The following is a 72089-nucleotide window of genomic DNA, read 5'->3' as shown; positions in this document are numbered from 1 at the left end:
CTCATGGGATGACGAGTGTGACCGAGCTCTGGCCGAGCTCAAAGATTATTTGTCTTCTCCGCCGCTGTTGGTTACACCAGAGCCCGGTGAGGAACTCTACCTTTACCTTGCCGTCTCCCAGCACGCAGTAAGTGCGGTGTTAGTCCGGGCTGAAGGAATCAAGCACCTCCCAATTTTTTACGTAAGTAAGACCTTGCTGCTGGCTGAGACGAGGTACTTGCCGCTGGAAAAGCTTGCGTTGGCACTGATGATGGCTTCGAGGAAATTGGCACATTATTTTCACGCCCATACCATCGTCGTACTGACCGAGTTCCCCCTCAAGGCCTTGTTTGAGCGCGCAGACTTTTCAGGCCGAATTTTAAAATGGGCGGTCGAGTTGGGACAGTTCGATGTGAAGTTCCAGCCGCGCACCGCGATCAAAGCCCAAACCTTGGCCGATTTTGTTGCCGAGTTCTCACCTGGCACTCATCCGGTATGCCCGGTCGACATTGCCGAGGCAGATGATGAGACGTACACAATGCCAACCGAGGCACAACCAGCTGCAGAAGGTCGCGCCGCGGAGTTAGCGCGCACCATCGAAGTTCCCTCAGTTTGCACGGTAATACCTCCCGGTGCTGCGATGACGGAGTTGTGTATCACCAACCTATCCACTCTGTCCGGTACCGCATCACCACGGGGGGAAGGAATGGTTCTACACAGCTCAGAACTTGGTGATTCGCCTACGGACTTGGGCATTCTGAACCAACTTGCTGAGTCCGGTGCCGAATCATCAAGGGGGGGAGGAATGGTTCCAGACAGCTCAGAACCTGCGGCCGGCTTCACACCGCAACCTGGTGATTCGCCTACGGACTTGGGCATTACGGACCAACTTGCTGAGTCCGGTGTCGAATCACCAAGGGGCACTGACTTTGAACCGGTCAACACCAAACTTGACACCGCACAACCGAGCATTTGTGATCCCATTGCCCTTCGCAACTCTCAGGACCCATCTGACTGCTGGAAGCTTTTTGTGGGGGACATGTGGAAGCTTTTTGTTGATGGAGCGTCCAACCGTCATGGTGCCGGCCTAGGTATCGTTCTTATATCCCCGGACGGCCTAACCATTGAGCATTCTATCACACTCGGCTTCCCGGCGTCTAACAACGAGGCTGAGTACGAGGCGCTTCTTGCTGGGCTCAAGAGCGCAATTCAAATGAAGGCTGCCGAGCTTCTGGTATATAGTGATTCCCAGCTTGTGGTTAACCAAGTTTCAGGGATTTATGAAGCGAAGGACGACAGGATGGCGAAGTACCAAGCTCTGGTCAGGGACCATATCAAGCAGTTTGAGGCAATCAGAGTCCAGCGGATTGGCCGGGAAGAAAACAGCCGGGCTGATGAACTCGCCGGCCTCGCTTCCATGGTAGATAGCACGTCTCCAAACCCCCTGTTGATTGACTTTCTTCCGCGGCCAAGCATTGAAAACGCCGGGCAGACGGATGTACTCTGCGCCGAGCTAGGTCCTTCATGGATGGACCCCTTGATCTTGTTCCTCAGAGACCGGACTCTTCCCGCGGACAAGAAAAAAGCACACAAAATCCGGGTGAAGTCAGAGCGGTTTTGGCTCTCTCCATCAGGCGCGTTGTATAAGAAGTCCTTCACCGGTCCGTATCTCAAGTGCGTGCACCCGAACAGTGTGGAGGCCTTCTTGTTTGAAATTCATGAGGGCATTTGTGGCAACCACATCGGGGGCAGGTCCTTGGCCTACCGACCTATTTCGCAGGGATACTGGTGGCCGTGCATGCAGGCCGACACGCAAAAATATGTCCGCAAGTGCGAGAAATGCCAGAAATTCGCCCATCAGATCCACCAGCCTGCCAGGGAACTTCTTCCTCTCACCAGTCCTTGGCCTTTCGCCATGTGGGGGCTAGATATAGTGGGACCATTGCCAACAGCACCGGGCAACCGGAAATTCTTCATCGCGGCCACAGATTACTTCACAAAGTGGGTTGAAGCCGAGCCCTTGGCAACCATCAAAGAGAAAGACGTGAAGCGATTTGTCTGGCAGAACGTTGTCACGCGGTTTGGCGTCCCCAAGATTTTGATCTCTGACAACGGCACCCAGTTTGACGGTCGCCTATTCAGAGGATTTTGTGAAGATCTGAAGATAGAATTCTACAACTCCACCCCGGCCTACCCGCAGTCCAATGGTCAAGCCGAAGCGTCGAACAAGACTATACTGGATGGGTTGAAGAAACGGCTGGAAAAGGCCAAGGGAAAGTGGACTGAGGAATTGCCCAGTGTACTTTGGGCATACCGAACAACCCCGCGACGTTCAACCGGGGAAACTCCATTTGCTTTGGCTTACGGCATGGAGGCGGTCATACCCTTGGAAGTTGAAATGCCCACCCTCAGAACCGAGAGTTTTGAGCCCGAGCTAAATGCCGAGGCTATTGCCTTGGAGCTGGACTTAGCGGAAGAGCGCCGGGAGAAAGCCCTCATCCATGTGGCCGCCTACCAACAAGAGCTCTCCAAGAAGTATAACAAGACAGTGCACCCCAGACCGTTCAAAGTTGGAGATTGGGTTTTGAGGAAGATTATGGGCAACACCCTGGTGCCAGGAGAAGGCAAACTAGGGGCAAATTGGGAAGGACCCTACAAGATCACTGGTCTGGCTGGCAAGGGGGCTTACCACTTGGAGGATCTAGAGGGAAGAGCTATACCCCGGCCATGGAATGCGGCCAACTTGAAATTGTATTATTTTTAAGCTTTACTTTCCTCTTTTTGTAAGGAAATTTTTTGGCTTGCAAAGCAGAATGTAATTCTTTTTGTCAAAATTATAGAAGTAATTTTGCTTTAGCACATGGATTCTTGTTTTAATGTTTAGAACCGAGATGGTGTACTCCGGTTGGAAGAGTTGGTGTTTTGTCCAACTTAGGATTCCCAACCGAGATGGTGTACTCCGGTTGGAAGAGTTGGTGTTTTGTCCAACTTTGGATTCCCAACCGAGATGGTGTACTCCGGTTGGAAGAGTTGGTGTTTTGTCCAACTTAGGATTCCCAACCGAGATGGTGTACTCCGGTTGGAAGAGTTGGTGTTTTGTCCAACTTAGGATTCCCAACCGAGATGGTGTACTCCGGTTGGAAGAGTTGGTGTTTTGTCCAACTTAGGATTCCCAACCGAGATGGTGTACTCCGGTTGGAAGAGTTGGTGTTTTGTCTAACTTAGGATTCCCAACCGAGATGTTGTACTTCGGTTGGAAGAGTTGGCGTTTTGTCCAACTTTGGATTCCCAACCGAGATGATGTACCCCGGTTGGAAGTGTTGATTTGTTCGACTTAGTTACAACCAAAGTGGCTACTGCGGTTCATGAATTTGTCTTGTTCTGCTGAAGTGCTTAGACCGTGTTATGTATTCCGGTTCGATGAGTTATACTGAGATGTTTTGCTGAAGACAGAACTGATTACAACCGTGCATACACTTGCAAAAATTTGAATTTTCATTGATAAGAAATTCATTACAAACGGAGGGGACAGAGCCCGGTTACATCAAGAGAGTTGGAAGCAAAAATACAAAAACAAGGAAAAAGAAACCTAAACTAAGGGGGAAATATTGGTGAACGCATCCTCGGCAGCATCAGCATCAAGGTCAATAGCTTGGCTTGCTTCTTGGGCGCCGGGCTCATCGTTGCCGGGCTGCTCAGGCACCTCGGCCTCTTCTTCCTCAGAATCTGTCTCCCCGTCCCCATCTTCAAGTCCCTCCTCGGCCTCAGCCTGTAAAGCGCTGAAAACATCGTTTGCATATGGCACAAGGTAGACCGGTAGAGAAGCTGGAGGAGGGTTGGCAAATACGTCGGTGTCAGAACTTTGGCCGACCTGTTCGCAAGCGGATTTCCAGCCAGCCTTGAAGTATATGTCTTGTGTTGCAAAGACTTGCTTCTGGTAATTCTTCTCGGCCTCGTTGAAACCCGCGTTGTTGGCAGCCCGGCAGGCCTTCCTCTTCTCCTTCTTTAGAGTGTCAACCTCGGCCTGGAGCTCGCTATGTTTTTTCTCGGCTGCATTCAGTTGACCGAGCAGCCTGTTATTATCATTGTTGGCCATCTCGAGAGAAGCTTTAGCCCGGCCGAGCTCGGCTTGAAGGCTTTCAACCTGGCTGGCAGTGTCATTGGCTTTCTGCCTAAGCCGGTGGATGCGCTCCAAGACCAAATGTTGTTTCTGAATGGCCTGCATAAAGAAGCAAAGTACATCAGAAAGGGGACCGAGCAAGAAGGACCGAGCAAACACTTGTGAAATATTAAAAAGAACGCCGACTTACCCTGGCCATGGACTTGACTGAGGATTTCACCAGCCGGGTGTCAGGGACGTGGTCGCTGCCGACCACGTCGCCCGGTAGGAGAAATGCTTTGGAGATATCGAAGGCGAGCAAATGTTCTTTGTCAGCCTTGATTGAAGCCGTCGCCGGGATGTCCTGTCCCCGGTGCTTCAGCTGAGGACGCCAAGCGGGCACGGGAGCAGGAGTTTCAGCTGGATGTTCGGTTGTCAGCTCGGCGACGAGCTCGGCGGAGGGATCTGCCCTTGGTCTCTTTCCAGCCCGGCGCGCTTCTCTGGCAGATTGCCCGGCAGCTGGAGCCGGGGACGCAAGGGCGACCACAGCGCTGCTGGATTGGCCGGCGGCTGGCGACCGGGTTATAACGCTCGGTATCTCGACTGAGGTCGCGGTTAGAAGGTTTTTGATCCGAGATCTTTTGGCCATCTCTTGCTCGTCGGTTAACCGGATTAATGGGACGTCTGGTAGGGTTGGATCTGGAGGTGGCGAAGGAGCTCTGAGGAAGTCAGTTACTCTACTCCGGCGCGGAGCAGAATATCTGTAAGTCGGTGTGTAGCCGAGCAATTCGTTGCAGTCTCGGTGGCGGTACCTAAGCACGGCCCGAATTGCCTCGACGTTGGGGAATTGGTAGTTGGCTTGCAAGGCTTGGATAGCTGCAAAAGAAACAGGGAAACCGGTTAGTTAAACTAAAGAATAAAGTTCACCGAGCAAGTTTGAGTGGCTTACATGAAGAACCGAAGTCCTTGCTTATGAACCAGCCCGGCACCTCGGCTGTTTCGTAATTGCCGGACACCCAGAAGAAATCATCGTCGTGCATATCTTTATCCGGGGTGCCGGTTACGATTTTTTCCTTGCCCGGTCTTATTTTCAAGTAGTAAGCTAGGCCGTCACCGGTGTGGCCCATTGTGTATTGCCTCAATATCTCGGCTAGGCCTAAGTTGGTGCCTAGCCGTTGGTTCAATTCGTGCACGCCGTTGATTATTCTATAAGTGTTGGTGGACACCTGTGTGGGTGCCAGCCCGGTGCGGCGGAGGAACTCGGTTATAAGAGGGTTGAGCGGGAAACGAAGACCCCCTTCCACGATGGATAGCACGGTGAAGGGGCACTCCTCCCTACCCCAAGGTGTGGTCTCCTCTTCTGCGAGCTGCAGGTGGACATCGGCCGGGATGCCGTAGTCCTCCCTGAACGTAGCCAGCGCAGCCGGAGTATCCACTAGGAAGCGGAACTTCCCCATTTTTGGCCGGCTTAGTCTATCCCGGCTGAGGGGTTTGGCTCTGGGTATTGGATGTTGCCCGGTCCTGAGAGCCTCAGGAATGACAGTGGTCCCCTTGGACTCTGCAGGAAAAGGATGGCAAGTGTTAAGTGTTAGCGCGGTCGCGCGAAAGGTGCTGAATTTTAGCTCGGTCATTAAGGGCGCCAAACCACCTCGGTTGTCTATCTAAGGAGCCCGGTCGCCCAAGCGGACCAGATGTTAGCCCGGTTGAACGGCCAAGTCCTTTTGTTAACTCGGTTTTCGCTGGGGTTGAAACAAACATGTTGTTTGCCCGGTTTGGTTGGTTTTTTGGATCAAAAGAAGGCCCAGAGCCCGGTTCACCCCAGTTCATCAGTGTTCTTTAGAAATATGAAGAACACCAAGAACAGAGAAAGGTTTTAATACAGATTCTACGACCTATGCCCTAATATCTATGTTTTTGTACCCTAATGTGTGTAATATGAAGGAACATAACAACAAAATGAGGATGGATTGACTTACCAGTGAAGAGTAGGACCTAATCCTTCGAACACGAAGAATGGCAGAATGGCAGTCGAGCTTGGACTTCAGAACCGTCAGAGATGGAGGCAGCAGTAGGAAAAAATGGAACGATGGGGGGGGGGGAGTTTGTATAGGCGAAAGAGACCGCCCAAATTCAAATTCTGGCAAAAACGGCGGGTTGGCTGCCCGATGACCAATGGCAGACCGCCACGTGTCCCCATTTATGGCTTTGACAGGACTGAAGCGACGGGTTGAAAAGACGAAGAGCCAACCGAGCTACTTTCAACAAGAATAGGTCAGCCGAGGAATATAACCGGTCAAATCTGCGGACAATTACGTCAACTAGCTCGGTCGAGGCTTGGCATCTTGACGACCGGAGAAACGTTATCTCGGTCGAGGTGAGTAATCCCAGTCACGCTTCCGCGGACGGAATTAAGGGGCAATTGAGAGGGTGATTTATGATCCGATGTTGGGCCGGGGTATCGACCGGGCAAGCTGAGGGCCCAGCAGTGCATTGGGCCGAGATGATCAACTGTTCACCCGGAGATGGGCTACCAGAACTTGGGCCGGGCAAGGTTTGGACAGTGTGCCGCCCCGGACCGTGCAGAAGTTGCTCGGTCGGGAAGTGACCGGTCAGACCAGGATGCTTGGTCCGAGGATGGTCGAAACCAGACAGACCGAGAGACCAGCGCTCGGAAAGGCGCGGTCAGCCGAGGTAGTTGATTGACCGGCGAGAAGGCCGATCAAAGTAAGCATCCGGGCTAGGCTCGGCCGGGATGCCGCTTAGCCCGGTCCACCGTTTGTTTATCCGGTTAGGCGCTTAAGGTATGAAGCATGGTACGACCGAGGTAGGGCAGCTCGGCTGCCGAGCACCAGCTGTGCTGGCAGGCAGTTGAGAGCAGGTGATGAATGGCATGGTTTATGCTGACAGATGGGATAGCAGAGCCACATGTCAGGAGATGACAGGGAGTGGATATGGGGCTCAGAAAGTATATAAGCATGTCTGCGCCCCCCATACGCAACACACGAACATCTCTGTAAGAAAATCCTTACACTCAAACACTCTCTCCCTTCTCTCTATTCCCTCCAAGGTGTGTGCTAATTTGACCGTCGGAGGGTGTTTCCGGCCACACACCGCCGGGTAGCTCACCGTTATTTGCTCGCAGGTGATCGGATATCGACGGAGCTCGGAAGAAAGGAATACGGGCACGCCGGAATATTTGCTCCCCGTACAATAGCTATGTAAGAATTTTGTTCACGTGAATGTAAATTATCTTTAAAAATACTTGCAAGAGTTTTGATGTGAGATCATCAAAGGATGGGTCTTAAGCCCAAGAAATATATCACTCTTGGTGGAAACTCAGCTCAACGCTTGAAAAAACATCAAGTCCTTGAGTTTAATGAGCCCATATACACCATATGTCGTGATTGCAAGCACTTAAATTTTTATTTTTATAACCATCCCAAGGTATAAAGTACTTGGGAATTGTAATGCAAAAGAGGAGGTTGAGCTACTTAGCTCTTAACAAGTTTACAACGGTGAGTTTGGTTACTTTAGTTATAGAGGTACTCTCAGTAAACATACCTATATGAGTGTAGGAGGTGTTGCCGCTTAGCGCTTATGAAACAGGATATAGACACAAGGCCAATCCACATGTCGGCTTTTTTAAATTACCTATGAAGAATGAAATTTGTATGTGAGACGTGTCCGGTTAATCGTATAAGATTGTTAGTTCAAAGACAAATCTACTATGCCATCTTGATTAACTTTAATGTATTTTCACTAGGTAAATGATTCAAATTGAAAGATATCTTTATTTATGCATAAATTTTCCTAATCTATCCAAGTTGTTATTTTCATATATTTTGAAATGGTGGGGGAATATCAGAATATTATGTGACTTTTGGGTTTAAACCAAAGGGTGTTACCATTGATTTTAAACAAAAAGGTGTCTTTTGGATTTAAATCATGGGGTGTAATTATTAGATTTAAACCAAAAGACATGTCTTTTGGATTTAGAGGATATCACTTTTGAATTTAAAGGACATAGCCTTTGATCTAAAGAACACAAACTCATGCCTATATAAAGGTAAAATGGGTTGGAAATTAGATAGAAATCATCCATATAAAATCTATGGAATTTCTCTCTAACATTCATATTGTTATTTTCCTCTATATTTGGTCGATTAGAAAAATTCAAAAGTATTCGGAATCTAATTTTGTTCGTGCATAACGCAGTCAGATATCAATCCCTAGATTGGGTTTCATTTATCCTGGAGGCGGATTCGCGGGTAATCCAGTGCACACCATATTCGACAGAATTTGTGAGGGCAAATATCGTCTTAAGAAAAATGACATTGTAACGCGTCTTGAAATTTGCACCAACAGTGGTTACATAAAACTCATTTAATTTGATTTTGATTTTGATTTGATTGTATTCCAAACTTCTTCAATAATTTGTCTGATAGGATTGCTACTTACAGCTCCATCAGCCGCAAAATTCTACAAATTAAGAGAGAGGTCATAGCCTCTAATGTCCACCAAGAATTAACTTGCATTAACCTATATATCTTGAAAGTTAAGAATTTAATTTGCGGATTAAAACCAGAGGAAGGCCTGGACCACAAAACTTTGAGTTTTTTTTTTCCTCTCTCCTCTCTCTGGGATCTTATTGCATGAACTGACAAAGTACATCTAAATTCATGAAGATGAAATGAAATTGGAAAGTTATTTCTTTACCATGATAGTTGAAAACTTCAGAGAAAGTGTCCTTGGACCATTGTTTAAGTTGAATGTTAATAAGATGTATAAAATAAAATACCGGTGACAATAATTACGTTCTTTTTTTTATTTTTATTTTTTTATGTGTGCGTGCAATGCAAGAATACAAGTGAGCAAAACCTTAAAATTTGTTGCATTACTAAAATAAAAATAAAAGAAAGAAAGAATAAATAAATAAAGAAAAAAGGGTCCCATGTTTTCAGGATTAAAGATCAAATTCAATGGACCCAAATTAGGGGAGGAGGGGCAAAGAACACTTTTTTGAGTTGTGACATGAAAAAGACAGAAATGCTCCTACCACTTGGTGAATCAATAGATTTATCTTCATTTCTTTCCCAACAACAATTTGATGCATAAAAGCATCAAGAAGCTGATATGGATACTCTTAACTATTGATTGGTGAATTGAACCAGGCCACTTTTGACCATAAAAGACAAATTTACCCCCAAATCATTTTTTATCTATGTGTTATTCCATTGTGATGAAGGGCATATTTGGATTTCTAGAGTCGAATAGTATATAGTATCTATAAATCATTTTCAAAGTACTAATTCCCTTGTGGTCCAAAGTCTATTGTGGCCCATCCAAGTTATCCGTGCAGTTCTAGAGTTGAAATAACAGCTAAGTCCTTTTAAAAATATTTGAAAAGTGTTTAGAATTTAGTAGGGGTGAGCCGCATATATTTCGATCTGTTCAAATTGATCGAATCGAACAGATCTATTGCATTTTCGACGGATGCGTGATGATGAGCGGACAGTTGTGGATTGATTTTTTCCAATCCGCCTAGTTTTGGACGGATGACAGATTTGAGATTCCTTTGGCCACAACAGAACCGCTAAACAGCAAGCACCCCTAGTAATTTATAAGACTTTGTGTTTTCAATTTGTTTAGATATTCTATTTATATTTTCAATTGAAAAAGATATTCTGTTGTGTTTTTCAATTTGGAAATTCTTTTATCAAATGACAAGTGTTGATATTTAGTCTTTTTGTGTGAAAAATATAAGGCTTAATTTTGTTATTTTTTTAAAAAATGAAATGAAATAGTTTTTGAATAAAAAAAAGTAATGGAATAGTTTTGATAATGCATGATTTTCTTATATGTATTTATTATTAGTATTTAACAATTTACTTGATAATCTTATGGTTATGCTGAATTGGATTGTTATTCAAAAAAAAAATATTGACAAGTTGTTATATTATGTTCAAAATTTGTAAAAGTTTAAACTGTCAAACCAATTTACAACCATCTCCAATTCGCCAATCCGTTCAATTCGCATCCGTCAATTCGGCAGACAGATCCAATTGATTTTTTTTATTCCACCAATTCAATAGACGAATGATGAATTAAAAATTTTATACCGCAACTGAACTGCAAACACCCTTAAAATTTAGTTGTATTGTGCTTATTCAAATTGTATATAATATCTATAAATCATTTTCAAAGTACTAATTCCCTTGTGGTCCAAAGTCTACTGTGGCCCATCCAAGCTATCCGTGCAGCTCTAGAGTTGAAATAACAGCTAAGTCCTTTTAAAAATATTTAAAACGCGTTTAGAATTTACTTGGATTGTGCTTATTCAAATTTGATGTCGATAAAAATAATAAAAATTTCGTTCAAAAACAAAAAATATAATAAAGATAAACTTAATGAACATATTTTAACTTATGGATATGTATTTTTTTAAATATATAATATCGGTGTTGATCTTTCATCTCTCTTCAATTTATAAAAATCTTATCTCGATCTCACAGACAAATTTGTGAAATGTGATCACGTGAACTCATCAATGTTTTAATGGAGGTGTTTGGATCTTGACGTTGTGGAGAGAAAAAAAAGAGAGGGAGGGGGGTGGAAATCAACTTCGATGTTTTTTGTTTTTGTTTTTTTCTATAATGGGAAGAAAATAATCAAAGATTGAGAAGTTCAATGGTGAGAACAAAAAGAAAAGAAAATTTAGAGGACCTGCCTACAACTTGAAATGAAAAAGAATTTTAGGTTTACAGAAGAAAAACATGGTTGATTGCTTGCATATGAAGAAGAAAGATGTTAAAGGTTATAGGATTTGGCTTCATAACCTTGTGAAGCATAAAAGGAACAAAAGAAAATAGGAACAATGAAGATGAGATTGTGTCTTTTTTTTTCTTTACAAAAAAAATAATAATAATAAAACGAAAGAAAGAAAAACCAAACCTTAATCTCAACTTAAACATATCTTTGTCCATCTTTCTTTCTCTTCTTTTCCTTCTTCTTCTTCTTCTTCTTCCTTTTTTTTTTTTCTTTTTTTTTTCTTTTTTTTTTTTTTCCTTTTTTTTGTGTTCTCCTTGTGGTTTTGAAGATTTGACTTTTCACTTCCTGCATAATATTTACATGACAAAGTAGTAGGTATATGGCTAAGAAGTAGGTTAGGATGCTCTTCCAAGTAAGGTAGTTGCAGAAAATCAACCCTATTCACATATTTGTGAGCAAAATCACTATATTTGATTGATCTAAAATAATCGGTCTCTATTTAAAAGTGTACTGTTCTTACTTAAAATTATAAATTTTATTATTTTAAATCAATCAAAAAGTATATTTTATTTACACAATGTGAATAATGCGTAAAACAACTTGAACTTTTATGTAAAGAACACCCAACATCAAGGCAAAAGTAGTCCAATTCCCCTTAATGTTTTTTCAATAGTTTTATAATTTTTATTTTTATTTTTTATGTTTAGATTTTGTATCTGTGAAGGGAGATGAAAAGCAAAATAAAGTGAAAATAGTTAAATTAATTTCATTTTTTTGTTAATTGAATAAGTCTTAAAAAAAAAAAATTGTTTACCCATATACAATGAATTTTTATAAATAAATTCATTTCTCATTATTTTTTCAAATATAGATGAAAAGGAGAAGGAAAAATAACAAATCATTGTTAGTTTTGAAAAATAATTACATATTCATGATAAACTTTATAATGTTATACACTTCAATAATTACAAATTTATGATAAAGTCATGAACTTTTTTTTATGAATCTGTAATTATTTTAGAATAAAATTACTGATTGTAAATTTTTCTTAAAAAAAAAGAAAAGGATGACTCTTAATTTTGATTAATTGCTAGTGTCTCAAAAATGAAGTTTTTTAATGAAAATGAAAATGAAAAGAGCATTGAATGCATTCTGCAACTTCTTTGCACGCACACCCCACCGGCCTGTTTACTGCCTAACTGCTACTGTTCACTTCCTACATTCTCTCTCTCTCTCTCTCTCTCTCTCTCTGTGATAGTGTGTGTGTGTGTATATATATATGACTCATTAACTTCTCTTCTTTGCCAATCACCTCCCTTTTGGGTCTTCACATCTGCCTTTCAAATCTCCAACTTCTGATACTCCATTTTTCAACAATGAAAGCAAGGTCATCAGTAGAATCTGTAGAACAGGGAATTTCCCAACAGGTACTTCTTCCCTGTCCTCTTAATTTCACAATATATTATATTACTGCATTGTTTTGTAGTCATTGATTTGTTTTGATTTATGGGTTTGTGTTGAATGGACATTTTTTGCAAGGGTTTTGAAAGTGCTCTAGGATAAGTGATGTTTTGCAAATATGGACAATTGTAACCAACTGGGTTGGCTTAATTGGTCAGAGCATATAACCCTTGTAGGCCTCAAAAAGCGGATTAATGGTTAAATATTTTATTTCTTACTACCTAGCCCTTTGACCTAATAATTATTTGTTATATATGTAATGAATTAGTCAGGGCAAAGCTTCTAGTAAATATATATATATATATATATGTATGGGCATTTGTATAACATGCATACAGAAACCCAAGGGAACAAGGACACACTATTATTTACCTCTGTTAGTTTAATAAATGGTTTTTTTTTTAATTAAAAAAATTATTTATAGATTTATCTAGAAAGAATAACTAGAAGAGTGGTTTCCAATGGAAGAAAGTCGACCAATATATATGTGTGTGCGAATTCAGTCCCATCCAGGTTGGGATGAATTTGGAAGGAATATCTAAAATTTATGAGATAAATTGTTTGCAAGAAAAAATTATGGTGGGCAATTGCTAAAATTAAATGATGCAAAACCACTTTCCACAATCAAAAGCTATGCATTCTCTTTGTGTTTATTTTTTGAATAGTGATCAAAATTTGTGTGCGTAATCAGAATTTGAAGAAGGTGTCATGTTCCACTGTGCTTACTTTAGCATATCAGAGCCTTGGAGTGGTTTATGGTGATCTCAGTACCTCCCCTCTGTATGTTTACAAGACCACCTTCTCCGGGAAGCTGAGCCTTCATGAGGATGATGAAGAGATTTATGGGGTGCTTTCCTTTATTTTCTGGACATTCACTCTCATTGGTCTCTTCAAATACATCTTCATTGTGATATCAGCCAATGACAACGGTGAAGGTACAGTTTGTCCTTTCCTGGTTTTGTTTACTGGTTTCTTGAAGACAAATGAGCTTGGGTTGTTGTCCACTTGCTTTTGTTGGTAAATATGCAATATATTGTTGAGAAGGAACTAAAAGGACTGAGTAATATATTAGGGCTTGTTTGGCAGTATTTAATTGTTTTATTTCTCATTTCAAGATGTTCTTTTTATTCTTTTGGGCTGATTTTTATTTATTTTTCCTTCGAGTAATACTTTACAAACAGAAATGAGAAGGATATGGTTGATTTGGTTCCTATCAGTCCAAAATGATAATCAAAAGTGCTTATTTTCATCGTTTTGAGAGAAGATTCGAAAAAAATTTACCATTTTTAACATTTCATTTGAGATCACTTTCATTTCATTTTAGAAAATCTGCACATAACCACACATTTCTCTAATTTTTCTTTTTATTTTTGTCTTTTTCCTGTGTCAAATTTGCCTTCATAGTGCAGGTGGTACCTTTGCATTGTACTCCCTACTCTGTCGACATGCAAGACTTAGCATTCTACCAAATCAACAAAGATCAGATGAGACGCTGTCTGCATATGCTATAGAAAGATCAGAAGAAACATGGCAGAGTTCATTTCTGAAGTCATTCTTTGAGAAGAACCCAAAATTTTCTGAGGGGCTATTGATTTTTGTTTTGCTGGGAACGTGTATGGCGATCGGTGATGGTGTACTCACTCCTGCAATATCAGGTAGCTTGATCTGATGCAACCTCTTCAATACTGTTTACTTTGAGTCTTTTATGTCTCACCTGGATCCTTTGAATTCCAACCATTCTTTGGGGTGTGATTGGTCTTAGAAGCTACTTCGTTCACTTTTCCCTCCACAAATCCAAGATCCAAACACAGCCCTAGTCAACACTACAGGGTATGGGGTGTACACGTAACTTTAGTAGCTTATCCTTATGCAATCGCATTCCATGTTGAATAAGATGTAAGTTCAACTCCATTAAACTATTCGTGTCATAGGCATAGTACTTTCTTGCTTCTCGCATTATCTGATATCAATAATGGATGTGAACTCCCTAATTCAATAATTCAATTCAGTCAATCACCCCAAAAAATATATTTATATATATTTCCTCTAGAAAGGATAGGCTTGATATCAACAATGATTGCGCTTAAATAATATAATTATTTATTTGCTCAAAATCTTGTGTTTATATAGCCTATGCATAATACATGTAATTGAGCTCTACTTCTATCCTTCTGTATTTGACTTGGATAGTTGAAGATCTCTCAAAATTCTCTGAAGCAGACTGTTTGTTGGTGCTTGTTGGTGATTTTTCTCATGGTGATATATCTGCATCTAGAATCTAGATACAGCCAAGACCACAATTTAAGTTGAATTTACTCTTTGATGTGGTCAAACTGAATTTCTATTGATGGTTAGCATATTCATGCAGCACAAAAAATTTATGGTGGTAGAGTAAAGAATCTTGATCGAAGATTGTAGTAGTAGCTAAATTTGGCATTGGCAACAATTGCATTAACAGCTAAGAAGCATAGACACAGACACGCGACACGACGCGGATATGCCGACAAGCTAATTTTCAAAAAATGCAGGATACGACACGTGGGGGACACGCATGAAATATATAATTTTATATAATTATTATATGTTATATATATGAACATATCATTCAAAGATAACAAAAAATATCATATTATGTGTTATATATATAAATATATCATTCAAAGATAATAAAAAATGCAATATGATACTAATTTCTATAAATTTATATGGTTTTTGTTTTATTATTGTATCTTAAGTTGTTTTCTTCAAATTTATAATTTCACATGTGTCTAATCGATAGACACGTATGTTTAAGCGATACACACGCGTGTCCTCCAAATGTCCAAAAAGTGTCCGAATCTTTAAAAAATATTAAAAAATAGGACACGTTTTGAAGTGTATTGGACACGTGTCAGAAAGTGTCCAAAAAGTGTCGGTGTACGACACGGATACGTCACCTTCTTAGAAGTATTCGTGCTTTTTAGATTAACAGTGTAATCTGTGGTTCTGATCTTTTGATAACCCAAAATTCATTTTTAGGGTGCAAAAGTGAAAATGATACAGTTTCTGTCTCTGTATGTGTCTGAAAGATGTGCTTTATATATGAATTCTAGGATGGATATCTTCTTTTATTTTACCTAAATATCTATTTTAGAAAAGTTGAATTTGCAAGATAACAGATCTGTTCTGCAATTAAGAGATTTGGGTGTTTCCTTTTTTCAGTTCTTTCAGCAGTTTCTGGCATTAAGCTTAAATTCACAGGACTTCATGAGAGTAAGTTTAGTTTGCTATGCTACAATTTAAAGTATTTAACCATTGAATGCTGTCAATATCTGATAGACTTTTTGTTTATTTCTTTTCTTCCAGACTATATTGTTATAATCTCATGTGTCATTTTAGTGGGGCTTTTCTCTCTTCAGCATCACGGAACACATAGAGTTGCTTTCATGTTTGCTCCAATTGTCACAGTGTGGATTCTCTGTATCGGTGGCATAGGGACATATAACATTATCAAGTGGAATCCACGTATATTTCAAGCACTTTCTCCAATTTACATGTTGAAGTTCCTCAGATGCACCAACATTGAGGGTTGGGTGTCCTTAGGGGGAGTGGTTCTCTCAATTGCAGGTTTTTTTTTTTTTTTGGTCATGCTTCTGATACAAACACAGCTATGGAAACTTATTTTTCTCGAATTACTGTCTCAGGTGTGGAGGCAATGTTTGCTGATTTGGGCCATTTTTCCACACTGTCAATTAAGGTATAATTTGTTTGCGCTATAAATATCTCACATTAAAGCCTTAAAAGTATAACAGAGAAGCTGAATCAAAAGTTTATTTTAAATATGACCTTGATGTTGTAACACTTTGTGTTCATATTCCAGATAGCTTTCACATTTTTTGTATATCCTTGTTTGGTTCTTGCATATTTGGGTGAGGCTGCATTCCTTTCTAAGCATCATGAAGATATCCAGAGAAGTTTCTACAAAGCCATACCAGGCAAGAGTTCATTGAGATGCCTGCATAGCTGTATCTTATTCTTACGCTCTATTTGTTTCAGTAGAAAACATTTTCCAAAAACATTGTCTATGGATAACGTTTTCCTATTTTTGGTTGCGACCTTGAAACTAATGTGTTAGTAGCTGTATTAGTGATGGTGATAGTGGTGGTGGTGGTGTGGCAATGGTGGTAGTGTGGTGATGTTGGTAAAACTTAGTCCAGAAAATGTTTTTCACTTTTAAAAAATGGAGAATGTTTTCCGTCCAAATAAACTTGTTTTCTGTTAATCCTAGAAAATTAATTTAGTTGACTTTCGTTTTCCATCGTACCAAATGCTAGAAATGTGGAAAGAAACAAATGGAGCATTAGCTTATTATTTTATTAATGCAAATTTCTCATCTGCAGAACCAATATTCTGGCCAGTGTTTGTCGTGGCCACTTTTGCCGCCGTGATAGGGAGTCAAGCAGTAATATCGGCAACCTTCTCCATAATAAGCCAGTGCTGTGCATTGAATTGCTTTCCCCGAGTGAAAATTGTTCATACTTCAAGTAAAATATATGGGCAGATCTACATTCCAGAGGTCAATTGGATGTTAATGTGCCTCTGTTTAGCTGTGACAATCGGATTGAGGGACACGAACATGATTGGACACGCATATGGTATCAATCTATGCATTTAATTATAATAAAAAAAATCGGGTTAAATTCATCTTCTAAGCCCTTCTTGTGTGCCCATTTTCTAACTTAAGTGAATCGTCTTGCTGAGTTTGTAGGCCTGGCAGTCACTACTGTTATGTTTGTGACAAGTTGCTCAACAGCAATGGTGATGATAGTCGTGTGGAAGCAAAATATTATCACAACTGCTGCTTTTCTAGTGTTTTTTGGATCGGTGGAGCTTCTTTACCTCTCTGCAGCCTTGTATAAAGTCCCCAAAGGTGGTTGGATCCCAATTGTGCTGTCTTTGATCTTCATGGCCGTAACGTTTTTATGGAACTATGGAACGTTGAAGAAGAACCAGTTCGATGTGGAGAACAAGGTTTCAATGAAAAGGATATTGTCTCTAGGGCCTAGCCTTGGCATGGTTCGGGTCCCCGGAATCGGACTTTTTTACACGAATCTTGCAACAGGTGTCCCTGCTGTTTTCGGACACTTCGTCACAAACTTACCTGCTTTCCATCAAGTGGTAATATTTATCTGCATCAAATCTGTTCAAGTTCCGTATGTTAGCAGAAGGGAACGGTTTCTCATAAGCAGGGTCGGGCCAACAGACTACAGCATGTTTAGGTGCATTGTCAGATACGGTTACAAGGATCTGCAACAAGAGAACTATGATTTTGAAAACAGATTGGTATACGAAGTCATACAATTTGTAGAGAGAGAAGGACAATGTGAGCTTCAATCGGATGTTGAAGTCTGTGATTCTTCTGAGCTCACTTTAACGTATCAAAATCACGAAGAGAAAATTGTTCACTCAATAAAAGATTTCCATGTGATGGTGGTGTCTGGGAATGGGGAATTGGAAGGTTCTTCTCTTAAAGACGAGTCTTTGCAGATACTGAAGGCTAGGGAGTCAGGCATTGCTTTTATCCTCGGGCATTCTTATGCACAGGCAAAGAAGTCGTCTTCAATTTTCAAGAAATTTGCTATTGATGTTGTCTATGCTTTTCTGAGCAAAAACTGTAGTGAAGCTGATGTTGTGTTGAGCGTGCCTCACGCTTCGTTGCTGGAAGTCGGTATGATTTACTATGTCTAACCAATACAGAAATGTGCATTATGTACCTGTCGTTACAAAATCGTTCTGGGAAGGCCATCCATTAACTGTTGAAATACAAGTGATTAGGAACGATCAAGGTGGCTGCACGAGCGTGTACCTGCTCTACAGAATCATCACAACAAATTCGCATGCTACACTCATATCTCTAAGATGTAAAAGACTGAACAAGAAAAGAAGGAAAAAAAATCACCCTGTTTATACTAAACTGTTAAACTGTATAGTGGAAGTATATATATATATATATATTTCTTTTTTCTGAAGCAGTCTTATTATATGGAACTCAAAATGTTTATTGTTTGCTGGGTTGCTGGGTTCATCAGAATAGCACTTAATAGCACTGCTTAGCAAGAGGGGGTTGAGGGTTGAATAGTTCATCTTTGTTGCACACTTGTTAAAAACCTAGAATAAAGGTGTAATCAACTGACTGATCGGTTAGAAACATCTTTTTTTGCATCACTTGTTCTTACCATTTTCTGTATTTCCTTTTGCCTTGCCGTGGATGTAATGTTGCATTATTTCTTATACCTTCATTACATGTTCCCATTCCGACTCATTTTTTTTTAAATTTTTTTTCCTTGGAAGTCATTACGGAATTAAGATGCTTGGATTTTGACTAGATTTCAATCATGTTAATCTCTCTCCATAAAAAAACTGCTCATTTGAATACACAAGTTTGTTTGTGACCCTTTTCGACTGGGAGATCGATCTGGTACAATTAGGTACAACCAGGGTAGTTTCAGTTTAGGCTTTTGTCGTGAAAGTTCGCCTTTTGTTCAATGTTATAGTAACTGCCGGCTTGTTTCATGATCTATGCTTTTAAGTTTTTGTAATTTTCTTTCTTCAGTTTAGTCCTAGTCTTTCAGGCTATTTGTTGTAATTATGTTGTAATTATGTCTAAACATAGAATTCTGTCTTTCTTTTTATTTCTTTATTTTTATTTGAACTCGAGGAAATGCCCCAAGGCTTACAAAGAACCAGAGTCAGAAATTAACAAGGCAGTTAAAGGACCTGGGGGAGAAAACATCCAATTTTGATCCAGGCAGCCACGCAAAGCAGCCTTTGCAAGCCAATGCACCACCCTATTACAAGATCTAGGACTCCGTCTGAGTTGATGCTCACGCAAAGATATCTTGAATAATAACAGCAACTTCCCAGGGGGGGACATTCTCCGAAACACAGAAGGATGGCCGTGTGATTATCATTTTCAATCTCAACTTTCTGGAGCTTATGGACATCAGCAAGAAAGCATGCCAACTGAATGGCTAGAGCTTCCCCTTCAAGAGTAGAAGACACTGCAATGGACCGAGTAATGCCATCCAAAACACAACCATGAATGGTTTTTATTTTGCTTTAATGAAGTTGTTATGTCAACCAAAAAATGAAAACAAGCCAGTGGTAGAGGATGAAGATGAAGGAATGAAACTGTCATTTCAACATGAGGTTCACTAAATAAACGTGCCAGCGTAAATCTCATTAGTGGCATTAGCGGCTGCCTAACCTAACCATCCTCTAAAAAACCTAAGCAAATCATACAATTTGAGCTGATTATTTACTGCTTTCACCAAATAAGTAAAACCCTGAGCAGTGTGAAATCTGTGTTTTTTAGGCAGAGTAACAAACCCTACCGTGTTCAGACCAAAATTGAATCAAGCAATCCTCCATCCCTCCCTCATATATATCATAAATGTGTTTCATGAACTAACCAACTACTAGAGAGAGCTGTAAAGAGGTTATCTTTCTTTTTTAGACAGCAACCATTAACCAACCCATCTTGTTCCAGACTCCCCCAAACTTTCTAATCTGTTCGTGTTGGCATCTTGCGCGCACACACAAATAATAATAATAATAAAAATAAATAATAAAAAGTAAAAATGGAATTCAAACCCTGAAAAATTAATAAAAGAGAGGAAATTTTTTTTTAACATTTCAAAGATATTTCTCATGTGTTTAGGTATTTGCGTCTAGATATCTTTATGTTATTATGTATTTTTTTTTCTCAACTAATAATTTGTTGGAAATAGAAATTTTATTATTTGAAACAAAAAGATAATAGAATTATACATAGAAAAATCATAAAACTAAGAAATCTAAATTTAAAGTTGAATCTAGACTATAAAACCTTGTTTTGTTTCAAGTTTAAATTTAGACTGTCGAATTATCACAGTAAAAATTATTGCAGAGAGATTGACAGTAGATGATCTTGATCCTCTATTTGTTGTTTATAAAATTAATTATGTTATTGGATACAAGTGGACTCACATATATGTAGATCTTACCTAATATAAAACTCATTGACATAAATATAGGCATTTCATTTTGTAATGGAAAAAGATAAGCACATCAAAAATTCCGATCATCGAAATCATCAATCCCTCACATTTATTTGAATTTGTAACCATCTTGTTAGCAAAAATCTGGTTTGGGTCAAATCGATAGAGGTGATTGGACAGAATAACCAAAGTTTCACAAACAACAACAGATCAAGCAATTGTGGTTTGAATGTCCTATGCCTTGACAGTTTTAAGGACTTCTTTGAAAATTGTAATGTGAAGAAACAAATGTAAATAAATTGAAATTCGATTGAAGAACAAGTAAACTTTCTATTTAATTATAAGAATTAAATTTCAAGTTCAATGTGCACCACAATCGACAGAAGAAAACTTAGCCATAGAGGCTAAATTACAGACAGAAATACCCCCAAGTACAAAAGCTATTGCTAATTAAGTTATTGTACTCCTAATTTCACATGGGTTGTGAATGTTGTTGAAGACCTTCTTTGCTTTGAATTTTCAGCCTTTATGCTGCTAGCCTTGCTACTTCTTTGCTGCCATATGTCCCACCATGGAGCAAGTTACCTCCATTTCTTGTATAACTATCCATGATCTCCATAATTGCTTCTCTACTGCAGCATTCTCTTTCCTTTGCAAACAAACCACGTACCCTGCATCACTTGGATGCCTAACTTCATGGCTTGACACCTGGGCTACGTTTGGCTACATCTCATTGCACTATTAGATGAATCGATAGGAGAAACTGTGTCTGCCACATCTGCTCCTTTGATTGTTTTGCTCCTAACACTTGCTTTGCATTTTGGGACCCACATCCCACTATAAACTCGTGGTCTTCACCCCTAGCATCCATTGGATTAACTCTCTGTATTTTGTTATGCTTATTCGATAGAGAGAAATAAATTTTAGTGCCAACACATCTATCGATACGAATAAATATAAAAAGTAGGTAATTTTAGTGATCAATTATTTAAGAGGGTTGTTATGTAATTTAATTTTGTATTAGTATGTGTTAGACTTATTTATTTTAATGATTTATTTAATTCCGTTTTTGATTTATTTGGAAGAGAAAAATAGATTGAAAACTTATTTTATTCCATTATTTTTCATCTAATTTCTTATCCTAAATATATTTTTGGAGTATAAAAATTTGCTTAATCAGGAGATAATTTCAGTCCAAAACAGAGTCCAAATCAGCCCAACACACCAATTGTTCAAGCAGCAGTTCAAACTGTCCAGCACAATAGTGACCGGACGTCTGGGTGGACATTCGGTCGGTTATTTGGTTGGATGACCGCCCAACAGCTTTTTGCCTAGTTTTGCTTCAATTTAAATTTTCTTCTCACCGGCTGTTCGCCCAGCTGTATCCTCGACAACCGCGGAAGCCATCCTTGACGACTGGGACCAGTGGCATAGCTAGGAATTTCTCTCAATGGGGTCATTCAAAGGGAGAGAGAGAGAGAGAGAGAGAGAGAGAGAGAGAGAGAGAGAGAGAGAGAGAGAGAGAGAGAGAGAGAGAACAAATGAAGGAATGCATCAATGGCAATGCAACAATGGTTGTAAGAGAATGAAGCATTGATGGAGCAAATAAATGAACGAATACTAAGCTAAAATTGACACCACTAAACAATGAATAGCTTCAAATATATGTGATATATGTGATATTTATCTAGATTCATTGGGGTCATTTTGTTAAAATTAACACCACTAAACAATGAATAGCTTCAAACATTGGGGTCATTTTGTTAAAATCCAAAACTATTAAACAGAATTTGAAAGTTCAGTGGTGTCAATTGACACCACTGAATTACACATAGCCTCGCCCCTGACTAGGACCTTACTGGACATCCAGGCGAACGTCCTTCTAGAACAAAATTTCATTTTAGACATCTGGGTGGATGACAACTCTGTAATACAATGGCTATTTTTTTTTTTTTAAATAGAGCTATCAGCTATTAGACCCATGCTTTGCCTCCTTTAAGATCTGATCAGTAATGGGGGAATGCAAATTTGAGTAGAGTAGATTTAATCAAAATCTTACTCAATCCTTTTCAATACACGCAACAGTCAACGACTTCATATCTTCTCTTTGATAAATAGCAGAGCTTTTGCTGAACAAGACAAGTAAGAAAACATTCCCTGATCAATCATTACACTCACCTTTTATCTATTCTCTGAGAAGTGTTTTTCATTTTTTGTTTACATTTTTCTCTTAGAAATTATATACTGAGCCTTATAGCTTTAAGCTTATCTTACCTGTGTGAGGTTTACAGAAAAATCAAAACTTCAATTTGTATATCTATCTTTGAGAGATAACTCTTGTAACTTTCTTTGAAAGCAAACACAACTTTATTTCAACCTTGTAAAAGTGTAGTACACTTAGTGTTCTTGACTCCTTGAGTGCAAGGGTTTGAACTTAGAAAGTCTGTATAAAAATCTATAGAGGATTACTCCATTTGTGAAGAGGTTGTTAGCACCTTTGTAAAGCTAGAGGATAATAGAAAATCTCAAGTGAAGCTTGAGGAGTGGATTTAGACTTGGTTGAAGTTGAACGACTATAAATCTGTTTGCCTCTCTCTCCCTTATTTCTTTATTTTGTTTAATTGTCATAGCTATATCTCTCATTTTTACTGTGCCAAATTCATTAACTGATATAACCGTTAGAATACTTGTTTTAATCATCAAATCTCTTCATTCATTGCATATAGCTATGTGTTAGTTTTCTTCCATTGAGTGTTAGGTATAATTGCTTACTTATCTAAATCACAATCTGTTAAGGGAAAAATCAAACAGTGTATTTTTGCTTAAACTACTTAACTAACGTTCTCTCATTGTGATTGTCCAAATCATCTTTGTTTCATTAGTTATATTTATCTGTTGTATTAGTTATAATTTTTATTGTGATGTTATTATTTTTATTTGTAAAAATTTAATTCACCTTTTTTCTTAGGTTGTCTTTTGAATAATAATATGACTGTTACTTGATTATTTGAACTAAGCATGAGCACTGTATCAAATTAATAAGTTTGCAAGATATTTAGTGTAGAACTCGCATCTGTAATACGTCGGTACGTGACAACTAGCTACCTATATACATACAAACATTCTCTTTATTTTCCACTCACATTCTTCTCTCTCTCATTCCTCAAGAATCTCATAATGATTCACCATATATATATATATATATTGACACCATGAGTGTCAACAAAGACTCTCACCACCACCACCACCTTCCCTCCCCCATCACCGCCCCGAATGCCACCCTTGGCCGCCACCTCGCTAGGCGGTTTGTTGAAATCAGCGCCACCGATGTCTTCTCCGTGCCCGGCGACTTCAACGTCACCCTTCTCGATCAACTCATTGCCGAGCCAAACCTTAACAACATTGGCTGCTGCAACGAGCTCAATGCAGGCTACGCCGCGGACGGGTATGCTCGGTCTCGCGGTGCCGGGGCGCGTGTTGTGACGTTCACGGTCGGTGGGCTGAGTGTGATCAACGCCATCGCCGGTGCTTACAGTGAGGATATTCCCGTAATCTTGTGGGTGGTCCCAATTCCAATGATTATGGGACTTGGAATATTTTGCACCACACGATTGGATTACCGGATTTCAGTCAAGAGCTACGATGCTTTCAAAATGTCACGTGCCATCAAGTGAGCGCTAAAAATATTTAAAAAAAAAATGCAAAGACAAAATATTATTGACTTAAATAGTCAATTTATTATTATTATTATTTTTAATTGAAAACAAAATGTGAATATTTTTAACCAATATCATAATGAATTATAATTAACACTATAATGTATAATCAAATCATAATAAAAAAAACTACCAATGCTATAACTGAAACATATGATATACATAGAGACAGACGATATATATCATAAAAATTTCCTATGTATATAAATAATTCTCGAAAAATGTATGTAACAAGCCAAAATGTATACATGCACAAATGTTTTGAGAAAATTATTTTTTGGGGGTATGGCTCATGTCGCACACCTATCACCAAATGTTATATTTAGTGGCGGAATTAGAATTTTGACTTAGGAAGAACAACATTGAGTTAAGGTTATAATGATCTGTCACAATATAAATAATTTTGACTTTTAGTTGAGGATAAAACAACTAAAAATGAGCATAGTTTCAGATTTAAAATTTTAAAGTTATGCTCAAGTTAGTTAATTTTTCTTTTTTTGATTTTTGATTGTATATTTATTATTAATATGATTTGCTATTTCAATCTTGTGAGTATGATGATCATTATAATTTAAAATGCGATTACATATTATTATTAAAAATGAGAATGACAAAATTACAACCCCTCTCCAAAAAAAAAAAAAGAAGAGAGATTGGAAGAGAATGACATGAGAGAAAAGAGAGAAATAATATAAAATTTAAAAGAAAATATTTTAGCAAAATTAAATATTTAGAGTGACAAATTATAGGAATTTGTATTTTATTTTTAATTAATGAATCATGTTGTAATGAAACTAGTGAATTATAATCATAATAAAAATCAATACATCATATAACTAATATAAATAAATATTTTTAAAATAAGAGAGAAAAATCATAAATAAAGAACATGAAAAATACAATCAATAATTAGATTGGGATATTTGAACCTCTAACCTCATAATGAGAATACAAGAATTCTGATTAATAGATTAACCCTGTTGGTTTTGCAAAGATTTTGTCAAAAATAAAAAACAAAAACAAAAATAGAAGATGATATATAAAAAATTAGGACATAATTTGAATTTTAAAAATTAATTATTTTTCAAATAGGGATAAAAGTGCAATTTCCAAAAATTGAGGGGGGCACGTGACCCTCATGGTCCCAACGTGCCTCCGCCCCTAGTTATTTTCTTGATAACTCATAATTCCCAATAGAAAGTTGTGGGTCTTACTTTCTCTATCAATCACAATTTCTATATAGACCACTTAACCATGTCCATTTCTCGTAGGTTTGCTTTTGTTTGTATTGTTTATAATTATAATCCGGACATGCTGATTGAATTTTATTTTTTAAAATTCTTGATTTTTTATTGATATAAAATGACCCCAATTTTTTTTTTTTGTACTTGGTTTCTGAGTAAACATTGCAATCTCGAACTGCACTGTTTGATTGAATCATCAGAAATTCTACGAATATTTGGTGGGTTACATATATATTGGTTAAAAGTGGCAATCATCAACTAAAGAATTATCTGGAACAATGGTTTATGGCATTGAGAGGGGAGATTTTATGAGCTGGAAATGGGCCATGGTAAGGGCCGGGCAAGTTGAAGGCCGAGCGCGTTTGGGCCAGGATAGCTTTGAGCTTGCATGGAGAAGGGGCTGCTCGGCTAAAGCCCAAGGCCGAGCTACTTGAACTTGCACAGGTGGGAACCGTGCTACTTGCGTTGCTCGGCAGGAAGGCTCGCGCCTTTAGTTTGGCAGGAAGGCCTTTGTTTTACCTGCGTGACCTATTTCGAGCTCGGCTCTGCCGGAATTCAACTGAGCTCGGCTAGTGAGCATTTGGGCATGCGACGCAGCACGGCCGTGTGAGGCCGAGGTGATTCCGCCGGTCTGCCGGGCTTCGCCAAGATATCCTAAGAGTTTGGTTAGGTGGTGATTGCTAGATTTGTGTTGACAGATGGGATAGTAGCACCACGTGTCGAGAGACTAATGAGAGTAGATTTGGGGCGCAGAAGGTATATAAGCATGTCTGCGCTCCCCATGTTGAGACAGATGATCATTTGGTGAGATACACTTAGACATTCAATTCTCTCCTCTCTCTCTATCCCTGAGTGTGTGCTAACTTGACCGTCAGAAGGGTTTTCCGGCCACACACCGCCGGGTAGCTCACCGCCGTTGTGTTCGCGGTCGATCGGACAGACAGGGAGCTTGGAAGAAAAGAGTACGGGCTCGTCGGAATATTTGCTTCCCGTACAATTGGCACCGTCTGTGGGAACTTGATAGACAAAACCTTGTTTTCCAAGCTCATCTGATCGCCATCCATGGCGAACAACGAAGAGATTCCGTTGTCCGCCATCGATGGAGTTACCCCGGAGTCAGCCAGACAGAGAGAAGGACACCCCGCCATTCCTCTGATGGCGGACCTGGAGACTTCTCCAGAAGAACATTCAAGAGACGCGCGGGATAAGCGCAGAAGGAGCTTTGATCATTCTCGGAGTCCAGACGATCATCGGCAGCGGAGAGAATCGCACGCCAGACGTCTAGAACACAAGCTAAGGGACCAAGACGCCGTCATCCGGAGAATGGCGGCAGAGATAGAGGTTTTAAAGCGGCATGTCAAAAGGAAGGGTGTAGCTGGAGTGGGAGACCACAGTGAGCGCACCCAACCCCGCCGTTCCAGCAGTCAGGGCCAGCGGCACACTCTGTCCCTTTTAATCACTAGAAGTTACAAGGTTGGAGAGTCCGACGCGCCGGAAAAGAGGTCTAGCGCGCCAGACAGTACCTATCAGCCCTCACGTCCGGCGACGACGTCGAGGTATTCTTATTCCACTTGCTTAGAGGACTTGCGGGCAGTCTTGAAGGAGTGGGCACGCCGGCAAGAGACTCAACGGGTGCCGGCGCTCCAGCGACTATCTTACGGGGGTCATGCCAGTGAAGAAGTCGTAATGCCGCCACCCGCCTAGCTGTGCTCCTCCTTCTAGACATAGATCTGGCGAGACTGAGTGCCACTCCTTTCTCCTTGGAAATAGAAATAACACCGCTTCTCGCGGGTTTTCACCAGCCAAAGTTCACGCTCTACGACAGAAAGACCGATCCATACATATATGTAAGCCACTTTCGACAGGTCATGGTCGGATATAGGCAGAATGACGCTCTTTTGTGCCTTATCTTCCCGTCAAGTTTGGGCGAGCTGGGCTTGAAATGGTTTGAAAGGCTGCCGGAAGGGAGCATCGAAAGGTGACAGCACTTGGCGGAAGCCTTTGTGACGCGTTTGAAAACCAACACCAGAACGCCAAAGGAAGTTGACCACCTTCTTAATGTCAAGATGGAGCTGAGCGACACACTCAAGGCATATAACTCCAGATACTGGGAAACCTTCAATGAGATCTTGGATTGCCCAGTCAACCTGGCAATCACACAATATAAGTGTGGTCTCCCGGTCGAACATAGACTGCGGGACTCGCTTACCATGCACCAGCTGACCTCCATGGGCCAACTAATGCAGCGTATCAACGAGCACATCCGAGTAGAAGATGATGCGACAGCATCTACCGCGAAGGCAACTCCGGTAGCAACAGACAAGAGGTCAGCTAGCAAGGTACACGCGGTCAGACAGGAGGCCAACCGTTCAAATGATCGCGCCGAGGAATTTGACCGAGGTTCAAATCGTCGAAACCGCGATAAGGGTCGGCGGAATGACCGAGATAAATACCCCCACGACGATGAAGCTGATGCAAATAGAAGGTTGAAAGCTCGGACGGGCATCACCATGGTCTTTAAGATTTCAATCTATCGCATACTTAGTGAAATCCGTGACAAGAATTACGTCCGGTTTCTTGCTAAGTTAGGCGATGCCTAAAAAGGCTTCAATCTGCTGTACTGCTGCACATTCCACCGGAAGCGCGAACACCGAACAGAGGACTATTTGCCTCTGAAGCAACACTTGGAGGAGCTAGTCACAGCTGGACACTTGGACCTTTACATTGATGGGGGTGTGAAGGCCGCACATCAAGCCCCGGTTGACCCGCGTGGACCGAATGACCTGGAGGCGCCCCCACAAGGAGTTGTTAATGTCATCCACGGCATAGTGGAGCCGGCGCGTGTATGTGAGCTCCGAGGTATGGTCAAGAAGGCAGAACACATGAGAGAAGTTTTTTCGGTCCAGCCCGCGATCAAGAGGGGGAAGACCGAAGAGAAAGACGTGATCAGTTTCTCTACAAGGGACCTAGAGGGCATTCAGACACCGTACAATGATGCCTTAGTGGTCACCCTCCGCGTCAAGGAATTCGGAGTCAAGCGTATCTTGATCGACTAGGGAAGCTCGGTCGAGATCATGTATTACGACGCGTTCAAACAACTCAAACTCCGAGATACAGACTTGGCTTCGGCAACTTCGCCACTGGTTGGTTTCAACTCGCAACCGGAGTGGCCTTTGGAAAAAATTATTCTGTCGGTCAAAGCGGGATCCGTAGTCAAGCAAGTGGAGTTCTGGGTATTGCAAGTGCCGTCTACATATAACCTGATCTTTAGAAGGGGATGGCTTCAGGCTATGCAAGCCGTAGTGTCGACCTACCATCAGGTGATGAGATTCCCCTCGGCTATGGCGGCAATTGAGGAAGTTTGGGGTGATCAGGTCATGTCGAAGCAATGCTTCGTGGCAGTAAACGGGAGCCGAGCTGCCAAAGGCTTCGTCCAAATGATTGAAGGACCAGAAGACCGGGGAGTCGTTGACGACGTAGGCACCAAGGCTGAGGACAAAGCCGTTGAAGAGTTGGTAGAAGTGCGGATTGACACGGAGAGCCCGAACAAGTTCTTTTTGCTCGGATCAAGCCTTACCGCCCAAGAAAGGACCGAGATGGTGGAATTTTTTATGGCAAATATCGAAGTCTTCGCATGGTCGCCTTACGACATGCCCGGCATCGATCTGAGTTTTATTTGCCATCACCTCAATGTTTTCCCCTGGGCAAAGCCGGTCATTCAGAGAACGAGGAGATCGGCGCTACACCATGCCGAGGTAGTTGCAGAAGAGGTGAAGAACTTGCTTGAGGCACGAGCTATTCAGGAAGTGCACTACCCTCGGTGGATTTCAAACACGGTCGTTGTACCTAAGAAGAATGGGAAATGGCGAGTTTGCGTCGACTACAAGACTGTCAATCGAGCTTGCCCTAAAGACAGCTTTCCTCTGCCCAGAATAGACCAACTTGTCGATCTAACGGCCGGACATAACAGGCTCAGTTTTTTGGACACCTACCACAGCTATCATCAGATTGCCATGCATGGCCCCGACCGTGAGATCACCTCTTTCACTACTCCAAGGGGACTCTTCTGCTACCGAGTCATGCCTTTTGGTTTGAAGAACGTTGGGGCAACTTTCCAAAAGATGATGACCAAGATGTTCGCTCCTCTGCTAGGCCGGACAATGGAGGCTTATATTGATGATATGGTGGTCAAAAGCCGACATCAAGCAGACCACTTGTTCGACTTGGCCGAGACGTTCGCCATTCTCAAACGACATAAGCTATGCCTGAATGCGTCCAAGTGTGCCTTTGGCGTGGGATCCGAAAAATTCTTAGGCTTCCTAGTCACAAGTCGAGGCATCAAGGCAGACCCCACACAAATCAGAGCCGTACAAGAATTAAAGAAGCCAAGCTCGGCTAAGGACGTGCAGTATCTAGCCGGAATGGCCGCCTCGCTTAATCGATTCATAAGCCGGTCATCAGATCGCTGCTGCCCTTTCTTTCAAGCTTTGAAATCAAAGTTCTCATGGGATAAAGAATGTGACCGAGCTTTGGCCGAGCTCAAGGAGTATCTGTCTTCAGCACCACTGTTGATAACACCGAAGCCTGGCGAGGAACTTTACCTTTATCTGACCGTTTCTCAGCATGCAGTTAGTGCGGTGCTTGTCCGGTCGGAAGGAATCAAGCACCTCCCTATCTTCTACGTAAGCAAAACCTTGCTACCGCCAGAGTTGAGATACTTGCCGCTAGAAAAACTTGTGTTGGCATTGATAATGGCCTCCAGGAAGTTGGCGCACTATTTCCATGCTCATATAATCATTGTTTTGACCGAGTTTCTCCTCAAAGCTTTATTCGAGCGGGCGGACTTCTCCGATCGAATTCTCAAGTGAGCGGTCGAATTGGGACAGTTTGACGTCAAGTTCCAACCACGCACTGCCATAAAGGCCCAGACATTGGCCGATTTTGTTGTTGAATTCTCACTCGGGATTCATCCCGTTTGCCCAGTGGATCTTGCGGCGGTAGCCGAGGAGGTGAGTGCCGATTTAACCGAAGTAACACAGTAAGGCGATGTTGGCGACGCGGAACTTGCGTGCCCCGCCGAAGAACCTTCAGCTAGTATGACGCTACAGCCCGACGGTGCGACGACGGAGTTGGGTATTACCGACCAACCTGCTCTGTCCGGTACCACATCTCCAGAAGGGGAGGAAGTGGAACCGATCAGCGTTGAACCTGACGCCGCACAGCTGAGCGACCATGCGCCCATCCACCTGTAAGCCTCCCAGGACCCCTCAGAATGTTGGAAGCTCTTTGTGGGCAAAATGTGGAAACTTTTCATAGATGGGGCTTCTAACCGCCACGGTGTCGGGCTAGGCATAGTTCTGATTTTGCCAGACGGACTAACCATCGAACACTCTATCACCCTTGGATTCCCTGCATCAAACAATGAGGCTGAGTACGAGGTGCTTTTGGTTGGCCTCAAGAGCGCGCTTCAGATGCACGCATCCGAGCTAATGGTTTATAGTGATTCCCAACTTGTGGTTAACCAAGTTTCTGGGGTTTACGAAGCTAAAGACGACAGAATGACGAAGTACCAAGCTCTGGTAAGAGACCACATCAAGCGATTCCAGGCAATAAGGGTCCAACAAATTGGCTGTGAAGAGAACGGCCGAGCAGATAAATTAGCCGGCATCGCTTCCATGGTCGATAGCACATCTCCCAGCCTTCTCCCGGTTGAATTCCTTCCGAGGCCCAGCATTGAGGAAGCCGAGCAGACAGAAGTACTCTGCACCGAGCTAGCTCCTTCCTAGATAGACCCAATTATCCTCTTCCTCAAAGATCAGACCCTTCTCACCGACAAAAAAGAAGCACATATAGTCCAGGTGAAGTCAGAGCGGTTTTGGCTCTCTCCATCTGGCGCTTTATACAAGAAGTCTTTCACCGGTCCCTATCTCAAGTGTGTACACCCAAGCAGCGTGGAAGCTTTCCTGTACGAAATTCACGAAGGCATATGCGGCAGTCACATAGGGGACAGATCTTTAGCCTACCAGGCTATCTCGCAAGGATATTGGTGGCCGTGCATGCAAGCAGACGCGCAGAAGTATGTTCGCAAATGTGAGAAGTTGCCAGAAGTTTGCCCACCAAATCCACCAGCCGGCTAGGGAACTTCTTCCCCTCACCAGCCCTTGGCTCTTTGCGATGTGGGGGCTAGATATAGTAGGGCCACTCCTAACGGCACCAGGCAACCGAAAGTTCTTTATCACGGCTACAGACTACTTCACCAAATGGGTTGAAGCTGAGCCTTTGGCAACAATCAAAGAGAAAGACGTCAAACGGTTTGTCTGGCAGAATGTGGTAACGCGGTTTGGCGTCCCCAAAATTCTGATCTCTAATAACGGCACCCAATTTGACGGCCGCCTATTTAGAGGATTTTGTGAAAACTTGAAGATTGAATTCTATAACTCTACCCCGACTTACCCGCAGTCTAACGGTAAAGCCGAAGTATCAAACAAGACCATTCTTGATGGGTTGAAGAAACGGCTTGAGAAAGCCAAGGAAAAATTGGCCGAGGAACTCCCAAGCGTTCTTTGGGCATACCGAACGACCCTGCGGCGATCCACCAGGGAAACTCCTTTTGCCTTGGCATATGGCATGGAGGCGGTCATCCCTTTAGAAGTCGGTATGCCCACCCTCCGCAGTGAAAGTTTTGAGCCCGAGCTGAACGCCGAAGCCATTGCCCTGGAATTAGACCTAGTGAAAGAACGCCGGGAAAAGGTTCTCATCCATGTGGCCGCCTACTAACAAGAGCTTTCAAGAAAATATAACAAAACGGTGCACCCCAGACCGTTCAAAGTCGGCGATTGGGTTTTGAGGAAGGTCATGGGTAATACCCTGGTGTCAGGTGAAGGCAAACTAGGGGCAAACTGGGAAGGACCCTACAAGATAACCGGTCTGGCGGGCAAGGGGGTATACCACTTGGAGGACTTGGAGGGAAGAGGAATACCCCGGCCATGGAATGCGGCCAATCTTAAATTGTACTATTTTTAGCTTTTGTATTCTTTTTGTGCAAAGGAGTTTTTTGCCTCACACTTCAGAATGTAATATTCTTTTTGTCAATATAATAGAAGTGTCTCATCTTTGCTTTAGCATTCAGATTGCTGTTTTTTACTTTGAGATTCCAACCGAGATGTTTTACTCCGGTTAATTGAGTTGATGATTTACTCAACTTTGAGATTCCAACCGAGATGTTTTACTTCGGTTAATTGAGTTGATGATTTACTCAACTTTGAGATTCTAACTGAGATGTTTTACTCCGATTAATTGAGTTGATGATTTACTCAACTTTTAGATTTCAACTGAGATGTTTTATTCCGGTTGACTGAGTTGATGATTTACTCAAACTTTTGTGAATGTCAACCGAGATGTTTTATTCCAGTTGACCAAGTTGATGATTTGCTCAACTTTGAGGTTTTCAACCGAGATGTTTTACTTCGGTTAATTGAGTTGATGATTTACTCAACTTTTAGATTTCAACCGAGACATTTTATTCCGGTTGACTGAGTTGATGATTTACTCAAACTTTTGTGAATATCAATCGAGATGTTCTATTCCAGTTGACTAAGTTGATGATTTTCTCAACTTTGAGGTTTTCAACCGAGATGTTTTAATTCGGTTGACTAAGTTGATGATTTATTCAACTTTTGTGAAACTTCAACCGAGATGTTTTACTTCGGTTGATTGAGTTGATAATTTACTCAACTTTATGATTCAAACCGAGATGTCTTTTCTGGTTAAATAAGTTAGACAAGATGGTTTGTTTTGCCGAAGTATTTTGTCCGGCTGAAGTTATTTAGCTTGAAGACCGTGCAAACACTTGATGAAAATTGAACTTTTTCATTGATGTGCAAAATAATTACAAGAGGAGGGGCAGACAGCCCGGTTACATGTTCAAACAAAAAGAAAGACAAAGAAAACTAAGCTAGGGGGGAAAGATCTGTGAATTCATCCCCGGTCGCGACCTCCAGGTCGATTGTGGTTGTGGTCTCCTGGGCGCCGATCTTCTCCTGCCCGGCCTGATTTGGGCGGTTGTCACCCTCTGCATTCTCCTCGGTGTCTTCAGCTTCTTCTTCCTCGGTCTCGGCCTGCAACGCGCTGAAGACATCGTTGGCATAGCGTACAAGATAGGTCGGTAGGAAGGCAGCTGGAGGAGAGGCAAACACGTCGGTATCAGGTCCTTGGCCGAGCTATTCACAAGCAGCCTTCCAGCCCGCCTTGAAGAAGATGTCTTGGATGGCATGGACCTACTTAGTGTAGTTCTCCTCGGCCTCCTTGAAGCCGGCATTGTTTACATCCTCCAGCTCCACCTTTCTTGATTGCTTCAACGTCTCCAGCTTGGTCCAGAGACCGTCCATTTCTTGCTCAGCGACACCTAGTTGGCCGAGCAACCTTGAGTTGTCAGAATTTACCATCTCGAGCGAAGCCTTTGATCGCCCCAACTCAGCTTGAAGGTGTTCAACTTGGCTGGCAAAGTCGGTTGCCTTCTGCCGGAGTCGGTGGATCCTTTCCAACACCAAGTGTTGTTTTTGGATGGCCTGCAAGAAGAAAGTTTGATCAGAAAGGAGACCGAGCAAACACTTGGAGGAAACTGAGCAAACCCTTGGAAATTTTTTTGGCAAAATGTGCAAAGTTCTTACCCTGGTCATAGACTTGACCAAGGATTTCACCAGCCGGGTGTCCGGCACATGGTCACTGCCGACCACGTCGCTCGGTAGCAGCAAGGCTTTGGAGAGGTCAAAGGCGAGCAGATGCTCCTTGTCGCCTTTGACAGAAGCTGTCGCTGGGATCTCTTTACCCCGGTGCTTAAGTTGGGGCCTCCATGGTGGAGTTGGGTCAGTTATCACGGCAGGTTGCTCGGTGTTGAGCTCTGCAACTAGCTCCGCGGAAGGGTCTGCACGTGGCCTTTTGCCAGCTCGGCGGTTGTTGTTGCTGGCTTGCCCGACAGCGGGAGACGCCAGTGCAACCACGGTCCCGCTGGATTGCCCGGTAGTAGGAGAGTGGGTTAGGATGCTCGGTATCTCGGTGGAGGTGGCAGTGATGAGGTTCTTGATGCGGCTTCTTTTGGCCATCTCTTCTGCCTCGGTCAACCGGATGAATGGCACGTCCGGTAATGTGGAATCGAGAGGTGGAAATGGAGCGCGAAGAAAGTCTGTGACTTTACTCCGGCGTGGAGCTGAATATCTATATGTCGGTTTGTAACCAAGGAGCTCGTGGCAATCCCGGTTGCAGTAGCGGAGCACAGTTCTGATGGCTGCTTCGTTGGGATAATGATAGTGGGCTTGCAAGGCTTCGATTGCTGCAAAGGAAAAAAGAAAAAATGTCAAGTATAGAATAATTAAAAAAGATAAATTGATCGAGCAGTTAGCACGACTTACATGTCTCGTCGAAATTCTTGCTGATAAACCAGCCCGGTACGTCGGCTGTTTCGTAGTTACCAGAAACCCAGAAAAAGTCATCGTCGTGCAAGTCCTTGTCTGGGGTGCCGGTCATTATCTTCTCCTTGCCCGGTCTGATTTTTAAATAGTAGGCAAGGTCATCGCCTGTATGCCCAAGGGTATACTGGCGCAGTATCTCGGCTAGTCCTAGGTTGGTTCCTAGCCGGTTGTTCAGTTCGTGGATCCCATTGATTATTCTGTAAGTGTTGGTTGAGACCTGGGTTGGGGCTAGCCCGGTGCGCCGCAAGAATTCGTAGATCAGCGCGTTAACCCGGAAATTGAGGCCCCCTTCTATAATGGATAGCACGGTGAAGGGACACTGATCTAATTTGCCCCATGGGGTTGTGTTCTCAACACCGAGCTCTAAATGAATGTCGGTCGGGATACCATACTCCTCCCGGAATGCGGCCAGGGCAACCGGAGTGTCGACAAGGAAGCGGTAGCGCCCCATGTGTAGCCGGCTGGTTTAGCTCGGCTAAGGTGGTTTAGCACAGACTGGTGTTTAATGGTTGCTCGGTCTTTGAGAGCCTCGGTATTCGTTAGTGGTCCCCTTAGACTCTGCAGGAAAAGGAGGGTAATTGTAAGTAGAAGCGTGGTCGCGCAAAATAAGCTTGACTTTAGCTCGGTCAGGAAGAGTACCAAACCACCTCGGTCGCGAAGGCAAACCAAGGAGCTCGGTCACTCAAGCGGACCAGATGTTAGCCGGGTCGAGCGGCCAAGTCCTCTACCTACCTCGGTTTGTACTAAGGTTTTGGCAAACTTGTAATTTGCTCGGTCTTAACGTCTTTTGGGATCAAAAGAAGACCTGGAGCCCGGTCCGCTCCAGATCTTCAGGTGTTCATCAATGAAGCTGAAGAACAGTAAGGAGAACAAGGGGCAGGGGAGAGTTTTGGGGAGCTATACCTTAAAATCTATGGTTTTAGTACCTTAAAACAAGAAATATCAAATGAAACAGCCACAAAAAGATTCGAAGAGCTTACCAGTAGAGGTGAATGCTAATCTTTCAAGCACGAACGCAAAAGGAGGGCAAGAGTGGGAGCTGCTGAGGGCACTGGAGCTCTGGATCGACAAGAATGAAGGAGAGTCAGTAAGAACGAAAAGTGAAGGGGAAGAGATGTATAAATAGAAGTGAGAGACCGCCAAAAATTTTAAATGTGAAGGGACGTGATGGTTGGCTGCTCGAGGCCAACAAACGAGCGACGTGTGTCCCAATTAATGGCGGCGTCAAAGTTGAAGAGACAGGAAGGCAAGATGAGACGTCGATCGAGCAAATCGAGGAACCGAGCACTGGAATTAGTGCGGTTGACGTCTTGCAAACAATAGACCGAGGAAGGGTCTACCCTGGTCGGATCATGTAATCCCGGTCACGCTTTTGCAGATGGAATTAAGGGGCAATTGAGAGGGGAGATTTTATGAGCTGGAAATGGACCATGATAAGGGCCGGGCAAGTTGAAGGCCGAGCGCGTTTGGGCCAGGATAGCTTTGGGCTTGCACGAGGATGGGGCTGCTCGGCTAAAGCCCAAGGCCGAGCTACTTGAACTTGCACAGGTGGGAACCGTGCTATTTGCGTTGCTCGGCAGGAAGGTTCGCGCCTTTAGCTTGGCAGGAAGGCCTTTGTTTTACCCGCGTGACCTATTTCGAGCTCGGCTTTACCGGAATGCAACTAAGCTCGGTCGGTATGGAGCTCGGCTAGTGAGCATTTGGGCATACGGCGCAGCATGGCCGTGTGAGGCTGAGGTGATTCCGCCGGTCTGTCGGGCTCCGCCAAGATATCCTGAGAGTTTGGTTAGGTGGTGATTATTAGATTTGTGCTGACAGATGGGATAGCAGCACCACGTGTCGAGAGACTAATGGGAGTAGATTTGGGGCGCAGAAGGTATATAAGCATGTCTGCGCCCCCCATGCTGAGACAGATGATCATTTGGTGAGATACACTTAGGCATTCAACTCTCTCCTCTCTCTCTCTATCCCTGAGTGTGTGCTAACTTGACCGTCAGAGGGGTTTTCCGGCCACACACCGCCGGGTTGCTCACCGCCGTTGTGTTCGCAGGTCGATCGGACAGACAGGGAGCTTGGAAGAAAGGAGTACAGGCTCGCCGGAATATTTGCTTCCTGTACAGGCATCTTTTTTTTTGGTACATCTCAAAAATAGCTTTCATGGTGTGGTTTGTTCAATCTCATGGTGGATATATATGGACCAATGTGTTTGATTTTATTTTTTGTTCAGCTCAAGTCAGATTTTTTTTTTTTTTTTCTTTCGTTTCAGGGGTGGGCAAATTAGTTTGATCATATTCATGTATATATATTGTTATGTTAGTGGTAGGCTGTTATAACTAGTGTGGAAGATGTACATGAACAAAATCGATACAGCAATCTCAACTGCTCTAAAAGAAAGAAAGCCTGCCTACATAAACATTTGCTGCAATTTACCTAGCATCCTTCACCCAACTTTCAACAGAGAGCCCATACCACTCATGCTTTCGCCCTGGTAATTAAAATTTACTTTATTCTTTACGATCATTTTAGCACCTTTTCAATTTCCACAACTTTAATTGAAAACAACATATTTGATCGATACAGGTCGAGTAACAAGAATGAACTTGAAGCTGCTGTAGAGGTAACAATAGCCTTTCTAAACAAGGCATCGAAACCAGTCTTGATAGGAGGGCCTAAACTCCGAGTTTCAAAAGCCTACGATGCATTTGTTGAACTTGTCATCGCTTGTGGCTATGCTTTTGCTGTGATGGAATCGGCTAAAGGAATGGTGCCAGAGCACCATCCTTACTTCATCGGGACATATTGGGGTGTTGCAAGCACCGCATTTTGTGCACAGATTGTGGAATCAGCTGATGCTTACTTGTTCGTTAGGTCAGTTTTTAATGATTATAGCACGGTTGGTTTTTCACTCCCTATCAAGAAAGAGAATGCGGTATTTGTGCATCCTGATCGAGTGGTAATTGTGAATCGTGCAAATGTTGGATGTGTTTTGATGGGAGATTTTCTAAGAATGCTTGCGAAGAAGCTTAAACGCAACACTAGTGCTTATGAAAATCATCGAAAAATGTATGTTTCTAAAAGAATTTCTGTGAAAGGTGAAGTTGGTGAGCCTTTGAAGGTTAATGTTCTGTTCCAACACATACAGAGGATGCTTTCACACGAGACAGTTGTGATTTCGGAGGCAGGGGATTCCATTAATAATTGCCAGAAACTAAAATTACCAGAAGGATGTGGGTACATAACCAAATATTGGGGTTCGTTTGTTAACATTTATGCTTACAATTTTGTATTTATATTTATAAAAGAAATTTTTTTAAATGTAAACAAAAATTCATTGGATGTCTATTTTCGTTTCTAAAAAATTGTCCAGAGTTCATAAAATTTACTAAATTCTTCTAATAATAATTTATTTAGAAACTCATTGGAAAAAGTTGGTGTTACAGGCAATGGCCGAGACACCTTAGGCCCAGGGGTCACGTAACCCCCGCCCCCCTGCCCCTGGCCGGGTTTTGGGATTTTTTTTTTATTTTTAAACATAAAGAAAATATTTTAAATTAAAAAATTTATAAAAATATTATTTAAAGTGAAATGTCAATGACATTTTAAAATTATGAGAATAATAATGATTATTTTGATTGAAAATAAAGAAACTATGATAAGTCATATTATTATTTATAAAAATTTCAATATAATGGTGATGTCTATCACTATTGACATGCAAACATAATTAATTTGAATGAGGAAATGAGATTTATTGGATTGTTAGTTATATTTGACATATGAAGTTTATCCACCATGTGTTTCTTTCCATTCATAACTAAAATGACCACTATATAAATTATAATCAACACATTTTCAATTATAAAAAATAAAAAAACAAAAAAAAAATTACAATAGGTCATAATTAATATCAGAATGAGTCATAACTAACTATTACTTGATATATAGTCATAACCAAAATAATAACCACACGAAGTTATAACTAAATAATATCTAACACGTGTTATAACTAAAGACCACGAAGATCATAATTGCGACATATGATAGACACTTTTATTGCAGTATGTTTCATAAAATTTCTCTATTAAAATATATCATTTCTATCTCAATTTATCTTCTTTTTTAAATTTCCAATCCACCTATAAAATAGTTACTCCCCAATATTTGTATAAAATTTAATCTCAAATCTTTTAATTTAAAATTCACATTTATCCAAATGAACTCTTAATATTTAAGTTTAGTAATATCTCATTATTATTTATTATGAAGAAAAAAAATTTAATGTTGTCATTAATTTGTGTGAGTGATTTTCCGATCACACTGCCCAACTTAGTATTCAGCTGGAGAGCACTGACAGAATAGATGACACCTGGCTGACCTGTAATAGAAAGAGAAGATTCCGACAGTGGTTCGTCCACCCGGGGGCACTCCGACGATCAAATCAGTATATCTCTCAAAGATAATCAATAATGCTAAACTCGCTGTTCAGAATATAAATTACGTAGCTTAGACCCATGGGGGTGCCTTTCTTTTATAGCAAACTCAATCTTAGTGTGGGGACATAATTTTTGAATGACAACACGTGGCCGAGGTGTCACCGAAGTGCCAGCCGAGGTGCTGCGTGTCCTGGTCATGACACCGAGGTAATCTCGGCTAGGCCGAGGTTATCTGCGAGAATACCAGAATCCGACATAAGCGGATAAGGGACAAGAGTCCTAGAATGGGAAAAGACTTCAGTTTGGGTAATGATGAGACTCTTAGAGAGTTTATCCTAATTCTACTGGGAGTCCAAGATTAGCAATAATCCTAAGTCCATTGGAGCTAGGGTTCTATTGGGACTAGGATTATGTTGGCTATAAAAGAGAGGCACCCTCATGGGTCTAAGATATGTCTTTTATGCTTTGTGTAGTGAGTTTAGCACAATTGATTATCTTTGAAAGATATACTGACTTGATCGTTGGAGTGCCCCCGGGTGGATGAACCACCGTCGGAATTTTCTTTTTCTGTTGTAGGTCAGACAGGTGTCATCTATTCTGCCAGTGCTCTCCAGCAGAATACTGAGTTGGTAGTGTGGTCGGAAAATCACTCACATAATTTGGCGCCGTTTGTGGGAAAGAAAAGAGAATAGATGGCCAACGACAGACAAAAAGAGAAGGTTGGGGACGACACCCATACTGAGAGTGGGAAACATATTGACCTTGATGTCGAAGAAGACAACTACAACAAAGAGACTCGTGATAAGAATCACAGAGGAAAGGACGTCGGCCAGGAGGGCGGCGTACCGAAGAAATCAGACCGGAGCAAGGTATTATAACGAGGACGACCTCCAGGTATGGAAAGATAGATGCCTGCGGAGGGACGACGAGATAAAGAGAATGACGGACAAATTGGCAGACTTACAAACGGTCGTCAATTTCATGATGCAGAACAAGGTCGTGCAGCCACCGTTCCCGCTATAAGATGCGCCGATTCCAGCGGCCAGGAAAGGAGCCCAGAAAGGGAGGCAAAAAACGGTTCCTGCAGTCCCTCAGCATGACGGGACCAAGGGACATTCTTACCGGCCTTCTCGGGAGGTCAGGCATGGAGAATCCCAGAAGGCACATCGAACAAAAGAAACTTGCTCCAAAGAACATCGGGATGTTCAGGGAAAGGAACTCTGTTTCGACACGACCAGTGGAGGGAGGTCCAAAAGGACTCACGATGACACTAGAAGTAGTCCGCCAAAGAGGCTAAAATCCGAAGATAGTCGAGCCCTTGGACGAACCAAAGAGGATCTGGGAGATCACCTACAGAGGAAGCAACAAGATGCTGAGGTAACCTCCCCGGTCAAACCGAGAATACCGCTCTCGGAGGAATTAGACAAAGTTGAGGTCTCGAAGAGATTCAGTATGCTGAGGTTCCAGATATACGATAGGAAGTCGGACCCCAACTTTCACGTCGGATTATACCTGAACGCGATGGCGTTATACACTGGGAGTGAGCCATTGCTCTGCAAAGTGTTCCCCTCATCATTCGGGGAAATTGCACTGGACTGGTTTCACAAGTTGCCGAAAAGAATTGTGAAAACTTGGGAAGGCTTGGCCGAGATGTTTATGGCCAGGTTCGTGACAAACAAACTACAGCCATTAAGGGTAGACGCCCTAATGGCCCTGAAGATCGGCGAGGATGAAAGCTATAGGGCCTATGCCAAAAGGTATTATAAGGTATTCAACCGAATACCAAGATGCAACCAAGAGGTGGCGGTTAGTCATTTAAAAACGGCTTGAAGGATGACTGCCTGCTTCGAAAATCACTGGCAAAGACATTGCCGAAAAGCATAGAGGAGCTGATGGCCAGAATAGAAAAGTATGCCAGAGCCGAGGAAGACACGCTAGGGACAAAGGCGTCCAAATAAGAGAAGAGAAATGGTTCGCCGTAGCAAAGCCGAGATAATACTGGACACGAGAAGACAAGAGCTTAGCCCAAGTGAGCAGATCCCAGAATCCAGATTTGGAATCCCAGATCCTAGAAGACAAGATCTCGGCTTAGATGATTAAGTCCGAGAAGAGAAGAGCTTGGCCTAAGTTAAAGAATTTTTTCCACAAAGGAGTATGTGGAAGCCATGCAGGGGGCAGATCCCCTGCCCATAGAGCAATATCAAGGTCAAAGCCACGTGCCTAATGAGAACCCAAGTGGAACTTAAGTTCACATTAGGGGGCAAAGGACTGAAGAATGATGCTTGGGAGTTGAAATTTCACAAGCCGAGATGATGTTTAACACTTGTTGAAACTTGAGAAAAGTTTACAAGTTGAACCGAGATTATGTTTAACACTTGTTGAAACTTGAGAAAAGTTTACAAGTTGAAGTGAAATCGAGATCATGTTCAACACTTGTTGAAACTTGAGAAAAGTTTACAAGTTGAAGTTAAACTGAGATTATGTTTAACACTTGTTGAAACTTGAGAAAAGTTTACAAGTTGAAGTTAAACCGAGATGATGTTTAACACTTGTTGAAACTTGAGAAAAGTTTACAAGTTAAAGTTAAGCCGAGATGATGTTTAACACTTGTTGAAACTTGAGAAAAGTTTACAAGTTGAAATTAAACCGAGATTATGTTTAATACTTGTTGAAACTTGAGAAAAGTTTACAAGTTGAAGTTAAACCGAGACTAAGGTTAAACACTTGTTGAAATTTTTTTTAAAAAAATTTACAAGCTGAAACCAAGGTTATGCTAAGAAAGGTACTTGGGTACTTGCCAAGGTAAATCATCAGTTTGTATAACTGAGGTGTGTCATCCTGAGAAGGTTGCACAAAGATTGAAGTGTATATTAAAGATATGCAAATTATTTTTAGTATAGAATCGTACGAGAGTAAAAAAAAGACACATACAACCACGTTGAAAGAAGAAATTAAAGAATGCATTCAGAAAAAGAAAGAAGGCACTTTGGCCTAACATTGAAGAATGATTGCTTAGATTACAAAAAGGCCGGTGTGAAGTACGCCGGTGTCAGACGGTGGTAATAAGCAAATAAGTGCAACGAAAGCAGCAAATTTTTTTGATTTTAATCAAAAACATGAAAAATGGAAATTATGGTACCTTGGACGACGTGCTTGACAGACGGTGCGCGCAAAAAATGATGCGACTTGATGGCGCGTATCAGATCCGGTCCAGTAAGGGAAAGACACATGGTGAAAACAGTTGAAATACTGTGCGTACCAGCTCATACGCATGCTGGAACTCTTGGAGTTCTTGATTTAATGAAGCAAATACCTCGGCTAGGAGGACGATTTCGGTTGAGAAACTTGAACGAACTTGGTCGTTGGTTCTAAAGCATTTATGAAAGCAAACTATAGGTCTTGGTCATATTGAACCGACGAGTTCTGACTTCGGCAATAGATGATGAAGCGAGTTTAGCCGACGTGCTAAATGGAAGAAATGATATAGGTTCCATCACCTCAGGATGCCGAGGTAATAGAGCCTAGGGGGTAGTTGTGGGGACATAATTTTTGAATGACAACACGTGGCCGAGGTGTCACCGAAGTGCCAGCCGAGGTGCCGCGTGTCCTGGTCATGACACCGAGGTAATCTCGGCTAGGCCGAGGTTATCTGCGAGAATACCGGAATCCCAGATAAGCGGATAAGGGACAAGAGTCCTAGAATGGGAGAAGACTTCAGTTTGGGTAAAGATGAGACTCTTAGAGAGTTTATCCTAATTCTACTGGGAGTCCAAGATTAGCAGTAATCCTAAGTCCATTGGAGCTAGGTTTCTATTGGGACTAGGATTATGTTGGTTATAAAAGAGAGGCACCCTTATAGGTCTAAGGTATGTCTTTTATGCTTTGTCCAGTGAGTTTAGCACAATTGATTATCTTTGATAGATATACTGCCTTGATCGTCGGAGTGCCCCCGGGTGGACGAACCACCGTCGGAATCTTCTCTTTCTATTGCAGGTCAGATAGGTGCCGTCTATTCTGCCAGTGCTCTTCAGCTGAATACTGAGTTGGCAGTGTGGTCGGAAAATCACTCACACACCTCCACTGAATTCCTAACTACGCCATTGGTTGCAGGTACGAATTCCAATCGCAGTATACTTCGATAGGGTGGTCAGTTGGTGCAACACTAGGCTATGCCCAAGCTATTCCAGACAAGTGAGTCATTGCTTGCATCGGTGATGGGAGCTTCCAAGTAAGAACAAAACCCTACTTTAGTTTGAAACAAAATTTTGAACATGATCTCAATCAAACAGTGCAGTTCGAGTGTTAGTATATATGCTTTAAAACTTGAAATTTTGAACTTTGGGTGCAATAATGGATAGACAGACAAACAAATGTGGGACTTTTTTTTAATGTATATATTTTTGTTGCAGGTGAGATATGAAGAGGAGCTAATTGAAGCAATTGGAATGCCAACAGGGGAGAAGAAGGATTGTTTATGCTTCATTGAAGTGATGATTGACAAGCATGACACAAGCAAAGAGCTGCCTGTGTGGGCTATCAGAGTCTCTTCTTTCAATAGCCGCCCACCACATGATACTCAATAAAATTCTATAAAACAAAAATAAAACAATAAGAACACAGAATCGATCATAAAATCGGATATAATTCTTTCATGTGAGGAGGGTCACGCTATTTTGTAGATCCCAGGGTCATGTAAGATAATTGTGTCCGATTGTGTGATTGTTTTCGGCTCTAAATTTCTTTGTTTATTGTTTACATTTGAAATAAGGTTTCATGGTTAGTTCTGGATAAGTTTTCTAACTTAGCAGATATATATATATATAAGAAGTATTTGTGGTCTAGTTTTTATTGGATTTATGTTTGGGCATTCTGGTGGTTGAGAATGAGGGTTATATATCAACTTTGAATGCTTAATAATGATTGAATTATTATATTTTCGGAGTCTGGCAATTGTGGTGATTGAGGATCAACTTTATATATTTACTTTAACAGAAAAACTAAGTTAATAGGAAGAAAAAAAAATTACTCAAAATGTTGAAAAGTGAGCGTACATCTAAAACAAAATCTCAACCGTCCATTAATTTTTTTGGGCAACTTCCTAATGCAAAATTCTGAATTTGTAGAATTGTTTTTGCTTCAATTGTGGTAGTTAGCTCATGTTGGGAAGTAAACCAGGTACAAATAGGTTTACAGTTGTTTGGTGTAGTATATAGAGTTCATTATTATTATTATTTTGTATTAGAATATTTGATATAATTTCTGCTTATAACATATGAAGTAGAATTAACTTATATAAGTTGAAAAAAAATGATTATTTAGTAGAACTTTAATTCTTCACATTTTCTTTCATTAAATTTAAATTTGATAAAAAAAAGTATTTAAAAATCATTTCCAATTCTTTTTTCAATGTTCATCAAATCAGTAAACAGTCTTTTTTTTTTTTAGGGGTTTTTTTTTAAGCTCCCTAATAATAACAATTTTCTACATAAAGGACATTAAAAAATGTAATACTGCCTCACGTCCCTAACCAAAATACCCGCACATTTTATCAATTTCTTGGACCAAAATACCCTACGTCTGTTCTCCTTTGTGATGCTGGTACTGGTGTTGGGTATTTTCCGGCGAGTACGAAAACAAATTCAGCAAAACAAAAGCACTAAGTTTGGCAAATTTGATTTTCTGGGTAAACAAACAGAGTGGAGTGGAGTTGATAGATGTATATATATATATATATATGATACATACATATATATATATATATATATATATATACAATCTGTTGCTTACTGTCTTGACTAATATATATATGATAATTAATCAATTAAGACCATTTGCAACCATAATCAAACAGTCACTCTTAGTTATCTTATCTATAGTTGCAAACATATATATATATATAATACATACATATATATATATACAATGTCAGCACATATATATATATATATATATATCCAGTGTTGAATATAACATCTTCAGGTTCAAAATTTCTCTGAGTGTTGAATATAACGTCTTTTGATTTTTTTGGTTTAGTAGAATTGGAGTTGTTTCTGGAAAAGCAATATTTGGACCCCTACTTGAAGAATATTGGACAAAGAAGCTTGAGGAAGAGGCAGCAGTAGAGGAAGGCTTAAAGTGATCCAGAGAAATTTGAATTTTCTCTGGATTCAACTCAGAGAAATTCATGCCATTAAGTTTAAAGAAAATCTATCACAAACTCATAGAAGAACTATTAATTTGTTTGTGCAGGAAATTGTAATTGAATCAGCAGCAGCAAAACCAATGACAAATTGATCAAATCAGAGTTTTATCGTTCCAGAGAAATTCTGGAACAGAGAAATTTGAATTTTCTCTAGGTTGAATCTAGAGAAATTCTTTGGAAGTCCAAAATTTCTTTGCTTCCAACTGATGATGGGTTGCTTTCCTTCCAACTATCAAAATTGAACTGCTTTCTGTGCATTTAGGGCTTCTTATTGATGCTTCTTGTGTTCTTGTTTTTGTAAATTTCTTTGGCTTGCTACTTTGTGTTTCTCTATTGTGTAATTTTACCTGGCATGTTTATGTTTCTTCATTATTTTCTCAAGCAAATTATCTGTGGCTTACTACTCTATTGGTGTGGCTAATTTTCTCTGGCATTTATAATTTTCTCTGGCCAAATTACTTTTCTTACTTGTGTGTCTAATTTTCTCTGGCAGCATTTATAATTTTCTCTGGCCACATTATGTTTATGTCTTGTGTCTAATTTTCTCTGGCATATTTATTTTGTTCAATGCTCCATTTCCTCAAAATTTCTCTGTTGTGTAATTTTCTCTGTCATGTTTATGTTGTTACCTTGTAATTTTCTCTGTTGTGTAATCATTGCTACCTTGTAATTTTCTCTGGGATTCAATGTTTATGTTTTCATTCTATAGAAATGGCAAAGCGCAGAAGCAGCACAACCCCAGAAACCCCGAAAAAGAAACCAAAAGTCTCTGTGTCTGCGTCTTATGATCTTAGATCAAAACGCAGTAGCAGCACCGGAACACCACAAAAAAAACAAGTCCAAGTTGAAGAAGCAATAAGCATCAAGATCAAGACACCAACTTAAAGGGTGATTTTCACTCAACTACAAGCTTAACATTTTCTCTGTCATTTTCATTGGATTATAATAACAAACCTTCGATTTTCTCTATACTACAAAGAAAAGTCCAGAAACATGAATAGTGCAAAAAAAAAAAAAATGAAAAGTGCAAAGAAAACATATCAGAAAACATATCAGAAAACTTTGAAAAGTGCAAACATATAAAAACACATAAAAACACAACATATAAGTCTAGAGAAATTTGTAATACTTATCATTTGTAATACAATCATATGATTTTCTCTGGACTACAAAGAAAAGTCCAGAGAAATTTGTGAACTTATATTCACTTTCAATATAACAAAAACAAAAACACATTAACATCAAGAGACAAAAATATATTAAACACAAGCATATAAAAAAATCACAGAGAAGATCTGTTATGTTCACAAAACATTCAATTCAAAAAATTTAAAAAAAAAAACAAAACACTTACTACTCTATTGCTACATCTGTAAATTTCTCTGCCTACTTACAATTTTCTCTGTGATTTTCACTGCACTACAAGCTTACAATTTTCTCTGTGATTTGAGTTCAATTATAGTAACAAACCTGCAATTTTCTCTGCACTACACAAAAAATGCAAAGTGAACAAAAAACAGAGCACAAAAATGCAGAAAAACAGAGCACCAAAAAGCAACTCATAACCATGTTGACAGAGAATGAAAAAGCAACTCCAAAAATCAAAATCAACTCCATCGAAAATTCATCAATAACAGATAATGAAAAATTAACTTCAAAAATCAAAAACAACAACACTGAGTTCGTCTCTCTCACATTGATCAAAACTAAAAACAAAAACCTAATTCAACACCTACACGATCAAATCAAATCAAAAATTGAAAACTTATCTAATTCAACTCCACATGAAATCAAATCAAACACAATAAACCAGATTTCAACTCCTACACGATCGATCAACACCTACAAACAACGAACATGATTTGAACTCGTACAGGATTTCAACACCTACAAAAACCCTAGAAAATCTCCACAAAAATCTGAATCGTCAAGTTCATCCTCACGTAATCTCCCACAAAATATCAATATGATCTTTAGCTGCCAAATTCAAAACAACGTATATTATAAACAAGGGTAAGACAGGTATTTCACACTCTAAAATAACATTGAGGGACCTTAGGCTACAAAAGAACACATTGTGGACCTAATCCATTACTAAAAGTTAGATAGGGACCTTACACCGATTTTCCCTTTTTTTTTATTATTTATCAAATTGAGAATTCATCAAATCTATCATCAAATTTGAATTTGACAAAAAAAAATTAAAAATGAAAGTCACTGACAAAGGCCTCATTTGGGATGCCAAAGTTCGGCTAAAATAATCAATAAAAATAAAAATAAAAATAAAATAAAATAGTCAATAAGACACAATATCGCATTCAAATTATAATTATTTTAATTTTTCTCTTACAACCATCAAATCAATTTTTTTTAAAAAAACACCTATCATTTAAAGACAACTTTTTTAACCAAATTAAAATAGTCAAACAATAAAAAAAAAAACCAACTAAAATAATCAAGTTTCTAAGAATACACAAATGGGTCTTTTAATTCATCGGGACATATTGGGGTGTCGTATGCACTTCTTTCTGTGTAGAGATTGTGGAATCAGCTGATGCATACATGTTTGTTGGGCCGATTTTCAATGACTATAGCTCAGTTGGATACTCACTCCTCGTCAAGAATGAGAAGGCGATAATCGTGCTTCCTGATCGAGTGGCTATTAATAATGATGCTACTCTTGGCTATGTTTTGATGAATGACTTTGTAAGTGCACTTTCAAATTCCTCTGAAATGCGAACCTGGCGAGCCTTTGAGGCTCAATGATCTCTTCCGACACACACGGAAGATGCTCTCACACAACATGTCTGTGATTGCAGAGACGGGAGATTCTTGGTTCAACTGTCAGAAGCTAAAATTACCAGAAGAATGTGGGTAGTAATCGAATCCTAAAGCATTCTTGATAGGTGAACGGGCACGAAATATTCTTCCCGTGTAATCCTGTTGATCAAGTATGCGCTCCTCCGTACGACGTCGCCTTATCCCTTGAAAATACAAACGTGAGCTAGCCGGCGGGTGTGTGCCGGATACCTCTCCGATGCCTAAGTCAACAAAATAGACAAATAGACAAAAAGTTCTGTGTGTTCAGGAATCAAAGTTGTGTTACCTCTCCATAGGTGATATTTGTGAGCTTTTATAGGTTCCGTGTGGCACAATCCTAGTAGGACTTTTACTCCTCCATGTAGAGTCCTTCTAGGATTCACTCTCCTGAAAGATAATGCTTATCCTTCAACACCCCCTTCACTGCTTAAACCAAGTGAGATGGTCTTACCATGGCCGGACTTCAACATGACCGAGGTAAGCATGGCTATGCTAAGCCGTAGACCAGACCGAGATAACTTTACCTCAGTTCTTCCATTCACTGCTCCTACCACGATTTTCCCAGTGCTGACCATAGTATTACTTAGACAGTGTTAACCATTAGCTAGGTCTAACAGAGCTAGCTGCGCTATACTGTGACCGTACTAACTCTGAGTACGGCAACCTGGCGACCGAGCTATCCGTAGTACTCTCTTGGACCAAGATAACAATAGGCTCTCAGGGACCGGACTAACTTTAGGGCCATCTGGGACTGGACTAACTTCAAGGTTCTGGGACCGGACTAATTTTCAAGGTCTTTTTACTCTGCCCTCCGTATTGTGGCCCATAATGGCCCATTGCCCAGCTCGGCCCAATTTATAAATATAAATTACCCTCTCAATTGCCCCTTAATTCCATCTGCATAGCATGATAGGGATTACCTGTTTTACCAACTGAACCAAAAACTCTAGTCTTACGACCGAGCTAAACTTTTAAGCCTTTCCAACCGAGCTAAAACTCTTTAGCCTTTCCAACCGAGCTAAATTCACACCGGGCTTTAGCTGTCCGGTCAAAACGTCTCTTCAATCACACCAATTGAATCACTTCTCATTCCCATGACACGTGGCATACTCTGATTGGCCCAAGGCAGCTGTCACGCAGTCTTCGTACTCCGTGCTTTTTGAACAGTCCCGCTCTTTTTTTGTCATTCCTTCTACACACAGCACACTCTTCATTTTGAATCTATCAACCTACTATTCATTTCCTTCATTCTCTCTCTCTGGGCTTCTATTTCTTCTCAACCCTGAACTTTGCTAAGTTCGTGTTCTTCACTGCCGTTGCTTCCATCTTCGATTTCTTCCTCTTGACCTAGAAAGTTTACTCAAATCTGCCTTGTTTTTGTTGTTGTTTTTCGCATTTGCTTTTATAATACATGTATTTTGTGTGTTTTTTCAAAACACATACCTTTCTTTCGTTGAAGAGCCATGTAATAGAACCTCCAATTTTCCATGAATAAACTGAAAAACATTGATTTTGATCCAAAATCACAGTATAACTGAACTAAAAAGCTGTTTGTAGTTGATGTCACTTTAGCCAAACTTACCAACCGAACTAACACTGTACCAGTAATTTCAATAAGTAAAACATCTTTTGATTTAATTTTGCCAAGCTAACAAACCGTACTAAGTCTGCGTAATAGTGTGCTTGATAGTCTCGACCATGGCCGAGCTATAACCTGCGGCTTAGACCAGCCTTCGTAGTTCAGACCGAACTAAGAGCGCTACCCCTAGAGGATCAACTAGACTAACAAAACCCATGCACAAACCGAGATAACAAACCCCTTGCACAAACCAAGATACCAAATCCCTTCTACAAACCGAGCTAGGACTATATTTATCTTGCCTTTATTTCTTTTAGCACGGTCCCATGATCCGTGCTTAACACTTTTCTTTTCACTTTGCAGACTTTAGGTTGCCCAGGCCCTCCTTTGAGCGCTTAACCGAGCTACTCAATGCCTTTTTCCGACCAAGCTAACACCAGTTTAATTTATTCATAGCTTAATAGAGAATGGGTAAATATAGGTTTCTAGTAGACACACCTGGTGGCTTGGCCGAATTCCAAAGGGAGTATAACATTCCTAACGATGTCCATCTCACTTTAGCCAAACAAAATATCATACCATGGGGAAACCAAGGTTTTGTGCCTTTTACCCTCCTGTCCATCATAGAAACCGGACTAAGATTCCCTGTACAGCCTTTACTTTGTGAATTCCTTAGGCAGACTAGGATATGCCCCACCCAACTCTCCACAAATTCATACAGCATGATAAGTGGTATAGCCGAGCTAAACCGCCAAGCTGGCATTAACCTCGGCTTAGCCGAACTCTTCCATCAATATTCCCTAAGATCAAAAGAAGATGGCTGGGTCTATTATCTAGGAATACGCCGCCGCCAAGAGAAAATAATAAAAGACACACCGGACAAAGACTTAAATGATGACGATTTTTTTTGGGTATCTAGGAATTTTGAAGACCACCAAGCCCAGATCCCAGGCCGCAATATAAATTGGAAGAAAGGAACCCTCTGTATAACTACCTCGGCTTCTTTGCATGCCTCCCTTTATTTCGGTTTCTTGTTCCTGAACCGAACTGACAGTTGTCTTCTTTATGCAGATCCAGCCCACCTCAAGTCACTGTACAGCTACCCCAATCTAAACATACTTCGCACCGCACTACGATATCCTGAAAAAAGTTGGGCCAAGTTACTGAATTTTGAACCGACGTACAGATACAACAGTCGACGAAAAGCTAAAGTAACAGACTTCTTGCTGGAGGCATCTCCTGAACCGGATCCAACTTTGCCTGAAATCAACTTGGTCCGAATTACTGCCGAAGAAGAGATGGCAAAGAGGAACAGAGTAAGGGCCCTCCTAACCGAAACAAACCGAGTCGAGGTACCACTACCCATCCAGACTTAGGAAACCGTGGTGGCCCTTCCATCTCAACAACCCTCCTCATCTCGCCCAAGCAAGTGTGCCCGGACTACCCAAACCGAGCAACGCCTTGTTGATGAAGACGAAACCATTCTTTCACCAAGTCCTCCACCAAGCCCGCAACCGAAGCTTTCCGACCGAGCTGGCTCCTCCAATTGGGCTCCCAAAATCACTTTCCAGAACCGAGCTATTCAGGACACCGCCTCAGTGGTCGCTGAAAAAGATCACCTAATGGCATTCAATCTTGCCAAGAGTGTTTGCCTACCAGCAGACATGGAGCATCACAAAAATTTGACTGAGCTAAAGGCCATCCGTTCGGCCACCAAATCCATGGTGCTTGTAAGTAGCTTACTTTGCTGATTTTTCTAATTTTGCACTACTTTCTGCTCGGTTTTACTACAAGTCACTTCCCATTCTTTTCCAGGCCTTGCAAAAGAACCACATTGCTCACAAGTGTGTATTGGAGCTTCGAAAAACCGCAAGGCAAGCCATGGCCGAAGTAACCGAGAAAAACGCTGAGCTGGAAGAGGCCAGGAAGGAGATAGCCGAGCTAAAAATCGAGAACGGTCGCCTGACCGGTCTTGTTAGCTCGGCTGAAGCTGAAAAAAAAAAGGCTGCAATCGAGCTGAAAGACAAGTATTTGCGCCATCTTGCAAAGCTTGAGAAGAAGAAGGACACTGAGATCACCAAGCTGAAGGAAAGTGTGAAGGATGCCGAACTCCGGGGTTTTAAGGAAGGCGAAGCCCTCTACGTCCAGCAGTGTGAGGCTGCGAAGGATCTCTTTTTTAAGTGCAGTTGGCGCAGGGCCGTGGTGCAGCTCGGTCATGGACCTGAGATCGAGGTATTCAATCCTCCTCAATACTTTATACCAAGCTCACTAGCGGAGTACGCTGCTACCCTTCAGAAACAATTTCTTGAGGGTTTAGATGATGATGAAGAAACCGAGCCTAATGACACCCCGGTCATCAATGATCCTGCTGATCAATCAGTTCGGTTGGAGCCAATGGTGGAAGACCTGACTAACAAGCTGCCGACTGAAACCATGCTTCCAGATGACACCGAGCTCTTAACTGAGGCCGTGCTACCATCTGAAACCGGGCTCCGTGTTGATATTGATGTTGATCTTGACGATCTGTTTGACTGATTTTGTTTTTTCTTCTTTTTGTTGGACAAAAAAGTTTGTAACCGGGCTGAGTCCCCAACTATTGTACCTTTTCCTTGCTTTTGAATGAAAAAACCTTGCATCTTTCTGTTCGATCTGTGCTATACCTGCATTCACTTTTGTACGCAGAGTAGCATTTTCCTGCTGAGATAAATATCTCGGTCCTATACTTTGGAAATTTATTACAGCTGCCAACCACTCTTTAGCCGAGATGCCTACCTCGGCTGAAGAGTACTAAGAGTTGGTTTAATCCAGCCAACCACTCTTTAGCCAATATCCTTACTTCAGCCGAAGAGTACTAAGCGTTGGTTTAATCCAGCCAACAACTCTTTAGCCGAGATCCTTACCTCGGCTGAAGAGTACTAAGAGTTGGTTTAATCCAGCAAACCACTTTTTAGCCGATATCCTTACTTCGACTGAAGAGTACTAAGAGTTGGTTTAATCCAGCCAACCTCTAAATTGGTTATTCCAGCCAACTTTAGAATAAAGTGTTTGGTTATTCCAACCAAACGTCCTGCAGCCTGGATCCTTATCCTGGGTTTAGGAAGGGTGTTGGTTATTCTAGCCAACCTAGAGTAAAGTGTTTGGTTATTTCGACCAAACGTCCTGCAGCCTGGCTCCTTATCCTGGGCTTAGGAGGGGTGTTGGTTTTTCCAGCCAACCTAGAGTAAAGTGTTTGGTTATTTCGACCAAACGTCCTGCAGCCTGGATCCTTATCCTGGGCTTAGGAGGGGTGTTGGTTTTTCCAGCCAACCTCTAGATTGGTTTTTCCAACCAACCTAGAGTAAAGTGTTTGGTTATTCCGACCAAACGTCCTGCAGCCTGGATCCTTATCCTGGGCTTAGGAGGGGTGTTGGTTTTTCCAGCCAACTATGTTTTTAATGCCCCTAACTTACTAAAACAATCTTTTACAGAAAGAAATAACTATACTGAAAAGAAACTACTTGTTTTATTGAGAAAGGAAAAAATTACACATACTTAAAAAAAGCTAAAAATAAAATAACTTGAGATTTGCAGTATTCTATGGTCTGGGAATTGCTTTGCCGTCCTCATCTTCTAAGTGGTATGCCCCCTTGCCAGCTAATCCAACCACTTTGTAAGGTCCTTCCCAATTGGGCCCTAACTTGCCATCTCCCGGAACCACGGTGTTTCCCATTACTTTGCGCAGCACCCAATCTCCGATCTTGAATTGCCTTGGATGCACTATTTTGTTGTATTTCCTGGATAACTCTTGTTGGTATGAGGCAATGTGAACCAACGCTCTTTCTCTTCTTTCTTCGGTGAGGTCGAGTTCCAATGTTATGGCCTCTCCATTCAAGTCTGGATCAAAATTTTCGCTTCTTATTGTGGGGAGGCCAACTTCTAGTGGGATTACCGCTTCCATGCCATAGGCTAAAGAGAATGGTGTTTCTCCAGTTGATCGCCGAGGTGTGGTACTGTCACGACCCAAACCCGGCCCTATGGGTTTAGCACCGTAACCGGCCAGTAATCCGAGATTACCGAAGGCCTGCTTAACAGTAATACAGTAAAACAGAGTACAGGGCCTGGCGGAAGCCAATACAGTAATTAAACAATGTCCAATGAGCTGTGACAGTCTGTATGCCAAAAAGATTTTTCATGCATTCATACATACACAAACAGTACAGTCTATACAGAATTTACAGTCACACAGTACAGGGACCTAATCCCTTGATAACAGTACAGTTAGCAACTGACAGTCTATACAGTAATCCAAACAGTATGGAGACAGACGGGGGAAACAAACAAAACACCCCAAAGCCATAGCATGGCAACTCGGAACCTCGCAGTGAGGCATAAAGGCTGGCTTGACAAAACTGGAGTTACCCTGACGCTCCTAGCTCCGATCTGGTGCCTGTACACCTACATATATATATGAGCAGTGAGCTAAAGCCCAGTGAATAACATAAAGCATAAAGGGGTTTAGAATGAATGTCCTTACAGTAATGAAAACAGTTCAATTCAATCAGTATTTCAGTTGTTCAGTACAGTAAACAGTCATATGTGGTACATCCATTAGCATAACAGTGACAGTAGGTCTTAAAAGACCGAACAGTAATGATGGCCATCAGTCAGTAAACAGTAGTGGTTCCACGAGGGAACCGACAGAGATCTCTGTAACAGTAACAGTAACAGTAAACAGTAAACAGTAGGTACTAAGGATGCCACAGTACAGTTCAGAAATAAAGGACATACATTCATTCAGTAATACCAGTTCAGTAAACAGTTCAGTTCAGTATTCAAAAAATATCAGTTGAACATATCTTTACACAATTGTTACTCACAGAGTTCTGGGCTACAGTATGCTAGAGCGTGTCTCCCCAGTTGCCAACCCTACACAGTTCACAGGTTGAACACACACTAAGCTACACAGTTGGGAAATATTATAACTTAATCCCTAATGCCTCGGTGTGTTCTACATCTATATCCTCAACAAGATGCCTTAAACTAGGCCTAAGAATGCCTAGAATGGGATGAGGATGCAAAGATGCACATTTAAAAGCATTTTCAGGATTTTCAGAAAAACAGAGTCCCGCTCGAGCGCAGGTTTCCCCGCTCGAGCGTACAGGCAAACAAAGGTACACGCTCGAGCGTAAACTTTCCCGCTCGAGCGTAATGTAAAAGTACTGGATGGGTGAAATCCTCGCTCGACGCCCGCTCGAGCTTGAGACATGACTCCGCTCGAGCGCCCGATCCTCCGCTCGAGCGGACTGTAAAACAGTGCAAGATGCTGGAAGCTCGATTTTCCCGCTCGAGCGGCACTTCCCCCGCTCGAGCGGACGACTGAAATCTGGAAATCCCAGATTCGAGCTCCAGGTTCAAAACCAAGCTCAAAAGCATCAAAACCAATCCTCTTGGGCCCATTTTCTGGAAAACATTCATAAACACATAGAATATCATGTTTCAAAGCTCAATTTTAAGAAATCAAAGCCCAAGGGTGTTTAATTCAAACTCAATTTAAACCATTTTTCAAGCACAAGATGAACATGCAAACATGCATGAATTCAAACCCTTTCAAAGCTTCGATTTGATGCTCTAAAGAGCCAATTCTTTTCAAAACATGATAAAATCATGGACTACACTCAAGACATGAACATGCATGTAACATTTTGCCATGAAAACAACTCAAAATCCAACAATACTACCATGCATGCAAAGATTGGGCTTCAATTCACCATTAATGAACCAATTCATGACTTAGCTCTACAATTGGACATGAACCATGCATGAATCAACTTAAACACAAGTCAAAAGGATGAAATTCATACCTAGGTTCCTTGAATGCAAGTCTAGAGGTTCAAATTAACAATCCACACTTCAATCTTCAAGCAATTCTACCAAGTTCCAAGCAATGCAAGATGAAACTCACTCTCTCCCTCTCAAGGTCGGCTAAAGCAAGGAAAATGGCTGATCAAAATGTGTTTTGATACAAGGTGTAATGAGGCTCAAACATGTATGTTGAGTGGGCCACTAAGGGTGGTAATATGGTAATTAAGCTTAACTCTTTAATTAGCTTATTTTAATCTAATCTAATCATACCTAATCAATTTTCGAATAAATATACCATAAAATTTCATTAATTATGACGCTCATAAAACACCAATCGGTTACTAATTCGGCCGCCGATAAGGCCTTCAATTAAACGCTCAAACATGAACAGATAAAATAAACAACCAACAGATAGAATGCAATTCAACAGATGTATCCATTCAATTCAGTTTCAATTTTGGTCAGTCAGTTCAGTACTTTAATCAGTTCAACTATCAGTCAGTTATCCGTTCCGTTTAACAGTAATTAGCAGTTAATCAGTCATTAATCGGTAAACAGTATGAGGGTTGTTACAGGTACGGTAAGCCCACAGAACATGAGGCAGTTCCTCAGTCCATTTGCCTTTTGCTTTTTCTAACCTCTTCTTTAATCCATCCAAGACAACCTTGTTTGATGCCTTTGCTTGGCCATTTGCTTGGGGATACGCCGGTGTAGAATTGTAGAACTCTATCTTTTATTCTTCACAAAAGCCTCTAAAGATTCTGCCATCAAACTGAGTGTCGTTGTCTGATATTAGGGCTTTAGGTATGCCGAACCGAGTGATGATATTCTGCCAGACGAACTTCTTCACATCTTTTTCCTTGATTGATGCCAATGCCTCTGTTTCCACCCATTTTGTGAAGTAGTCTGTTGCCGCGAGAAAGAACTTCCTGTTTCCGGGTGCTGTTGGAAGTGGTCCTACTATGTCCAAGCCCCACATTGCGAAGGGCCATGGGCTGGTTAGTGGCAGGAGCTCTCTAGCTGGCTGATGTATTTAGTGTGCAAACTTCTGACATTTCTCGCACTTCTTTACATACTTCTCCGAGTCTGCTTGCATGTAAGGCCACCAGTATCCTTGCGAAATGGCTCTGTAAGCTAACGATCTTCCTCCTTGGTGGCTTAATTTTGTTGGCTTCCTTCTTTTTTTCCGGTAAGACGCCGTCTTTTAAGAACAGTATGATGGGATCCATCCATGAGGGGCCTAGTTCGGCGCAACATACCTCTTCTGCTTCTGGGTCTTCAATGCTTGGTCTTGGTAAGTAGTCAATTAACAACGGATGAGGGATGGATGTATCTGCCATGGATGTATCTGTTTTCCTCCCTGCCAATCTGTTCTATCCTTACAGCTTCGAATCTTTTGATCTCGTTTCTGACTAAGTCTTGGTACTTAGCCATTCTGTCATCCTTTGCTTCGTAGTCGCCAGAAATTTGGTTTACCACCAGCTGTGAGTCGCTGTAAACCATTAGCTCGGTGGCCTTCATGTAGAATGTTGATTTGAGGCCTGCAAGGAGTGCTTCATACTCCGCTTCGTTGTTTGATGCTGGAAAGCCAATGTTGATTGCTTGCTCCACAACTAGGCCGTCTGGTAAGATGAGGACTATGCCAAGTCCTGCACAATAGCGGTTGGATGCTCCGTCCACGAAGAGCTTCCACATCTCTCCAACGAACAACTTCCAGCAAGTGGAGGGATCAGATGATGCCGTGGGGTTGATTATGTTGCTGGTGTTTTCTTCAAGGTCCATGCTTGCTGTCTGCTCATTGCTATCTGGTTGAACCAAGTTTTTATTCATTGGTGAGTCTTGGCTGGGTGTAGCATGGTTCGCTTCTGTCTTGCTCTCTTTACTTTGGTCTGCCTTGGAGTTTGACCGAGTATTCTGCACCAGGGGTTGCGCTATTTCGGTGTCAACTTTCATCCCTAGTTCGGTTGTGTCAGTCAGGTCGACTGGGCAGATATGATGACTTCCTAGGGTGAATTCTGCGACAAAGTCTGCCAAAGTTTGAGCTTTTATTGTGGTTCTGGGCTGAAACTTGATGTCGAATTGTCCCAACTCTACTGCCCACTTCAAGATTCGCCCAGAAAAGTTCGCCCTCTCAAACAAAGCTTTTAATAGGAAAGCTGCGAGGACGACTATGGTGTAGGTGTGAAAGTAGTGCGACAACTTCCTTGAGGCCATCATCAAGGCCAATGCCAGTTTTTCCAGTGGCAAGTACCTTGTTTCGGCGCCCAGTAATGTCATGCTGACATAAAAGATGGGCAGATGTTGGCCTCCTTCCGCGCGGACTAACACTGCGCTGATTGCGTGCTGAGAGACTGCCAGGTACAGGAAGAGTTCTTCTCCAGGTATTGGGGTGACAAGTAGTGGTGGAGAAGACATGTATTCTTTCAAGCTTTGCAGAGCGCTGTCGCATTCTTCGTCCCACTCGAACTTGGCTTTCAATGCTTGAAAAAATGGTCGTAGTCTATCTGACGACCGGCTAATGAATCGGTTAAGTGCAGCTGCCATGCCGGTGAGATGCTGTACTTCTTTTACTGAGTTAGGTCTCTCCAGATCCTGAATAGCTTTGATCTGGGAGGGGTCTGCTTCTATACCCCGGTTGGTCACCAGGAAGCCCAAAAATTTGCCAGATCCTACATTGAATGCGCACTTAGATGCATTAAGGCACAACTTGTGCCTCTTCAGAATCTGGAACATCTCACCTAGGTCCCTTAGATGGTCGTTCTCATCCTTGCTTTTGACCATCATATCGTCGATGTAAGCTTCCATTGTTCTGCCTAACACCGGCTCAAACATCTTGGTGACCATTCTCTGGAATGTTGCCCCTGCGTTCTTTAGGCCAAAGGGCATGACCTTGTAGCAATACAGTCCTCTTAGAGTGGTAAAGGATGTGACCTCCTGGTCTGGTTCGTACATGGCGATCTGATGGTAGCCTCTGTACGCATCCAGAAAGCTAAGTCGGTTGTGCGCCGCCGTTAGGTCTACCAATTGATCTATATGTGGTAAGGGGAAGCTGTCCTTTGGGCATGCTTTGTTGACTATCTTATAGTCGACGCAGACACACCATTTGCCATTCTTTTTTGGCACCACGACTGTGTTGGAAATCCATCTGGGGTAATGCACCTCTCTGATAGCTCCTGCCTCTAGCAGATTTCCCACTTCTTCCGCCACTATCTCGGCGTAGTGGAGTGCCGATCTGCGAGTGTGCTGAATGAATGGTCTGGCGGATGGGTGGACATTGAGTTGGTAACAGATGAAGTTTGGATCAATGCCTGGCATGTCGTAGGGTGTCCAAGCGAACACTTCGATGTTAGAGGTCAAGAATTCCAAGGCCTCTAATCTCTCAGTGCTGGACAACGACGAACAGAGCAAAAAGAACGTATTCGGGTTCTTTTCATCTATTCTTACCTCTACCAAGTCTTCCACTGCTTTTTGATCGGCTGCTTTGCCGACATCTGCGAACATTTCATTGCTCTCGGGTTCTTTCACCGAGTGAACATATCCCTTGGTGGCGCGGCTGCCATTAATCGTGATGAAACATTGCTTGGGCATAATTTGATCTCCAAAGACCTCTTCAATTACTCCGGCTTCGTTGGGGAACCGCATTACTTGATGGTAGGATGATGCTACTGATTTCATGGCATGGAGCCATGTTCTTCCTAAGATTATGTTGTAAGTGGAAAAGACCTTTAACACCCAAAATTTCACTTGTTTTGTCAGGCTTCCTGCCCTGACTGGCAGGATAATTTTGCCAACTGGCCATTCTGGCATTGAGTTGAATCCGATCAGGGGGGATACAGCTGGTGCCAGGTCTTTGTCCTCCAATTTCAGTTGTTTGAAGGTGTCGTAATACATTATCTCACACGAGCTACCTTGGTCTATCAGAATTCGCTTGACGTTGTAGTCCTTGACGTGGAGGGTGACGACCAGTGCATCGTTGTGAGGGCAATATATTCTTTGCAAGTCCTTGTCTGAAAAAGACATGACGTTCGTGGCCTCCATTCTTCCTTTCTTGATTGTGGGTTGTGAACTTAGAATCTCCCTTAAGTGCTCAGCCTTTTTGATCATGCCCCTGAGCTCACATACGCGCTCAGGTTCGCATATTCCATGTATTACGTTAATCACGCCTTGAGGTGGGACATTGATTGGCATTCCGTTCGGGTGGTTGTTATTTTGGGGGCTGGCTGCGCCCCTCCTTCAATGTATTTGTCCAGGTGACCGGCCGCCACCAACTCCTCTAGATGTTGTCTCAATGGTGTACAATTTTCAGTGCGGTGCCCCTTTTCTTTATGGAAGGTGCACCGTGATCTTTCGTCGTAGTCCTTCTGAGCCTCTCCTAGCTTGGCAGGTCATCTGACGAAAGGTTCATCGCGTATCTCGTTTAGAATCCGGTAGATTGGCTTTTGGAATACCGTGGTAATGGCAGTGCGGACTCTTAACCATCTTTTATCCTGGTCTTCTCCGTTGTCCCGTCTGCCTCGTCCGTTTTTGTTCGGACGTTCTACCACGTTGATCTTTGCCGCGGTCTTTTTATCTGGTACTGTTGTCGTGCTAGACTTTGCTTTAGCACGGGCGCCATCTTCTTCAACCCGAATGTGCTGGTGCACTCTCTCCAATAAGGCCTCCATCGTGAGAGGCGATGTCATAGTGATTGAGTCCCTTAGTCTGTTCCCGACTGGAAGGCCTCTTTTGTACTGTGCAATGGCGAGATTGGTGGGGCAGTCCCCAATCTGGTTGAAGGTCTCCCAATAGCAGCTATTGTAGGATTTTAATGACTCTTTTTCGCCCATGTCGATAGAGAGCAGTTGATCAATTTCCACCGAGGTTTTGGTGTTCGTTCTGAACCTTGTTACGAACGCCTCCACCAATTGCGCCCTGGAGGCTGTGTTGCCTTCTGGAAGTTTTTTGAACCAAGTCAAGCCTAGGTCACCAAGGCTTGATGGCAAAAGGATGCACATCAAAGCCTCGTTTCGTCGATATACCGCCATAACCTGGCGGAAGTGGCTTAGGTGCATATAAGGGTCTGTCTTCCTTTCGTACGTGGTAAATTTAGGCTGGATGAAGCTAGAGGGTAATGATGCGTTCTCAATCTCCGGAACGAACGGCGAGCTATGTAGTCTTGCCAACGCTTTATCTATTGGTTCGTAGGCAAGGTGTAGTACTGGCATTCCAACCTCGACGCTTCCATGCGTCCGAGAAGCCAACCGCTGAAGGGCTGAAACTCTGTGCGGGTCGCATGCCCTAGCATTCTCCTTCTGTCGCGCCATTTGTTCAAGCACAGTCCGTAAGTCGGACGATCTAGGCAACTCCGTTTGCCTGGATAATGTATGGTGCGTGTGTGAGGGCCGATAGGTACTTCCCTCTGTGTAAGACCTTAATGATCTCGTTCTCTCAGACCTGGAGTAACGAGTTCTGAAAGTCCTTGATTGAGTGTCGCTCGTCCTGAGGCTTCTACTTTCTACTTGCGATGTCGTGGTATGCCTACTACGATCTTCTGAGTGGCAAGGAGGCGCATTGCCTTTGCGCCCCTTTCCTGTCGCCACCCATTTTCCCTTGATCTGGCGCTTCATGGCCTCTATGTTCGCCGCCATCTTCCTTATTAATTCATCTTGCTCCTTCACGCGGTCCTCCAGAACTTGAGGATCAATCCTCCGCCTTTGTCTGTCAGGACTTCGTGAATGAGAGTGACGGGGGCTGTTAGTCCGCCTCCTCCCCCTTGCATCCCTCCTGGGATTTTGTCGCTGTGGCTCCAAGTCCGCCATGGGAGGGATAGAAGGTAGGCCTTCACGCCTTGCACCCCCCTCTGGTGTTTGTCCGTCAATGGCGGACTGCGGCAAATCTTCGTTGTGCGCCATTGCTTCTAAAGAGGAAAAGCTTAATCAAGAGGTTTTGTTCTAGTCTGATCTTCCCATAGACGGCGCCAATTGTACGGGCACGAAATATTCTTCCCGTGTAATCCTGTTGATCAAGTCTGCACTCCTCCGTACGACATCGCTTTATCCCCTGAAAATACAAACGTGAGCTAGCCGGCGGGTGTGTGCCGGATACCTCTCCGATGCTTAAGTCAGCAAAATAGACAAATAGACAAAAAGCTCTGTGTGTTCAGGAATCAAAGTTGTGTTACCTCTCCATAGGTGATGTTTGTGAGCTTTTATAGGTTCCGTGTGGCACAATCCTAGTAGGACTTTTACTCCTCCATGTAGAGTCCTTCTAGGATTCACTCTCCTGAAAGATAATGCTTATCCTTCAACACCCCCCTCACTGCTTTAACCAAGTGAGATAGTCATACCATGGCCGGACTCCAACATGACCAAGGTAAGCATGGCTATGCTAAGCCGCAGACCAGACCGAGATAACTCTACCTCAGTTCTTCTATTCACTGCTCCTACCACGGTTTTTTCAGTGCTGACCATAGTATTGCTTAGACAGTGCTAACCATTAGCTAGGTCTGACAGAGCTAGCTGCGCTATACCGTGACCGTACTAACTCTGAGTGCGGCAACCTGGCGACCGAGCTATCCGTAGTACTCTCCTGGACCAAGATAACAATAGGCTCTCAGGGACCAGACTAACTTTAGGGCCGTCTGGGACCGGACTAACTTCAAGACTCTGGGACCAGACTAATTTTCAAGGTCTTTTTACTCTGCCCTCCATATTGTGGCCCATAACGACCCATTACCCAACTCGGCCTAATTTATAAATATAAATTATCCTCTCAATAGGTGTTATAAGTTTTTTTTACGACTCCCATTGAAAAAAATAAAAAATAAATAAATTTGGTGTTACATTACAGATACGAATTCCAAATGCAATATGCTTTGATTGGATGGTCAGTTGGTGCAACGCTAGGCTATGCCCAAGCTGTACTGGATAAGCGAGTGATTGCTTTTGCTTGCATTGGTAACGGGAGCTTCCAGGTACAAACAAAATTTTTGAACAAGAGATTTCGAGCCATTTTTAATTTTTGATCATTTTTGTTGAAACTGAATATGCAAGTCATCAACCCATATTTTCATTTAATTTAAGCATTAGCAGATGCCTGCACAAGATGTGTCGTCTATGATTCGATCTGGGCAGAAGAGCATCATTTTCTTAATAAACAATGGGGGATACGCCATATAGAAGTCGAAATCCATGATGGACCATACAACGTAATTAAGAATTGGAACTACACTGGGCTTGTGGATGCTCTCCACAATGGTGGAGGCAACTGTTGGACTACAAAGGTTATATATACTACTCATATATACATATCTATTAGATAGATTCCATATGGTTCAAAACTCAAAATTTTGAACATTGGAAATGCAGGTGAGACATGAAGAGGCGGTAATTGAAGCAATTGGAATGGCAACTGGATAGAAGAAAGATTGTTTGTGCTACATACAAGTGATTGTTCATGAGGATGATACAAGCAAAGAGTTGCTTGAGAATGAGCATTATTATATAGCCACTCATTCAAATTTTGTTATATTGAAATAATGGTTGTATATCTTTATATATATATGTATATTTGCCAATCTTGTGGTTGAGAATAATGGTAGATTGTTGAGTATCATTAGGAAGAGGGCTTTTCTCTTCTCTTCAATCTACAAATTGGAATGGATTGCTTAATTGGACCTATAAAGGGGTTGTTTACTGTAATTTATTAGGTAACTATTATGAGTATTATGTCATTTTGGTCCCTAGTATTTAAATTATGTCAATTTTATCCTTAATATATAAAAGTGTTTCAACTTAGCCCTTCAATATTAAAGTTGTGTCAATCTATATCTTAATGTATAAAAATTGTTTCAATTTACTTACCCAATATGTCTATTAACAAAGTTAGACTGAATTAATTTTAGTTTCTTCGGAATGTTTTGGATTAAGACCTCGAGTTGCATCAATTTTGAGAATTAAGTAATAGTGCCACATAGCGCACGTATATTTCCAGGGAAGCTAGGAGTAAGGTACTCAGTATGAATCAAATAGGGAAATTTATTAATTAGTCCTCCTCAAGTTTATGTGGCACCGTAATTTAATAAATTATTGGATGAATTACAATAATGATATTTATAGTTTGAGACTTGCGTCATTTTGGTTCATGACTTTTCAATTGTGACACATTTTACTTTGAATGTTGAATCTTGTTCTAAATAAAGACGATTGGAAATACGATGGCTCAATTTCAAGGATAAAGTTGTTAATTTGATAAAAATATAAACTAATTTAATAAAAATAAATGTCAAAAAAATATTTTTAAATTTTTTAAAATTATTTTTACCCACCAAAGATAAAATATGTAAAATTAATAAATCTTTTACATTTTTTTATTTATTTATTTTACCAAAATTAATTTTTATTGTATGTTTGGATGATGATTATGTAATGGATGATTTTTTTTATTTTCATTAAATTAGTTTTTATTTTTTCAAAAGTCAAATATGGTGACAACTTTGATATCATTATTAAACCAATCCATTAAATTAAAAAATCCAAAACTAAAAATATTTCATATATTAAATATATCAATTACACATTAAAAACTTAACAACCGCCCATTACATGATCATCATCCAAACATATAATAAAAACTAATTTGGTAAATAAATAAATGTATAAAAGATTTATCAATTTTACATAATTTTATCTTTAGTGAGTAGAAATAATTTTTTAAAATTCAAAAATATTTTTTTTAATATTTATTTTTGTTAAATTAGTTTTTTGTCCTTCAAATTGAATAATGGCATCTTCAATTGTTTTTATTTGAAACAAAATTTAAAATTTAGAATCAAATGTACCACAATTAAAAAGTTAAGGACCAAAATGATACGAGTCCAGAATTATGAAGACTATTAGTGTAATTTATCCTAAATTATTAGTTAAAATAATAGATTCAATAGTTTTTTTTTTTAATTTTCTAAAGACAACGTGACAAATATTAAGGTATAAATGATGTGAAACATTGGTTTTAAATTATCAAATAACCTCTCATCAAATAGGGGTTGACATAAGTTTCCATAGGGGTGAGCATGGTCCTGATTGAATCGGATTAGGATAAAATCAGAACTAATTCGTTATTTATAATTTTTGAAAAATTGAAACCAATCTAATCCATTTAAATCGTGAAACCAATCCGAACCAATCCATTTAAACACGGATTGGATCGGTTTAAGACCACGAATTTACATAATTAAATAACAAAAAAATATATATAACATTTTAATTTCATAACAATATAAATATAGTATCATATTAGTTTCACAATAACATGTCTTTTCATAATAGCGATATACTGTTCTAGAATTTAAACAACCATATAAGAAAATTAGTTCCACCATAAGTATTTAAGCTATTACAAATTAACATTTAAAACTAGCAAACAAAAGTAATAAAAGAAGATACTACGCAAATTTAGGTTTGGATTTAAGTTTTATATAAAATAAGAAAAAATACTATGCAGAAGGGTGTATAATAAAAACATAGATTATTTGTATACGATCCGGATCGGTTCCAATTCAGAACCGTAGAGTTCAATCTGGAACCAATTCGTAAACTATAAATTTTTAATTTTTCAATTCAAAATTAAACCACAGATCCAAAAAACCAATTCAAACCTACTGAATTAAACTAAATTTGATCAAATTACGAATTTCACAAATTCCTCTCCGAGCTCTACGTTTCCGTGTGTCTTATGGCACACAACTAAAATGCACGTATGATAATGGCAAAAATCAAAATTGCTTCCTCCTAGTAACTGTGACCCAACCGGATAAACCAATCATATCCCCCCTCTAAGGTCCCCTTGCCAATAGGGCTATGAAATTTAATAAGGCCATAAAAGCAAAAGCTGAAATTTAAGGACCACTAAAGTTTGGCTCCTTCCTACCACCAACACCGGTTCCCATGCTTTTAAAGCACTTTTACATTTTCACATTTTACAATGGCTGAGAATTTTTATTTTATTATTTTATAAAATAAAAATAAAAACCTTTTTTAAGCCTAGGGGAAGAGAGCATGGGAGGGGTGAGAGAGTCCTAGGTCTATATCACCTTTATTAAAGGGTTTCAAGGACTTCTATGATTCTGAACCTAGTGATTAGCTTATTATAAGCTCAACCTATGGTGTTTCCTTTAGCCAGACAGTGAGTGACCTTTAAAGCAACTTCTCAACTAAATTGTTTCATGTTCTTCACTATAATCATCATCAGGTTATTATGTCCTCGTTTGTCAAGTTGATTTGGAGTTTTTTTAATTAAAATAATCATAAAAAAAAAATTAATTTAATTTAATAAAATAAAACATCACATTCAATATATAATCATTAAATTCTTTCTCTCATAAAAGTCTAAAAAGGCAAAAAATTCATAGACTTTTAATCCCAAACTAAAATAACTAAAAGTCAAAAAATTAAAAACCAACTCACTTCTCAAACAAATCCTATAATCAAAATTTATCATTTTTTAATCAAAATTTATGGCTCTGTTTGGTTGTTAATTCAAATCAATTTTCAACACGTGAGCTCGCGCATGACGTTTGGATACGATGTTCAAAAATTAATTCCGCGTGTTAATTCAAATTACATTTTGAAAATCTATTTGGCAGCTTGTGTCTCCCTTTCAACGTTTCTGCTTTCTTCATCGTCTCTGTAACTTTCACGTGAACCTCATCTACATCAGTCCTTCAGATTTATCATCTATATCAGTCTTTCAGATTCATCACGGGTGGCTTCCTGTATCAAACATCCGTACTTCAGATTCATCACGGGTGGGTTTCAGACGCATTTTATAAATAATGAATTCACCCAACCCGCTCTGTACTAGTATCATATTTCACAAATCGACTGAGTTACGATTTGCGCGTTGCGGACGATTCTTATTATGAGCAACCAAACAACGACGACTGCGAAGTGAAATTACTCACAAATTTATTTACATATTTTGTTATAGGGAAATTATTTGAGAAATTCATCTTAATTTATTTTTAATTTTTTTCAGGTCAAATTTATCAAATTTATTGTCGAATTCGACGAGAAAACAGTGGCACATTCAATCAGTATACACATTCCATCACCGGCGATAACTATTCAACTCCTACTAATCTGGTAAATAAATCCTTCATCCTTCATCTGTTATCTAAAAATGATTTCAGACGAGTCGATAAATGATTTAATTCTTCATCCTTCATCCTGAACTGTTTCAACTTTTTTGTTCTTCAAGAATAGTCAGTAAATCAATCTTCATCTGTTATGTATAAATGATTTCGGAGAAGTTGAAATCAGTTCCTAAATGGTTTATGAGAATTTGTAGAGGCGTATTTTCCATTTCAGATCAGTTGTTATTTTAAATTATGAACTGTTTGAACCTTTCATCGATCAAAACCTGAAGCGGCAGTGCCTGGGACACCCGGCCGGTCGTCCCCCGGGTCATCCGGCCGGTCAACCACCCGGGGTCCTCCCACCTCTTCCCATTTTGTCTTCCGATTTTTCATTTCTTCGTTAATGGTTTGAACCTACCGGTCTGTTTGAACCTACCGAGCTTTTTTACTAATTTTTTTTCCTTAATTTTTCTTTTACTGATTTGTTTCCTCCTATTTAAACACAATGTTTACTGATTTTTTATTATTATTTGTGGTTATATTTCTGCTATCTGAATGTTTTTTTTTTTTTGTTATATTTCTGCTATTTAAATTCAATTAATCTGCTACGTATTTTTTTCTTCGAAATAAAATTATCTGTTCTTTTTCCTTTATCTGTGTTCTCCTTCAAACCATTTTGACGCTGTTATTCTTGTATATCCATCACAGACTACTTTAAAATACTCTGTTATGCTTGTATATTCATCCCAAACTAGTTTAAATAAAATTTGTATGTTTATAGATGGATGGAAATAATTCCGATGATAATGAGAACACCAAAATGTGGACGCTCAGAATTGAAATGAAATTAATAAATATGTTGAGAGACGAGGTTAGAAACAATCAAACAACGGGCCGTACTACTTCGTGGACAATTAGGCATTGGAATCATTGTGCAAATCAGTTGCACAACATATATGGATTTCGATATACAGGTGTCAAGGTGTGCCAAAAATATCAGCGATTGAAAGCTGATTACCAGACATTTAAGTGACTGAAGGCACAGACTGGTCTGGGATGGGATCCTATTATAGGCACTGTTGTTGCACCCGATGAATTTTGGGATAAGGTTTTCCATTAATCTGTACTATTTTCTAATTTTATTATAAACATTTCATGATATATACAGTGTTTAATTCTTGTTTTGTAATTGTTGTAGGCTAGCAGAAATGTGAAGAAGTTTAGGACAAAAAGGTTTGAATATTTTTAAGAAATGGCAGAAATTGTTGAAAATTGTTGTGCCACAGGGGCCCTATCTCGTTCATCCACACAAGGACCTCTTGACTCAGAAGAAGAAGATGACATGTTAAATAAATTTTGGAACGTTGATGTTGGTGGGAGTAACGCTGGTGGGAGTAATGCTGCTGAGGCCTTTCCTGTTGACTTATTCAGGGATGGGTATATGGATCCAGCAAAGGGCAAAGGTCACAAGAGGGGCCCTGCAACCAGCCAGGCTGACAGTGGTCGTTCCAAAAAGTCACGGTCAAGTGGGTTTGATGATGTGTGCGTAGCTTTCACATCCTATGTACAAGCCAAAACAGGACATTCACGTGCACAAGAAAATGAGGCTGAGGCTGTAAGTGCAGGTGGTGATGATTATTCCCTTGATGCATGTCAAGATGCATTGCTTGAGCTTGGGGACATACCACCGTTGCAATACGTTAGGGCACTGACACTGTTTAAGGATAAGGAATGGCGAAGGTTTTTTATGCGCACTCCTACCCATTTGCGCCTAACCATGATCCTGGCTTTGCAGTGAATTGAGAAGTTCTGTTTTGCTTGTGTTAGCAAATCTTCTTGGCTGAACTGTTTGATGATTTCATTATTCCTGATTTGGTTTTTTTTATTTTTTTTTCATTCCATCATATCCTCTTTCCTTTTCTATGTTCATATTTTTTTTTTTGAACTTTTAAGTGTTTTCTGTTATATTAAAACTATGTTCTGTTATTATAATATGATCATGTGTTAAATAAATTTTGTTCTCCTCTGAATTTTACTGTTTCACCAATAACGCTAACTGTTACAGCATAAATAACATATTTTATAATTATGCTTTTACTAGGAATGGCAACGGGGCGGGGCGGGGTCAGGGATCGCCCTTCCCGTCCCCGATCCCCGACGGTAGAAATTTCCCCGGCCCCGACCCCGATCCCCGACGGGGAACATACCGGCCCCGCCCCCGCCCCCTAACGGGGATCGGGTTTCCCCGACCCCGGAAATTCCCCGACCAAAAAAAAAAAAAAAATTCAGCCCCAAATCTGATTCAAATTTCAATCCCAAAAATTTCAGTCCCAAAAAAATTTCAAGCACAGATTCATATTCAACAACAACAACATACCAAATTTAATAACAAGATCAGATCATCATCATCAACAGATTTAAATTTAAAAAAAAAAATTGAAAAAAATAATCTGAAAATCTCATCATCACCAACAAGATCTGAGTACAGATCTAACAGATTCAACCACAGATTCATCATCATTAACAGATTTAAATTTTAAAAAAAAAATTGAAAAAAAAAATCTGAAAATCTCTCATCACCAACAAGATCAGATCACAGAGTGAGAGAGAGATAACAGATCTGAGTATGATTCGGTGGCTGTGGCGAGGTCGACGGTGGCTGCGGCGATGTCGACTATGGCTGTGGCGAGGTCGACGGTGGCTGTGACGGTGGGTTCGGTGGTGGTGAGAGAGAGGCGACTGTGAAAGTGAGAGTGTGAGTGAGAGAGTTGAGAGAGAGACGGAAGAACGAGAGTTGAGAGAGTGGGAGACCAGTGAGAGAGTGAGAGACCAGTGAGAGACGGGTTGTTTGGTTTATTTTATATATATATATAGAGAGACCACGGCCCCACGGTTGTTTGGTTTATTTTATATATATATATATATATATAGAGGGTATAAAAGTAATTTTACATCGGGGAAATTCGGGGTCGGGGACGGGGACGGGGCCGGGGTCGGGGACGGGCCGGGGCTTGCACACTGATCACCGTCCCCGGCCCGAAACAGATCGGGGATTGATTTTCAAATACCGTCACCTCCCCGTTGGGGGTATTTTTCGGGGAAAAACCGCTCAAATCGGGGTCGGGGTCGGGGATCCCCGTCGGGTCGGTTTCAAATTGCCATCCCTAGCTTTTACTGTGATGTACACAAAGGCATATGTCATCCGACAGAGAAAACAATACAATGGAGCTCTCATCAGAGGAGGATGAGGTTGTTAATGATTTTATAGATTTTTTGATGATTTCTTTAATGCATGACCATATCAACGCGTCAAGTAGTCGCCGACCGTAGCGAACGTGTCCATTCAGAAGTGATGATTACATCTTCAGCCTATTAAATGGTCATCCAGAAACAATGATGAACGTTACGCGAATGGATGCACAAACATTCATTTTATGGAAAGACACTTTACTCCATAATGGCTTTATCGATACTGAACATATGCATATCAGTGTGGAGGAATCGCTTGGAATTTTTTTATACACTTTTGCACAAATGATCACCATCGAATAATGGCAGATAGATTTCAACACTCCACGGAAACAATTTGTCGGCACATAAAAATTGTTATACGGGTATTGTGCAAGCTTTCATCATCGGTTATCAAACCACATAACCTAGAGGACATACCGGGAAAAATTTTAAATGACAGGATGTTTTTTCCCTGGTTCAAGGTACGAACAGTATGACTGTCCTGTAAGTTTGTTCATATCAATAAGTGTTAATAAGTATTTTTTTATTATTATGAAAGTAATATCGAAGTTTGTTTCTCTTTTAATATCAAACAAATATCTGTCAATTAGGATTGTGTCGGTGCTATCAATGGCACATTGGTGGATGCATGGGTCCCTACTTCAAGACAAAATACATTCCGCGGTCGGAAAGCAACGGTACCGCAAAATGTACTCGCAGCTTGCGACTTCGATATGTTGTTCACATTTATTAATTCTGGATGGGAAGGTAGCGCCCACGACAACGCTATTCTGGTTGACTCTATTACACGAGCTGATCTACAGTTCCCACACCCACCCAATGGTGACTGTCCCTGAATAGCATACGGTACACTTTTTCCTTGTCTGTTTTTGTACATATCAATTGACAGAACTATGTATTCATTATTTACATGTAGGCAAGTACTATTTAGTTGATGTTGGTTTCATGAACATGCCTGGATTTCTTGCCCCATTTCGGTCTCAATCGTATCACTTGCAAGAGTTTTGTGGCCATCGTTATGCAGGACCTAAGGAATTGTTTAACCATCGACATTTGTCATTACGCAATGTCATAGAAAGAACATTTGGTGTTTTGAAGAAGCGCTTCCCAATATTGCGGTCCATGCCAAATTACAAGTCTACACGACAAGGGCCTCTTGTGATTGCATGTTGTGTAGTGCACAATTGGATTCGTTTGCATGCAGCTATGGATCCATTCTTTATGGAAGCTGATAATGAAATGGCCGCAAAAGCAGAAGCAGACGGGCTTGTTGGAGACCAAGCTGACTACGTTAACATGTCACAACATGGGTTAACGTCCCAATCGAACGTTAGGGATGCAATTGCTACTGCTATGTGGCAAAATCATGTTCACCATGCATAGAAAAGGAATGTGAACAAATTGGAGACCAAGCTGACTACGTTAACATGTCACAGCATGGGTTAACGTCCCAATCGAACGTTAGGGATGCAATTGCTACTGCTATGTGGCAAAATCATGTTCACCATGCATAGAAAAGGAATGTGAACAAGGCAAGTGAATATCGTACTGACTACTGGTTGTGAATGCGTAATTATTTGGTAAATTATTTCAGTCATTATGACACCGTTACTACATAACTTCGCCCTTTCTTGCCTGTTTTTGTGATTTACTGACTTCTTTTATCTTTTTGTAGGATAACTAATACTGAGGACAACGATTGGGCTAAATGACAATGAAATGAAATAAAACACAAACATCATCGCATGGGCAATGAAGATAATTGTTTTCGCATATCAGTGTGTACTTAAATATGTTGTTCATGCAATGTGTAATATGCAATTTTATGTATAGAGCAAAGACAATTTAATATGTTGTTATTAATATGCAATGTGTTTCTTAGTAACTTTCATAAATAAATATGTTGTCATTAAATTAAATGTGGTGGTGGCAGATGGGTTGTGGTGGTAGGTGTGTGGTGGTGGGTGGTGATGGGTGATGGGTGGTGTTGGGTGGTGGGTAGGTGGTGGGTGGTGATGGGTGGTGGGTGGTGGTGGGTGGCAGATGGGTGGTGGGTGGTGGGTGGAGGTGGGTGGTGGGTGGTGGTGGTAGGTGGGT

General features: G+C 41.0%; 1 protein-coding gene and 1 pseudogene across 2 annotated transcripts; both read left to right on the top strand.

Moving 5' to 3' along the window:
* The first annotated feature begins 12007 nt into the window (after positions 1-12007).
* Positions 12008-18524, top strand: KT1 (potassium transporter 1). Of its 2 annotated transcripts, none has more exons than XM_028267693.2 (9): positions 12008-12273; positions 12999-13242; positions 13717-13962; positions 15509-15559; positions 15653-15913; positions 15991-16043; positions 16167-16281; positions 16687-16941; positions 17055-18524. In XM_028267693.2, exons 1-9 carry the CDS (start codon positions 12223-12225, stop codon positions 18032-18034), a joined length of 2256 nt encoding a protein of 751 aa, XP_028123494.1. In that variant the 5' UTR covers positions 12008-12222; the 3' UTR covers positions 18035-18524. The 2 variants fall into 2 exon arrangements, with proteins under 2 accessions (XP_028123494.1, XP_082760040.1); XM_082903914.1 differs by having other exon boundaries at positions 12019-12273; positions 15755-15913.
* A 5013-nt stretch (positions 18525-23537) lies between these two features.
* On the top strand, positions 23538-67773 carry LOC114320615 (pyruvate decarboxylase 1-like; annotated as a pseudogene).
* The last annotated feature ends 4316 nt before the right edge of the window (positions 67774-72089 follow it).

The sequence above is a fragment of the Camellia sinensis genome, chromosome 14, assembly GCF_055761805.1.
Source record: "Camellia sinensis isolate YWXY chromosome 14, ASM5576180v1, whole genome shotgun sequence".
Taxonomy (NCBI): Eukaryota; Viridiplantae; Streptophyta; class Magnoliopsida; order Ericales; family Theaceae; genus Camellia; species Camellia sinensis.
Note: the sequence above shows the minus strand (reverse complement) of the source record. Positions and strands in the feature narration are given on the sequence as shown.

What these genes read in the sequence shown, in the direction of transcription:
- KT1 (XM_028267693.2), top strand. Translation starts at nt 12,223, where the DNA reads ATGAAAGCAAGGTCATCAGTAGAATCTGTAGAACAGGGAATTTCCCAA. An exon ending in AGCCAATGACAACGGTGAAG is followed by an intron (nt 13,243 to 13,716) that starts GTACAGTTTGTC and finishes TTCATAGTGCAG; the next exon opens with GTGGTACCTTTGCATTGTAC. An exon ending in AGTGGTTCTCTCAATTGCAG is followed by an intron (nt 15,914 to 15,990) that starts GTTTTTTTTTTT and finishes TTACTGTCTCAG; the next exon opens with GTGTGGAGGCAATGTTTGCT.